The 67,855-nt window shown below is 46.9% G+C and overlaps 1 protein-coding gene and 1 long non-coding RNA gene across 10 annotated transcripts; one reads left to right on the top strand and one right to left on the bottom strand.

The window, feature by feature from the left end:
• Nucleotides 1-7,429: 7,429 nt before the first annotated feature.
• Nucleotides 7,430-45,837, bottom strand: ANP32A (acidic nuclear phosphoprotein 32 family member A). 8 transcript variants are annotated; one of them, XM_070499186.1, is made up of 9 exons: nt 20,259-20,526; nt 19,740-19,819; nt 16,341-16,431; nt 15,442-15,591; nt 15,108-15,230; nt 12,426-12,624; nt 11,005-11,102; nt 8,924-8,987; nt 7,430-8,656 (listed from the first exon to the last, which is right to left on the bottom strand). In XM_070499186.1, the coding sequence occupies exons 3-9, from the start codon at nt 16,341-16,343 to the stop codon at nt 8,595-8,597; spliced, it is 699 nt and encodes a 232-aa protein (XP_070355287.1). In that variant the 5' UTR covers nt 16,344-16,431; nt 19,740-19,819; nt 20,259-20,526; the 3' UTR covers nt 7,430-8,594. The 8 variants fall into 8 exon arrangements, with proteins under 8 accessions (XP_070355287.1, XP_070355290.1, XP_014703678.1 ...); XM_070499189.1 differs by lacking the exons at nt 19,740-19,819; nt 20,259-20,526 and adding an exon at nt 42,352-42,956; XM_014848192.3 differs by having other exon boundaries at nt 19,740-21,503.
• On the top strand, nt 43,184-49,643 carry LOC106835656 (uncharacterized). 2 transcript variants are annotated; one of them, XR_006523179.2, is made up of 3 exons: nt 43,184-43,324; nt 45,783-46,259; nt 49,194-49,643. It is a non-coding gene; the product is annotated as an uncharacterized lncRNA (long non-coding RNA). The 2 variants fall into 2 exon arrangements; XR_006523178.2 differs by lacking the exon at nt 49,194-49,643 and having other exon boundaries at nt 45,783-46,628.
• Nucleotides 49,644-67,855: the final 18,212 nt, after the last annotated feature.

Here is a 67,855-nt window from a genome sequence, read left to right as displayed (position 1 = left end):
ACATGCAAAATCTGGATAGGGTTCGAGGAAGTGGGCATATTGTTCTTGTTCCCCATCACTACTTCCATTTCTCCTCCCTCCTCCTTTAAAGAGTCTTTGTTGCTGTTATCTGTCTCCTCATTAGTGAGGACTCTAGTAGCTGGATCATTATCTTTTTTCCTATTATTATTCCTGTCATCATTCTTAGTAACTTCAACGACCTCAAGGATAAACCATTCAATACATTGACCTCCCAGTTCTGCAAACTCCTCACCTCCAGTGAAGACCTGCTCCTCCACCCCATCTCAGACACCCACCTCCACGGCCAGATCCTTGACCTTCTCACCCATAACTGCACCACCTTGAACATCGCCACCTCCCACTGCTGCCTCCTCTCCTTGCAGCTCACCTACCTTGGTGTTCCCGTCCCAACAATCCTTCAACTCGAGCAGTTCTCCAATCTACTGGCCTCCCCCTACTTCCTTATCATCAATCATGGCTCACTTTCCTCCTTAGCTGACTTAGAATTCACCATCCAGCTTTACAATCATCTAAACACGCTATATTCCTTGCCCCACATTTTACGCACTATGATCATCTGACTGGTTAAACTCAATTACCTGCCTTCTAGATGCCTGTGCTCAAGCAGCTGAGCCATGATGACTGCTCCCCCTTTAAAGTTGTGGTCACCAGTCACGGTAAATGGGGATTCACACCTCCCAGTCTTTCTGAGGGTGGTTGTTTTCCCACCCTCCAGAATAACTGTCTCACACCTTCTTGTCTCTGCTCAAATCCCTACTCCCATTCTGCCCCTCTATGCTCCCATACACTGATGACCTTGCCTCATATTTCCTTCAAAAGCAGACAAGGGCCCGGCCCAGTGGCGCTGCAGTTAAGTTCGCATGTTCCGATTTGGCAGCCTAGGGTTCGCCGGTTCAGATCCCGGGTGCGGACATGGCACCACTTTGTCAAGCCATGCTGTGGCAGGCGTCCCACATATAAAGTAGAGGAAGATGGGCATGGATGTTAGCTCAGGGCCAGTCTTCCTCAGCAAAAAGAGGAGGATTGGCGGCAGATGTTAGCTCCGGGCTAATCTTTCTCACAAGAAGAAAAAAAAAAAAAAATATATATATATATATATATATAACAACAACAAAAAAAAGCAGATAGGCACTCTGCCATCTTCCCTCCACCAAGTCTACCCACCTACCTGGATCTATATAGCCTTTCTCTCCCTTCTTTCCTGCTACAAAGCATTAAGTGTCCTTTCCTCTAGCAAAGGGTAAACTTCTACTTAGTTGTAGGATCCCGTGCCCCTGATTTTCTCCAAGATCCTCTGTCTCTTCTGCATCATCGATGCCTCCCTCTCTGCTGATGGTTCCTATCAACATGCACACAAGTCCTACATCTCCTGACACTTCTGGGAGCAGATACTACAGGGCCTGGCCTGTCCTAGGTCACACAGGCTCCTGGCTCTGGCCCAGGACAGTGCCACCCGCTCTGCCGCCTCTTCCTATCTTTTGAGCATTGGAAGAAGTTGCTGTTGACCCTTCAAAACATCTCGTGTCCCTCTCTCCATAGGGAGAGATCAATGCTCCTTTTCCTGAGGTTCAAATCCTTTTTGTTTCAAGACATCTGCTCCCAGGGACTACAGAAAGACTGGTTTTGTCACAGACTTAGAAGTCTGGAGAACTACAGAGATGAGTGGGAGGACCGTGCTGGGCCTGAGAGCTAGATTCTTGAGAAAAGGTGTGAAATTAGTCAAACCAAGATTCGGAGGAGAGGAATCTTGCTGCAGTTGGTTGAAGGCTGCACAGGACCTGAGAACTGAGGAAACACCTTGGTACTTCAGGCCAGGAAGCTACGGGTTCTAATAGCAGCTCGTGCCTTCCCAGCTGTGCGATCTGGAGAAAATAACATGTTTCTGAACCTCAGTTTCTTCATCAGGAAAGCGGAGAGAATGATAACTACCTCAAAGAGAATTCTGCTGTGAAATGAAATGAGATCTCACGTGTCAAACTCTGGGCACATAGTGAGCACTGAATACAGATCACAGTCCCACACGCTTAACAATGGGATACGTTCTGAGAAATGCGTCCTTAGATGACTTTGTTGTGGCGTGAACATCATGGAGTGCACTTACATGAACCCAGATGGTATACCCTGCTACACACCTAGTCTATATGGCACTAATCTTATAGGACCACTGTCGTGTATGCGGTCTGTCCTTGACCAAGACGTCTTTATGTGGCGCATAACTGTAGTTTTATCTCTGTTTTCTTACTGGCCCAGCTGGATTACCAAGGCAATTGTGGGTGTGTATAGACCGGGCTATCTGTCTACACGCTGACACTTCAGAAAGTCATTTTGCTCCATCCTTATCAGAGTGCTCCTGCCTCAGCAGAAAGGCTGTTTCTCCCACCTTGACCCTTCCTACTGCCACCACCGGGTTTTGGCAGGGAACGCCTTTAATAACCTTCATGTTCAACAGAGACCTAGCTAGAGGCCTCAGGCAACGCGGTAAAGAACACAACCACAAACTACGGACTGAGGCCTTCAGAGTCACTGAGTCTGCATCACTCTTCTCACAGGACATGACAGTGACTTGCCTGCTATTGCCCAGCTAGTTAGTCTCAGAGCTAGGATGAGAATCCATGTCCCTTGACTCCCTGGCCAAGACTTGTAACACCTTCAGAAGGCCATCAGCAAGATTCAGGGTATGCCCAGAGCACAAATCGATTACTCGTTACAGCTAAGACCTCCCAGGACCTGTGTCATGACTGTGGGGTTGACACAAAGAGTGAATTTTATTGTATGTAAGTTTCAAAAGGGAGGAAAAAAAAAAACCCCTTCCATGTAGATTATCTTAATTATCAAGTGGCTTTTAGGACTTTTCCCTTGTTACAGAAAATATTTGGGTTGCTTGGGCTTCTTTTTCATAAAACCAGCATCTCTCTCTCTTCTTTAATAGCAGTTTTTGCTTTCTACTTTGCAGTGTTCTTTCTCATGTTTTTTTTAAATGACTTTAATTTTTCAATTCAGATATAGTTGATATACAATCGACTGCACATGTTTCAAGTGCACAATTTGACACATGTGCACGCCAGTGAAACCATTACCACAATCGAGTGGAGCTGCCCATCCCCCCCAGAAGTTTCACCACGCCCTGTCTAATCTCTCCTCCTTCGTGTCCCACCCCAGGCACCCTCTGATCTTCTCTCTGTTGCTATATTAGTTTGAATTTTATAGTTTTATATAATTGGAATTTTACAGTATCTTTTTGGTCCAGCTTCTCTCACTCAGCATCATTATTTTGAGATTCACCCATGCCATCGTGCATCCCCACAGTTCGTTCCTCTTCACTGCTGAGTAGTATTTTATGGTATGGTAGCCACTCCAGCTTTCTTTGATTAGTGTTAGCGTGGTATACATGTTTCTGTCCTTTAACTTTTCACCCCTCTACATCTTTGTATTTAAAGTGGGTCTCTTGTGGGCAGCGTATTATTGAGTCTTGCTTTTGTATCCAATCTGACAACCTCTGCCTTTTAATTTAGGTGTTTAGGCTGTTTGTTCTTTCCTTTCTTTTGCATTGTCTCACCACCTGGGAGATACACAGGTCGTTACCATCACCCGCCTTCTACAAGAAGTGTGAAAGTCATGCAGACCCGGGTTCAGGTCCCAGCTCTGTCGTTCAGCCCCGTGTTAGCTCGGGCAGGTTACCTGCGCTCTCTTGAGCCTCACTTTCCCCAGTTTGAACGAGCATGCCCACAATACCTCCTGCACAGGACGTGCTGGGGATTGAGTCTACTACAGCGTTTCCCAAAGGTCCCCAGTGATGAGAATCCTCTGGGTACTTGTTAAAACACAGATTCCCGGGCTCTGATCCAGAGCTACTGACTCGGGACTCGCAGGGGGGAAGCCAGGCAATCTGACAAGCCCCAGCGATTATTATCAGCGAAATTTGGGAAACACGAGGTTGATTTTTATAAAGCATTTATTGCTATGTCTGGCACTAAGCAGCTAATATCTATCAAGTGCTTACATATATTCAATCTTTGAGATGGGGATAATAATGACTACCAGATAGGGTTATTACAAGAAGCAAACAAAATAATGTACGATGCCCAGCAAACAGCAAGTTCTAAATATACGTAGTGTCTTCACTTCATTGTATTAGTCAGGACTCCATCAGGCTGAAATGGAATAATCCAGAGGCTTTCTCCAAGGGATGTGCCTCCATAACTCTAGGTGTCCATCCCCAGTACCCACAGCAGGAAGTTTCTCCTTTTCCAAATTCCAGAGACCAAGCCTCATCTAACCAATTTGGGTTCCAGGCCCCTCCTTGTCCCAGTCACTATGGTCAAAGTTTGGAATAGGCTGATCGGCCAGTCCTGGGTCACTTGCTCACCCCAGGAACCGGAGAGGTGGGGTTTAGCTCCATCTGAACTTCAGGAACGGGCATGGTTCACAGCCATGTGATCCTTCCAGTGGTTCCCTCTAGTGCTGTTGCCAGACCAAGAGGAACTGATGCTTGGCAGGCAGCTCCACAGAGGTCCCCTGCATCGGCTCCCTAAGTCACACAGTCAGCAGTCTACTGATGCCCCATCGGGTTTGAATCTTCCTCCTCTCTCCCTGCTGGCATATCCGTGGCCTGCCTTGAGGGCCTCAGTCAGGCTGATTCAGCCTCAGACCTGCCCTCATCTGTCCAACCGTCTCCAGCCCTCTCCTTGGCCCCACTCACCCCTGGGCCCAGCCTGCCACAGGGGCCTGTCCAAGGGCTGGTCCGGGGACTCAGGGCCACCATTGTCCAAAGCTGCTTATTAGGGACCCACTGTGGGAATCCTTCCAACTATGAGCAATGAGTTTCTGAACCGGGATAAAAACAGCCTTTGCAAGTCAGCAAACGAGACAAACCAAATTGCTCATCCCCCCTTCCCTCATCTGCCTGGCTCTTCAACACAGTGGGTAAGAACAAGGTCTTTAGCGCCAGAATCATAGGTCAGAGGCTTAACTGCCACTTACTATCTGGGCTGGTTGTTTCGCCTCTCTGAGCCTCGGCTTCGTTATGAAATCTGCGCGAGGATTAAGGGAGGCAATGGATATAAAGCACATGACACAGTAGGAGCTCATAGTCTGGAATCATCCTTATTACTCTCTCCAGGCACTGGTCTGCTTCAAGAAACACACACTCTTTCCGGGGGGAATCACCCTCAGACACCATCGGGAAGCCAAATCCACTGTGATATTTAAAGACGTAGGACGCACTCAGAGCACATGAAACACCGATGCGTCACAGTCCTCGTACATCCTACCTTCTCGAGGCCTGGCTGCGTTCTTCCCGGAAGACTGCACTGTGCGTCTTCTGCTTCTCACAACAGTTGGCCTCCTTGCAACCACACGGTGCAGCAGCCTAAGACAGGCTGCAGAAGCCCAGGAAGGGAGTCCTGGGTTCCAGGCTTGGCTCTGCCACTGCCTTGCAGTGTGACCTTGGGCCTATCACCTGGCCTCCCTGGGTCTTGGTTTCCTCTGTTGTCAAATGAGAGGGTTGGCCTGGGTGATTTCTAAGAGCCCTTCCTCTCAAGGGTCTGTCCTGCGGCATTTGCTAGCACTCAGTGGGGAGACCTCACTCACCGGAGCTGTGGGCAAGGGCGAGGACTTGCTTCAACACAGGGGCTGGAGGCACTCTAGAGTAGCTAAGAGGGCTGGCTCCGGGACCACAACCCCTGGCATATTCCTGATGCTGTTCTTTTGTGGCTGCGTGACCTTGGGCAAATTACTCTCTGGGCCACCAGTAATGGCACCTACCTAAGGTGACTGTGAGGATTCAAGACAAATGAGACGCTGCATATCAAGCCTGGTACCTGGCACACACAAAGAGCTCACTAAACGTCAGCTCGCACTGCTTCTCCTCTGGTTGAGCTTTCTCTCCCTCTGCTTCATGACGAAGTTCGGTGAGATGGAAATAGCTCCAATAGATCTGGGTCTCCCCGGCTCCACTTCTCACCCACAAGTCACTCAACCCGTTTTCCTCATCCTGTAAAATGGGCACATGTCCCTTCCTCGAGGGTTGACGTGAATGCTTGGTAAGATTGACTCAGATTGGGTTTTCCTCCCTTAGGCCCATCAACATTAACCCATTCATCATCGTCCATTTTACCTTACATTTTATAGGATTTATTTCCCTATCTATGTGAGTCAACTGATCTTAAAGCCTCCTGGAACACCCCACAACTAGAAGGACATGCAACTAAGATATACAACTGTGTTACGGCGGGGGGGTGGGGGGGGGAGGTTGGGGGAGATAAAAGCAGAAAAAAAAAAAAGATTGGCAACAGTTGTTAGCCCGGGTGCCAATCCTTAACAACAACAACAACAACAAAAAAGCCTCCTGGAGTCAGGGCCAGGAACCCTGAGGTTAGGCCGGTGCATCTTTCATGTTTTCACCAGCTCGGGGAGGCACAGAGCACGCCTGCCTAGCTCATCCTTATAGCCCTGGCGTTTAGCACAGCACCTGGCCTCTGGGAGGCCACCTCCCCATCCTACAACTGGAGCCAGAGGATGTCTGCCTGCTGTGAAGAAAATGGCGGCAGGGCCAGGGCACTGCCCAAAGGGCAGGGTGGGTCAGCCTCTCCCGGGAAGACTTCACTCTGCTGGAATCACACAACGATCCCAAGACAGACACTAGGGCTCCCTGTGTGCTTTAGGGCCGGAGGCTGAGCATGCACATATGCGTGTAGACACAAACTACCCCAGCACATTGGTGTAACCCTTCTGGAAAACCTAATAGGACCTTGCATATTAGCCTTATGAATGTTAACTTTTGGTCCAATGACTACTTCTAAGAATTTATACCAAGAAATTCCCAAAATGTATACCAGAATGTCCACTACAATTGGTAAGTTGGAAATAACTCAAACATCTAACCATTTGGTTAAAATTAAGCAAATCAGAAGTTAATCAACTACTACATAGCCATTTAAGAAGCTTTTGAAGACTCTTTAGAGGTAGAAACTATCATAACATTAAATAAAGGAACAAAAAAGCCACCATGTAAACCTCTGGGTTTGTGAAATAATTTGCTTTATACATTGCTGAGGTTTTCAAGCGTATATTCTTTCTACAGTCTGAACAACGAAACGACGAAAGATATTCCAAATAAGCTTCCAAAGCTGGCCCAACTTTTTGGGGATTGCTTTGGTGCTTGGTTTTTTAACAACTCTTTTTATATCTTTTTCTCAAAATGAAGATTTTAAAGAAGATAATACACCAACTACTAAGTCTTGCCGTGAGACCCAAAGTATGCAAATTTACTATCGAGTTACGTATCCTCTCAGCAAAGCTATTTTATCAGGTGACCAAAGAGAAGCTCCCCCGATGAGCGAGTAGGTTATCCGGCGTGCATCGGAGGAGCATCAACGGCCTGCTGGACTCAAAGAAGCCATCCCCAAAAAACTGTATAAAAAGATTTATTGAAATTTATCAATGACAAACAGACATAAAACTCAAAGTTTGGCTCTTCTGAGGGGAGGAGAAAATCCGGGCAGATGCTCTTCTGTACAGATGGAACACGGGCTAGGGAGACACAGGCTACTTGTAAAGCAATCCAGAAGAGGGACATGAAAGCACACCTGTGCATTCACTAGGAATTTGCGGTCACTTCAGATTTCCACTAGGTAAGAAAATACAATTTTGCGTTAGTTTTTCCGTGCTCCGCTGTATGAAAAAAAACCCAGCAGACATGCAGCAACGTCTCCCGCGCTCAGCCTTGTAAAAATGGTCTAAGCACAGAAGCACACGTGGAAGATTTCTCTCGTCATTTTGTAAAACAAAGCGTTCTAATAGTTTACACAACAAGACAGGACAGTTTTTTTTTTTGAATCTTTTAAAGAGGTTGAAGTTTGAGGGTTTACTTCTTTTGTTTTAATTATTATTACCAAATCTACTTCACTCCTAACTCATAAGCCTGCTGTTCTCAGCTCTCTGGCTCACAGCTCTTAAGAGTGACATCAGAGTCCTCTTTGTAGAGTGAAGCCCACCACCAGCTGTGAAGAGGGAAAGGGAAGGGAGACGGGGACTGTGCCCATCCAGTGCCAAAACACGCCTTTAGGTTGCTATTTACAAACCAGGGCATCAGGTGCCTCGAACAGGCCCAAGAAATGCAGAAACCACGGCAAGCAGAACAAGAGGTAAGATGTGGCTGGTGCTCAGCCCCTCCTGGGCTCTGAGAAACCAAACTGTGGCCAGCCATGGCCTTGCAACCAACTAAGAGACTCAGGAAACACCAGGAAACGTAAGAGGCCTCCAAACCGTCCTCTCTGAGAGTAAGGAGCAAATGCTCACTTGGTGTGTACTCAGCTATCGCATTTACAGGGGCAGAACCAGACACAAAGAAAAAGTAGGGGAAAAAAAAATAAAGAGTGGCAGTAAAAATAGTATTTTATTCCACCCCCTCCCGCCCTCCCTCCCCCCACAACCCCCAGTACACTTTTCCCCTCTCGTTCCCACAGCAACGTTACAATCAGAAAAAAATAAGTTTCGGGGGGCGGGATGGGGAGGGGGGTATGGGTAAAAACAGTCAAATCACAATAGGAATTTTTCAAAATAGGTTATTCCACTTAGTCATCATCTTCTCCCTCATCTTCAGGTTCTCGTTTTCGCTTCTGACCCCTTTCTTCTTCTGGAAGAGTAAGAAAAAGGCATTTAGACTAATCATTGATCCTGCCTCTAACCCAGCCCACCCGCTGGGAAACCAAGGGACCACACAGCTAGGAAGCTTTGCCAACCCTGGCAAACTGAGGCAGGGCTTCTTCCTGCAAGCCAGGGAGGCCCCTGTGGTCTCAGATGGGCTCGCTGTGCCCACTTCCAGGTCCTCAGGGCCTCATCAATCTACTGCCAAATGAAGGGGCCAGGCTGCAACCCGCTGAGAGTAAAAAGGCTGCCATACCACCAAGATCTTCTTCATCTTCCTCATCATCTACTTCCCCGTCATTATAACCTTCTTCATCCTCCTAGGAGAGAAGATGGACACCAGACATTAGGAATGCCCCTGGCCTAGGGACGTGCTGAGGAAGCCACTTTCCCTGACACTGAACTCCAACACTTGCCAACAATGTGTGTGGTTTAGACTTCCTGACCTGAAGTCCCTGTAACTCAGGCAGCTTTCCAGTCTGCACGCTCTAGGAGAACAAGGTCCCCTAGCCGGCTCTCTGTCATCTAAAGCAGGCTGTCCTTGCATCTGTCCTCACTCTAGCTTTGGCTTCAAGGGAAGACCCTACTTTCAGCAAATCCAGATTCTGTGGGCGAGTCCAACCTCCCCCCACCCAGCCCCTTCACCATCTCGCCAACTTGGATCGCTTGGCGGGGAAGGAAGGGGAGGATAAATTCAAGGCCCCCTGAGGAGATCATTCCCAGCTCCTTGAGATTCAGCAAGCATGTATTCACTCTCAACCCACGACCCTTCTTTACGCTGCTCCTGCAAGCGCCGGGCTGGCCGGATGCTGAGTGTGGCTCCTAAAGCACCAGGCGGCCCATTGTTTAAAAAGAACTTGGTGATAGACTTCTTTTTGTCAAGGGAAACATCCTTTTATAATGTCACCAAATAGCTCCTTAATCAGTCTGTTCGCTAGGACTGTTTTTTTTTGTGTGTGTATAAGCTCTCCTTTACTGGAAGCTGGAAATCTGCAGATGGTCAATGAGATTACGAAAAAAAAACAAGAAACAAAACCTGCACGCTGCGCTCCAGTGACAGGAAGAGCAAAATGAAAAATCCATTAGCCAACATGACTTACCGCCCTGTCCTAGGGGGACCTGTTTTCCTAAGTCTTTCTTTCAAAACACTCACAATATTCTTCAGAGGTAAGCCTAGCAACCTACATGTAGGGAGAAGAGAAACCCAGCAGCTCAACGAGGCAGGAACCCCTTATCTCACCAGCTTCTCCATCTGCCCAGACCTGCCATCCCATGCCTGGTGTGGGCAGGCTGGGAGCTCCTGCTTGAGCCCGCTGTGTGCAGGCAGGTGTCTGGGCCCTGATCAAAGGAGACAGGAAACTGGGGCAGAAGGCAAGTACCTTGTCCATGCTGTTGTCATTTTAAGCCTCTCTGGGTCTAACTTTTGTAATTAACAAGAGTTGACTTAAGACTTCTGAACAAGTCCCGGAAAATGACTCTGCCATACAGACTCAGAACCGAGAAACATAAAGCCCAGCACCGAGAGCCAGGACTGAGGAGGTGTGAAAGCCTAAAATACTAAGTGGTCAAACGTCCCCTGTCGGTCACTGTCCTTAAGCATTCTGCTTACAAATTATTTTACCCTCTTAACAACCCAGTGAGCTGATCCCTATTTACAACCCAGTTGTAAATTGATGCCTATTTTACAGATGAAGAAATGGGCTCAGAAAGGTCAAGGAACTTGTCCAGGGACACACAGCCAGCAAGTGGTAGAGCTGAGATCCACTCCCTCACAGACTGTGCCCTGAATCTCTGTAATACAATACCCCCTACAGACATGTCACAGACTTTGTTAAAAAACTGGGAGCCAGCCATTGTGTTAGGACAATTGCACTATTTCCACTGTGTACAGGGGGCCCTCGTCACTTTCTGATTCGGGATCCAGCAGTGGCTTATCCTACTTCCCAAAAGTTCAAGGCAGTCTCTGATTTTCCTGAGCACACTGTAAGCGCTCAGTGAATATCTGAACTAACATACGAATGCGAAAAGGCAGAAAGTGGGGCTGTGGATTCTCAGAGAACCAATTTTCATGTAGAAATAAGGCGTAGGCATTACCCCAGCAGGTGAGTCCCCTCTTTACCTGCCTCCAGAATCACCTCTCTACCCCTCCCAGGGCAGCTTCAAGTCTTGCCTCCCCCAAACCAGGCCAGTAAAAGGCCCTAAAATGGACTCATTTCCACAAGCAGGGTTTGGGGGCTGCCAAAGGCTGGGCGCTGGGGCAGTCAGTGACACTGACTCAGAGGCAGCAAGCAAGGGGGACTTGGGGAGACGGCACCCGCACCCAGCCCAGCCTCTTACCTCCTCCTCTCCACTCACATCCTCCTCTTCACCTTCCTCCTCCTCCTCCTCGTCCTCCTCGTCCTCCACTACCTGAGCATCTTCATCATACTCTTCCTCTGTGCAGTGGAAATGGGGACAAGAATGGAGGTGGTGGTGAGCTGGCTCCTCCCTCACAGCACAGGACCCAGGCTGACGGGCCTGGCACAGGGGGTCTGGTCTTCAGCGTGGGCCCATGACCCTCTCACACCCGCAGAGGCCCAAAGCCTGGATGCTCTAACGTGACTGAACCCAACCTAAAGCAATCCCAAAGATAAGCATCCTATAGCGACTGGAAAGGTAAGCCTTCCTCCCAAGTTTTACAAAAACAAAGATCCCTTGTGGAGGCTGAGACCACAGGGAAACTGCTGGATCAGAGGAACAAATTACAGGGCCTGGGAAAGCAGAGAAATCAATTCATTTAGAAGAACATCTAACAAAACTCCTCGCTTTAAAGCTGAGAAATTGGAATCCCAGAGGCGAGAAGTGACTTGCTCAAGGTCACACATGGAGTTCGTTGCAGAGCTGGGCCTAGAAACCTGATCTTAGGATTCCAGCCCTCGGCCTTTTCTGTTGCATCACAAGATGGAACACACTAAGGTAAACACGGTCTGAATATCTTGCTCATACTTCCACCCAACATGGAGAAACAAACTCTCATGTCTGAATTAACCAGGCAAGTGTCTCCAGTCTCAACCTTACTCTGGCCCTGAAGACCTGCAGGGAGGTCACACTGTGCTGGTGTGTGGGATGGGGACAGGAGGAGGTGCTCCTTTCTTCCCCTTCTCTCCTTCCTGCAGGCCCTGACTGTCATGTGCTGCCAACATGCTGCCTGCTGCCTCCTCCATTTCCCGGACCCCTGGGGCTCTTGAGTCCACACCCCCAAGTCCTGTGGTCCTGTGGGCTACAGCCACCAGGGGGCCCCACAACCCCTTCAGCTCATGACCTTACGTCTACTACTGGACACCCAGTTGGGGAAAGGGAACCCTCAGGCCACACCCTACCTTCATCTATCCACTGACCCCTTCCCTGTGAGAGTGTCTGAGTCCAGGGTCACACCATAGAGAGACACTGTTGAATCTCATTCCCCAGGGGACTTTAGAAAAGAAAACAATTGAAGGGAAGATTCAGCTAGATGGTTTTTAAGGAGTTACAATGCAGTTGGAGAATCTCAAGATGTTTTTCTCTGGGGCTCACATCCTATTCTTTTAGGGGTGACAATGAGACAGATTAGGGACAACGGTAAGCAAAGCAGACAGCCCCAACTCCCCTCCTTACTTCTGGAAAGAGGTCAACAGCCAGCTAGCCCTCAGCGGCTGGTAGGGGCCTCTGTCAGCCAGCCCCCACCTCTGTAAAGCAGGGGGGAACCCGGCCTGCCCTGGACCTTCCCCTCCACCACCCACCGTCCTCATCCTCCTCGTCGTCGTCCAGGCCCTCCACGTAGCCCTCGGCATCCGAGTCGGGGGCCTCCTTGTCGTCCCGGTCGTAGCCGTCGAGGTACGTGAGCTGCGGGAGGAGCTTGAACACGTTTTCTCGGTAGTCATTCAGGTTGGTTACCTCACAATTGAAAAGGTCTAAGCTCTTGAGGTTTTCTAACTTTTTCTGCAAGCAGAAAAATGAAGTCAACAGTGAGCAGCAAGTGGGAGGTGGGGGGGCGCGGTGAGCAAACACCCCAGGGAAAGAGGCGGGGTGCTGTGCGACAGCGGGAGACCTCCAGGCTCACAGGCCATAAGGGCAGTCTGCTCTGGCTCTGCTGGGCCATGAGGTATGTCCAGACTTATCATCTCTGTTGGGGGCCTCAGCTTCTTCCCCTGGGAAATGGGGGGCTGGACTTGAGGGTCTTAAAGCCTCGTCCAGCGCTAACTCCTCTGTTCTCCAGTCCCAGCTCTCGCCTCAACGTGACCAGCTTGGGACTCACCGGGCCTCCTGGGGCAGGAGCCAGGAGCTCTGCTGCTTCCCCGGACTGAGGAGCCAGAGGGGAACTCAAATGGAGACGTGAGCTCACAACCAACTCCTGCGTCTACTAACAACGACGATGATGCCAGCAGTTAACATGGCACTTCGCGTACTGACTCGGTTTATCCTCACAACCCCAAGAAGGCAGAAACAACCACTAGTCGGTTTTATAGATGAGGAAATGAGGGCAGAGAATTGGGATTTGATCAGGCAGCCCAACTCCAGATCCGCGCCCTTACTCACTGCAACACCGCCTGTCAAAAGGGACAAGAGGGAAAACGATGGAGGACCTGGATTCTGTTGCTGGAACCTAACACGACCAGCTTTGTCAAAGCTTTCTCCCAGATGGGTTCTAACCCATAGTACACCTGTTTGGTGGCCGAGGAAACCAAAGCCCACGGAGTGCGAGGGTCAGCTGGCTAGCAAGAAACAGAAACCTCTCGACTTCCCACCCCACGTCTTCAAGGCACAGGTCTGAGAGCACCCATCCTCAGCCAAGTCCCAATTCCAACGGGACCAGGCCTGACGGGGGAGTGAAGTCCCTCAGGGTCAATGTCGGGAACTAGGCTGCTCTTTCAAGATCTCACGATTGAGACCCGGGCATTCTCAGCAGAGGGTCAAGGAAGTCTGGGCTGTGTTCTGGGTGGGCAAGCCGAGGACCCCCCAACGAAAGGCAGCTTCGCCCGCTCAGGAGGCGAATGTAATGCATCACACTGATAACCAGGGAAGGGGAGCTACAAAAGCATGTGTGGTATGGGTGGGGGAGCAGGGGGTGTGCGTGTGTGCATGTCGGATCTCTAACGGTGACTGATCACAATGTTTTGTATACTCGATCCTCATACCCTGCGCCTCCCCAAACACATATACAGAACTTCAAAGGTTCTTCTTTTTATAATGAAATTATGAAATCAAGACTTCCAGGTAGATCAGAATAGCTTTGCTTTCCCCTAGGAGATGCGTGGGAGAGAAGTTCTATGGGAAGCTTATTCTAGCAGTCGACCCCATGCCACAGATGGGCAGGCAAAGTTTGAACTTGGAAAAGTAGTGCCAGCTTCCTGTTCTGTCACCCTAGCCCGTCCACCAGCCCTCCTCAAGCATCCACAGAGCGCAAGGAGTGCTTTTTGGATAAGAACCCTACAAACTAAAACTGAGGGATGTCCCAACCACCACCTTTCATACTCAGAAAAGGGAAATGCGGCAACTTGGCAAAAATATCCACATGGCCTTTTCCTGATCTGAGACGCATGGTCCATGAAGTGCTTCTTATGTGTACATTTACAGTAAGTGTGTTTATTTAACATGATAGTATTTCTGTATTTCAAAAAAGCTATTATTTACTCAGTGACACATCTTGTTGACAAAGTTGATTTTCTTGAAATCAAGGAAAAACAGCCATTCAGATCTGGATAACGTAGAAGTTGTTATTCTCACCATGACTTGTCCCTTTCTGGCTAGTACATCAGTGAAGTTTGGGGGATGTTCAGCTCTGTGAGGATGAGCAGAGGAGCCAGAAACACTGTCCAGGCCTCTGAGGCCCTGGTCACTACCACGCCAAGGACTGGAGACCAGGGCATTCTTCCCGATGCCACGTGGAGCAAGTTCTGTGTGAGGCTCCCAAACCACACACTCTCTGCCATCCCAGGGGGCCTGTTTCAGGACCCACTCATCTCCCACCGTCCAGAGGCACTAGCCTCAGGCCAGTGACCTAAGGAAAAAAGAAGTGCCCACCTCCAGGGTCAGCTTAATTCTTGGATGGCTCCTCCCTCCCTAAAGAGGGAGACTGAGCCATGCTGTAAGCCAGAAGAAATGACAGCTCAGGATTCCAAAGCTGAGCAGAAACTGTATGAGGAAAAGCACTAGACGAGAAATTGAGGCCAAGGTCTGCCCTCACCCCAGCCCAAAGGCCCAGGCTGGCTCAGTGACCTCTGTCAAGCTATTTAACTTCCCTATGTCTCAGTTTCTCTTGGATGAAGTAGAAATTACCACTCCAAGTCTATCTCATAGCACATAACAACAGTCAAATACAGTAAGCTAAGTGAGAAAAAGGACATTATACAAACACAAAGGTACTATTCCGTGATCTCAATCCTGCCCACCCCCGCCACGGAGAGGGGACCCACATGACTCACCAGTGGCTCTATTGTGCTGAGGTCTTTAATTTTGTTGCCACTTAAATTTAGATGCGTGAGGTTCGGACACTTTTCTGCCAATACTTCCAGGCCCCCTGAGATTCTGTTATCGCTTAGTTCAAGCTAAACAAGGCAGGAGAGAAAAAGCAGAAATAGCTCTTAAGATGAAGGCTCCGGGCAGACAGGCAAGGAGGGGAAAGTTGCCTCAAGAATCGTCAGACGTGTTGGCGCACGCACCTGGCTTCACCTTCAATTATGCTCCCTAAACACGAAGTAATGACCCCTTGCTCCCCCCGGCCCGCCTCCCGTGCACACGCTCCTACACTCTGTTTACCTTCTTAAGTTTGTTTAACTTTGGTAAGTTTGCGACTGAGGTGAGGCCTACGTTGATTGTACTTAAGAACTCCAGTTCTTCAAATTCATCTGTGAGGCCTTCGATTTTGCCTTCATTCGACCGACAGTTGTCCAGGACGAGCTCTTTCACCTGAAAAGGGAAGGGGGCGTGAATGGAGGCGAGGAGCGGAGCCTGGGGCAGGGGAAGGGTGTCAGGCCTCCTTGGAGGACAATGAGACAGCCAAGAAGCAGTCTATCATACACGACAAACAGCACTTCTTCCAGCTCTTCTGGAGCATCGCAGTGACAATGCCCACCCTGGTCCTTTGGCGTTCAGCAATACTGAGGGGAGGGGCGGTGGTCGCATGAGCAGAGCTGCAGAACCAGAGGGCCACTCGAGACAGAGGCCTTGGCCGGATTGGAGAAGACAAACTCAATAAGCCCTGCTGCCACTGGCAAGGTTGGTGTTCTCCTTCCAACCCACTGCCATATTCTTCCAAAACTCCAGTAAAAAATAAAGCACCACAGTCCCACGGCACCAGCCTGACCACATTCCCGAGGCCAGCTACTTATGCCTCCCATCCTCAGCCCCGCCTCCCTCTGTGTGCTGATGGGTCCCAAGGGGCGGTAGGCTTGCTCTCACCTGCTGCTGCCACCACAGCCAGAGCCTGCCCCACAGCAGGGGCAGCAGACCAGGGATTCCTCCAACTCTCCCTTCTCTAGACCAGTGCTGTCCAATAGGACTTGCTGCGACAATGGGAACCTTCTGGGCTGTCCAAGAGGAGCCACTAGCCCACGTGTGGCCACTAAGCACTTGCAGTGTGACTGGTGAGAATGAGGAACTGAGTTCTAAATTTTATTTTTAATTACTATAAGTGTAAAGAGACACATGAAAGTTACCATATCAGATATCAAGGCTCTAGACTTTGCTCTTCAGGGTCCTGAGAGCAGATGTGGAAAGAGAAGGGAAATCTGCAAACCCAGGATGGACCTGCAATGAAATGCTGAGGTTGGCAAAGTCCAAAAGCTGGTCTTCGAAGGCACCTCGGCGGCGCTGTCTGTCCCCTGCCCAAGTCCCCGAAGCAGCTTTGCCCTGTTAAGAGTTCTGAGATTCTCCTCTCGTCTCTTCCTACCCAAAAAGTGGGCCCTCAACCCCTTATTTCTAATGAGGGTAAAAAGCTACCCTCTCTTTCCTTCGTTAAAAGGCAGACTTGGGGGTCCGGCCCCGTGGCCGAGTGGTTAAGTTTGTGCACTCTGCTTTGGCAGCCCAGGGTTTCGCAGGTTTGGATCCTGGGCGCGGACATGGCACCACTCATCAGGCCACGCTGAGGCGGTGTCCCACATGCCACAACTAGAAGGACCCACAACTAAAAATATACAACTATGTACCGGGGGGCTTTGGGAAGAAAAAGGAAAAATAAAATCTTTAAAAAAAAAAAAAAAGGTAGACTTAGCTGAAGGGGAGATTTCAGGCTCCAGTACTGATGGTAGGGAGACAGACTGAGGATGAGTAATCAAGTCTCTGGCCTGAAATGACCCAGGGGAGTCAGCATGCGAGGCCAGGGTGCTTGGCCATCCAGCCTGATGCCCAGAGTTAAACCATTCCTGTCCCTGAGCAGTCTGGCTGCTCCCTGGCCTTTCAGGTCTGACAGGCACCTTAAAGGTGATTGCTTCTGGCTGCCCTTGGTGCTCGACACAGCATCCCCACCTGCCTGCTCCCTGCAGCCTCCAGGAAACACACACTGATGTCACCTGGACAGGATGCCTCCCTGGATTCCACCCATGGGTTCTGATTTCTCACCCATGGGTCACACAGTACAGGCCTGTCCTTCTCAGTAGCAGCCCCACATTGTCTGAAGGATCATTCCTGCCCCTCAGAGCGTTTTCTTCTCCTAGATAAGCAGATGGGCCTTCTAACCAGTCCCTCTAGGGCGTCTCCCACCTCAGCAGGGCAATTTGCTGAGCTTCTTCCTGCAGGGCCCAGCATGGCCAGCATGCAAGAGTCCTCCAAATGCTCCTCCCTCTTGGGCATCTCTAGGCCAAGTGCCAACTAGGGGGACGAGAAGCCACAGCAGGCCAACCGTGTCCCTCCTCAGTCCACCCTTACCAGTGGGCAGACCAGGGGAGCTCGGAGCACATGTGGGTTGCAGAGGCCTGCAGCTGCCCTGCTTTCTGCTTCTCTGGTGGAGAGAGGCACACCACGCAGGCCAGGACAGCAGGAATTTATCAAGAGGGGCAAAGCCAGGTGCACAGCTCTCTCCCAGAGCTAGCAAGCTCTTGGCCGAGGCACTGGTGCCAAGGCCCACCTTTCCCTTGGATCTGGGATGAGAGAAGTTAAGCCCTTGCCCACTCTCCCAGGAGAGGCCAGATGTCTAGGTCAAGCCACCTTCTCAAGGTCACTGACAACAGTGCCTGGGAATAAATCCTGTGAGGCCTTCTGCCCTAGGGCAGGAAGTCAGTGTAGAGTCAGGAAGCCAAGCCTTAGGGGAGAACCCCTCCCCCAGCTGCAGTGAACACTGGTCACAAGGCCCACAGTCCTCTTTAGTTACTCGGTTCCTTGGAAGGCCCTGGGAATTCTTTAAGCTCCACCAAGGAAAGACAAATATGAGAAGGGATTCCAGTTCACCCTCAAAGATTTCAGACATGCAGTTTTTCTAGACGGGTCAAGGGCTTCTCCTCTTACAGTCACTAGCCAAGGAGAAGTACTCCGTATTGGGAGTGGGGGGGTGGGGGGCGGGGGGCGGTGCGCAGTGCTGGAGAGTCAAGGGAATTCCTCCCAGAAGTCAGCCTCTTTCCCGGAGAGGCACAATGCCGCCTGGGAATTCGACAGACTGATAAGAGGTTCCAGGCCTGGCTCCCAGCACCACACCCAAACTGGGGCCATTCCTCTTGGGGCCATGTGCAAGCCACTACTATCATGTTTTTATTAGTAATAACCAGGCGCACTCTAAGTGCTTCACCCGCACTGGCTCATTGAATCCTCACAATCGCCCAATGGGGTATTCCCCTGTCTTACTGCCACATCAGAACCACCTATCCTAAAGGCCCAGGAATGGTCACAGGAGGGTGTCCACTGGACCGAGGTGGTCAGTGTTGCCGCAAGATGAGAAAGGGCTCCTCATGGCTTCTCTGATGTCCCCAGATGTGGGGCAGAGGCTCTCCTAGACTCCCCAGGTCAATCCTACGAGCTCCCCTGACTGCACCTGCCCCCCTTGGCCCGTCTTCTCACTGTTCCACCAGCCGTGCGGGGGCCACTCCCAGCAGTCCCCACCCTGGTTACACTTCCTCAGTAACCAAAGCACAAAACCCAACCCAGACCTCACTTAGATGACACTGTAGTCAGGGAGTGAGGATCTGAGAAGGGCTGGGGGCTGGGACCCCGCTCTCCCCAAGGAGCAGGCGGCTGCTTCCACTCACTTGGGAAGGAAAGCCTGTGGGTCTGGAGGGCCAGGTGGCTGTTACAGGTCGGGGTGTGGGCCTCTGGGATCCCCCTGGTTTCTGCATTTCCTTCCTGGAGGGGGTTTCAGCCCTGCTTGGGGTAAGATCAAAGAGGAGAGGGAGAGGCCTAGGCTCAGATCCTGAGTTTGCAGACATCACCAAAAAGCCCAAATGAGTTGGGGAAACCCATTGCTTCTTTGTGGGGTGATGTGTCACATTGGGGATGGCAGGTAAGCTGCCTGTGAAGTGTCTGAATCGGATCAAACAGGAAAAAACAAAAGTGCCAGCCCAGCAGCCGATGTGTGGAAGTCACTCCGGCCTCCACTGTCTTCGGGCTCCAGGGCGGGCTAACGTGTTTCAAAACCTCCGACCCACCCCAGCATCCCTTAAAGGGACTCTGAGCCCCTGGCGGCAATCCCCCAACTTCCTCCCGTCTCTCCTCTCCACTCAGTGGCCACCGCTGTAAACCCTTCCACGGGAAGAGAACGGGCCTTTTACATCCAGGGTGTGTTCTGCTTAAAAAAGAAAAAAAAATTAAGGCCCATTTCCCCCGCCAAATCCTGGGTGTGAGCTAAGTGCAAAGTTAAAATTAAACTGAAAATTTGTACTTTGGGTTTAGACTCTCTCCCAGCTCCACTGGCCGTTTAAAAATAATCCGACTGTGGTTACTCTCTCTCCTGTCCAATGACTAGAATGACTGCTTCTATCAGGAGCTTTTCAAACACCCTAATGACAAACCTACACAGGATCCTCTGCTTCATTCCCCACGTGTTAACGCCCAAGAGGAGCCTGCAGATTCACACTCAGCCCCCAAGAGATATCACTGGGGAGGCACTGAAGATTCCCAAGAAATCAGACTACCTGGCTCTGGCATTTCCTGAAAAACTTGTCCCCAAAGCAAGGACGCAGCAGTCATTTCTCACCAGTGGGAGCTGAAACGTCTGTGATAAACATGAACACATTATTACTCTAAGGAACAACCCGTTGCTTGTTTCAAAACTGTGAAATCTTGTCTTTATGGAGCTCTCAAATTTGACCATTCCTCTCTATTCCCAACACTGCAGTCCTGGTAATGGTCATCTAAGTCACCCTAAGCCATCTTCTGCCTCCAAATAGGGTCTCTGTGACAGTGGGGACACTGGACTCCTGGGAATAGGCCTCGACTTAGAGGCCAAGGACTCGGTTAGCTGGATGACCGTGCCTCTGTTTCCAAGGTTTCATGCTCTGCCTGTGCACAAAGGGGATGACGATGTCTGTTTAACCTATAAATTGCAAGTTCCAGCCTGGAAAAGCCAGCCCCGGTGGTCTACTGGTTAAGATTCGGCAATCTCACCGCTACAGCCCTGGTTCAATTCCCAGTCAGGGACCCACACCACCTGCCTGTCGGTTGTCACACTGTGGCAGGTGCGTGTTGCTGTGATGCTGAGAGCTATGCCACTGATATTTCAAACACCAGCAGGGTCACCCATGGTAGGCAGGTTTCAGCAGAGCTTCCAGACTAAGACAGACTAGGAAGAAGGACCTGGCCACCTGCTTCTGAAAAAATTGGAAAAGAAAACTCTGAGAATAGTAGCTGAGCATCACCTGATTTAGTACGAGAAGGTGAAAGGATGGCACAAAAAGACTGGGCAGGGTTCCGCTCTACCATACACAAGGGTCGCCAGGAGTCAGAATCGACTCAATGGCACTAACAAGAACTAGAGTCAGACTCAATGGCACTAACAAGAACTAGCCTAGAAAACTTTCCTGGCTTTTTGCTGCCTGGCGAAAAAATTCAAGCTCCTAAACTGACCTAAGGAGACCCTCTATTCTCCATCTCCCCCAACTTCCTCCAACTGCATCGCTCCCACCTCTTACCTTTGCATTACAATTCTAGTTCAAGCCCCCTCCCCAGAAAACCTTCCTGGCATCTAGGCATCTAGCGCTGAGCATCCCGGGGCACCGCGGCAGCTGCCACATGAATCATTTAATCGTGTATTAAGCATCCGATCCTCCTAGAGGTCAGGGACTGTCCTTCCCCGTAATCAGCCTAGCAGGGAGCGGACACCAGAGAAAATGCTTAACAAATGTCCTGTTTATTGTGCCAGGCGCAACACGAGGTGCTGGGCATACAGAGTGCATCGAATCATCGTGAAAAACTTACAGTGCCACTGGTCCCACAAAGGCTAAACGAACACTATCCTTTTATGAACAACAACTTTTTTTGTGTGTGTGTCTTGGGTCCCCAAGACAAGTATAAGCCCCTGGGAGGCAGATGGACTGTGAACACTCCTCCTGACCTGACCCAGTGCGCAGCCCACAGGTCTCTCCCCTGCAAGAAACCTCTCTCTCCGACAGGGCACTCTTGTGACACTGTTCACCTGGACAAATGCTGAGAAGACACGGAGGTGACAGTGAGCCATAGTTGGGGTCCTTGCCAGCAAGAGGTGCAGTGACAGGCTAGGAGCAGACAGACGGCTGGTAAACAACTCCGCCCCATGTGCCAGGTAGTGGGCCTGAGGCAGGGACAGTGCATTCTTCATATGCCTCTACCCCAGAGAGGATGGACACACTAACGGCAGAGAAGAGGGACCCAGAAAGACTAAGAAAGAGGACGCACTATATCAAAGTCAGCACTAGTCATATAATTTGCAGGGCCCAGTGTGAAAATGAAAATATGAGACTCCTTGCTCAAAAATTATTAAGAATTCCAAGACAGTGACAGAGCATGTTAAACTGAAGAGTAAGGCCCTTTTAAGCGCAGGGCCCTGGGTGACTACAGAGGTCACACACCTGTGAAGCTGGCCCTGATTTAAAAGGACAGCTTGGGCCTAAAACAGAGCCTTCTGAAGGCCAGAACCAGAGAGAAGGAAGCTCAAGTGAGAACCACTCTTTATTTTTCTAGCACTTCCTGAGGCGACGTGGAGAGGCGGACAGAAGGCAGGCTCCCGAGTCACACAGACCGGGCTCAAGTCCAGATTCTCCACTGACGAGCTCATCTCACCCCTCTGGAGCTTCCGTTTCCAAAGACAATACCTAGGGTTGGATTAAATGAAACAATGGACTTAGAGCATCCCCAGCTTGGAAAAAGCCACTTGCCTTCCTTCTCCTTGATCCACAGCCACCTTTATCGCTGTGTTCACAGTGACGGCACAAGAGTGCGAGCAAAGCAGGCCAGAGACTGAGTGACCCAAGCCGTCTGCAGGGCTTCCTCATGGAACACACCAGGCCTCTTAACAGTCTGCAGAACTAAGATGGCGTGCCCTCTTGATTCTGCATCTACACCTTGTTTCTTTTTTCCCCCACTAATCTTGAGTCCTGATTTTCTTTTCTTTCACTGAGCAAGAGTTCAATAAATATTTGTATCTTTGGTTTCAATCTTGTCAGTCCCTGACCAGTTTAGTTTTCAGGTTCCAGCCTTGCACAGAAGAGAAGAGACAAATCAGACTGACCCCGTGTTTTTGGTGTGCATGGGTTTTAAATAGGTCAGCTTTTAAATGGGCCATCCCCTGGTGCAGAGCCCATTACTAGCTAGAAGGCCAAAACCAAGGCAGAGGGAAGGGGCGTCTTCCCAAAAGTGTTCCAAAAGCACGAGAGTGTTTCAGGTTTTGTCGTTTTAACCATAAGTTTTGCTTAACAGTCAGTGCAGAAAACGTGCAAAAATCAGTCAGGTTCTGTGGGGGGAACAGCAAGGCTCTGGGAGAGAAGTCGGACATTTTGAAAGCTAGAAGGGCCCTCAGGTTCATCTAGGTCAGTGGCTTTCTGACCACAACCCACAGTGAAAAATACGTTTTACACCTTGGGTCAGTGCACACATGTTTTTGTGTGTGTACAGGCACACACACTGAAACAAAACTCACCCTTACAATTACGCCTTCCGATTACACTAAAAAATAAATATTTTTTAACACGACCCACAGTTTGTAAAAATGCTGTTCTAGTTATCCCTCTTTTTCTAGAAGAAGCAAGGTCCAGAGTTGGCCTGGAGCCCAGAGCTGGGTAATTCTCCCGCCACACCACACCACACCACACCACACCACACCGCTGCTCTGGAGCAGGATTCACAGGCCCTGGTGGAAGGGCATGGAGTGAACAGAAGATCCACGTAGCTTCGGTTTCTGCTCGCAGGAGGCTGGCTGCAGCCCCAGTGGCAGCTAAGACTCAGGTCTCCTCCGCTCTGAAAGATCTTTTAAAAGCTTCACCAAGTGGCAGGGGCCCACATTACTTTAAAAACAAAACAAAACCAAATCTCTCCAAGAAAAAGGCATCTGAACCTCTGGATTTGTCTGTCGCCTACAACAGAGCTCTGGAGGCTCCGGGTGGGAGAACATGGCCATGGGAAGCGGTGACGCCATGCCCATTATTTTAGGCAAGCAGGTCCGGGGCGCGGCAGCGGAGATGAAGCTGTGGGGCGGGTCACAGGCTAAGCACGGCTCGGGGAGGGCCCGTATTAACATAAGTCCCGTGACTGGCTCTGCGCTGCCCCGGAACCGGCCTCCGAGCCCCCTCCGGCCCCAGGTGTGGGGAGGACTTGGTTTCTGCCTCACCAAGACAAGAGGAGCTGGTTCCACTGCAGATGCTTCTTCCAGCCAGGACAGACTCTGGGCAGCAACCCCAAGACCAGTGGGGTTGAGTGTAGGACCTGGGCCTTGCGCTTGTCGAATGTCACCAGCCTGTTTACCTGGGGAAACCCTAGCAGAGCTGGGGCTGATGTTACGCCTCTGCTCTTCTCCCCATAAACCTCATTCCTCCCTTCCAGCCACTCTAGATGCCAGTCCCCTTTAAGGACTTGCCAGTTCCACTTCCTGCAGGAAGACTTCCCTGATTGCCCAGCCCTGCCCTAGCCATGCCTGACTGAAGAGTACGTGCAGGACTGTTCCCAGAACAGCAGGGACTAGGTCCAGAGGGCTGTGTGGGGGCAGGAAGTGGGGAGTAGTAGTCTTGGGTCTGACTTTGCTGGGGGGCGGGGTGCAGTGGAGAGGGAGAGATGAGCGTTTTGGAACTGGTGGATGACATAACCAAGTGAACATCTAGCAGACTACAGCTTCTAAACGGCTGTCCCTTCTTACCTTCCGTGGGTGCAGAAGGCCTAAAGAAGCAGAAGCTGGAAGCAGAGTCCAGGGAAGACACTGGTCCCAAAAGGTGGTGTCTGAATGGTGACCAGAGGAAAAGGAAAGGAGGACAAGAAACACTGAGGTGCAGCGCAAAGGACGCTCGTCAGGCAGTCTGACGGCCCGGACTCTGGTGCCCACCTTGCCACTAACTTGCTGTGTGCCCTGGGGGAAGTCATGTCTAGTCTCCAGGCTTCTGCCAGTCCCTAATCCATACGCTGGACAAGGGAGCCTGAGCACAGAGACGAGATCCCTTCTAGTTCCACATTCCTGTGGGTCCATACACTTTTCGTCCCACCCCACATCCAAACTCTGTTACTGTTCCCCAAAAGGAGGTGGAAGATGTCATGGGCCAAAGGAGTACAGGATTTGTCATTGAGGGATGCCAGAAAGGAAATCTGGGGCACTGGGCAATTATCCCGGATAATTACTGAAATGCGAAAATCAATCATCTAGTCTCTTAAAAACACACCAGGATCACAAAAACAGCCCCCAGAGGCCCAGGGTATTGGGTTCCAAATGTGGGAGTCTGGCACCGTCCCATCTGATGTCTGCCATCTCACAGAGCGGCAGGGAGCACGCACCTCAACTCATGGAGTCCTATTTCCTGCTCAACAATCCTGTGGTTCATAAAAAACCCACACTGTCCACGTCGATCTCATTAAAGAGCCACAGCACTGGCCCCATGCAACAGAAAAGCCATGAGGAGACTGAAGCCCTAGAGAGCAGAAGGGGCAAATCCTGGCCAATCCCCGGTGCCTCCTAGCAAGGTAGTTCATCTCCGCCACACCCCTCTGCCAGCCTCCCTGACCTGCAGCAGACATGGGGGGACCACCTGGCACTTTCCCGCATGTTACAGTTAACCAAGCGCTCCCTCAGGCTCGTCTCACTGAATCTGCAGACAGCTGGGAGTCTCCCCATCCCACCCCTCCCAGGGAAACTGTCCTGTCCACCCGGCCCTCTGAGAGCCGCTGCTCGGCCACAGGACATCTGGCAATCGTTTTTCCTGCTGTCTGTCCTCCAAACACAGCCTTGCTAAGGTCTGAGGTCTCAGGGTCTCCCTGGTGCCCTGCCCAGAGGCGTTGGCTTTCAGTAAATTCTTGCTAAGTGGGTAAACTAGACCAGGTCAATCAAGCTAGAGGAAAGGTGGCCAAGGGCTCTGGAGAATCATCTAGATTCTAAAAGGCTCACCCCTTATTCACTTTCTGAAGCAAAGCACCCGCTAACTCCTTTCTTGGGCAAATCAACAAAAATGGCTTCCTGAGACTGGCACAGATGTTAGCTGGGGCCAATCTTACACAAAAAAAAGGCTTCCTGGGCCTCTGAAATCAGATTCGGGGATTTAAGCTGGGCTGGCTGGGACCACTTGTGGACATCCTATGGGAGTCCTCAGGGCCAAGAGAAACTGAAGAGAGAGCACAGCCCAGGGTGTCTGCCATGCGTCCTGTGTTGACCTTGACGGTTGCCACTGCCCGTGGACCCCCGAGTGGAAGAGTGGTCTGCACAACAAAAGTTAATTCATGTCCTCAGTTTCTCTCCTCAGAGATCCATGAGCTGGCAGTTCCAAACCTCTGCCCAGCCCAGCCACATAACCCATCTAAGACACCACACCATTCAGACTCAGGTCTGGGACACTCCCACAGCCCTCGGACGGGCCTCTGCTGAATTTCCAGTGGACTTGTAAAACGTGCTTCAGAGAACTAAAGGACTCCATCACTGCCACCTCTGGGGAACCAGCGGATCCAATCCAGCAACTTGGGCAAGTGACAAAGCTAGGTGGAAACCCAACCCAGTGATTCACCCAAGGTCACGGCCCACTGTGGAATCAAACCTTGGGCCCTTCTCAATTCTCCTAACTTAGGGCCCACACCCCAAAGGTTCACAGGCCTCTCCTTGAAGCAAGAGGAGGAAAAAGAAAAGAACTGTTAGGAAAAGAGCCCCAGAGCTGAGCCCAGCCCCTCCTCCCTCCCAGCCTCCTCGCGTAGAGCTGGAAGTGCCGAAGAGGCAGGGAAAGGCTAAGCGGCCTCTGAGACAAAACCTTCGACCTTGGCCTCCTTCCCTGCCACCTCTACCCCAAATGACAGCAGCTCTGGCAATGACAGAAGCAGAGCAAACACCGCGGCACTGAAGCCCTGGTGTCCAGCCACCAATTGGAAACCACTGATTTGGGAAGAAATGGGAACCAATCATGCGGAAGAATCTAAAGCTGGGGAAAAGTTGTTTCTATCCAAGGCCACAAAACAAACCAGCCATGGGTCACATGTAAGAAGCAATTTAATCTCAGTTCTTTGTCCTTTAAAGAAACGTGACACGTGCAACTTGCTTTAGTCTGTAAATTAAATGCTTAATGCAAAAGTACTGGTGATGGAAGTGCAAGGAATGCTGAGAAGTAAATGTTAGTTCCAGATGTCTCCTAACAGGAAGGGGGAAAACGGGAAGCACGGAATGGGAGAGAGCAAGGAAGGAATAGGGAAGCGAGGGGCTGGTGGAAGGAAGGGGCGGAGACGGATGGGACACGAAAAGAGAAGAGAGGGAGAGACAGGCACTGAGAAAAAGATACAGGCAGCGAAAAAGGGAGAAGAAAGGAGGAAGTTACAGGCTGTGTAGGTTTTCCTTTACCTGCAGAGTTCTGCCATCTTCACTTGAATTTTGATGATAGAACTTTACCCATATTTACTGTTTTTAATAATAAAGTACAAGGTGAGTTCATTGTTGTTCACAGGTCTACAGCTGCTTTAATTTCAAAGCGCTAAAAACCAAAACCAAAAGCCTTACAACCTTTATGATTCTGGAAGTCAGGGAGGGGTTAGACAGCTAAAGACAATGTAAAGAACATAATGAGTTTAGTCTTCATCAGAAGCTCATGAAGGAGGCCCCTGCCAAGGTAGTCAACACAGACAAGGCCATCCCAGGCAGCGTGGACACAAACAAGTGGGGATGGACCAAGGTTCCTCCATCAAGGTCGCAAAACATCCTGCTCCAACAGGACCAAACCTCAAATTCCAAACCCTGAAGCAGAGCAAACTTAAGAAGGCAACCTGGGTGGGAAGGCATCCGAAAACTGCGACACTGGACAAACAATTGAAGGAACTAGTGATGTTAGGCCCGAGGCGGGGGAGACTCGTGACAGCTCTCTTTCTCCAGCTATTTGAAGGAGAGTCACATGCCAATAGAAGTACATTTATTCTGTGTTCTTCATGGTTCCAGAACTAAAATCAGGGTGCAGGGTTTACAAAGAGGCAGTTTGTGGCCCGATGTAAAACGGAAGAGGGTAGCTGCATCCTTACAGCTGTCCCACAAAAGAAGGGGCTGCTCTGAAAAATCTGTGAGCGCACTGACCCTGTACAGATGCAAATCAGAGGCTACCGAGTGACCACCTGCAAAGAACTTTACACACAGGCGGTGCTGAATGACTATTAAATGAATTAGTAATATTGGATGATGAAGCCTGGCAAAGAAATGAGTCTTGGGTCTTTTCACCTCTTAGAATGCTATGATCTGATTCTTTCCTCTTTACAGAAGCATTACTTGTTTAGGCCACAGGTCCAATTTACTCATTCAACAAGAATTACAAAATATCTATAATATGCTGGGCCCCCCTGCTAGGCATTAAAGTTATAGCAATAAACAAAACTAGGGGCCTGGCCTCCTAAGTTTACGTTCTGTAGGGGAGTGAGATAATAAACCAATAAATGTATATATCTGTATATAATATATATAAATGCTACAAAGAAACAAAAGGGAGAGAAAAGCAACAGTGACAAAGGACACCACTTTAGAAAGGGTGGCCGGGGAAGGCCTATTCAAGGTGAGTCAGTGGGGACTTGATTCCAAGTGAAGACGGGGGGAAGAGCTTTCCAGGCAGAGGGAACAGCCAGGGCAAAGACCTTGAGCAGGGGGTGTGCTTGGCCGTTGTGGGGAACAGCTAGGACTACAGGTGGCAGCCACAGAATTTTCGGAAGGAAGGAGAGGGAGTGGCGGCATGAGGACGCGGTGGGAGAAAGCTGCTGTCTGTCACATGCCCCTTACACACACGGACATTCTACACATAACTGGTGGTAGGGTGGTGGGTTTCACGGGCAGCAGAGGACAGAATTGTTAGACCACAGCAAAGGGGTAAGACCCAAGACCCGAGCATAAGCCTGAGATTCCCCTTGCCTCTTCTTAAAGGAAAAAAAGAGTACAGGAAACAAGCGAAGGAGCTTTATTCTGGAGTGTGCTCACCCAATGTTTCCAGGTAGAAAGGGGTCTGAGCTTCACCGCTGGGAAACATCCAGGGGCAGAATGTTTGATTATGAGAAGCAGTCAGAAAATCTGGTCTGCTTCCAGGCTTTACCACTTAGAACTGCGTGCTTTGCGCAAGCCTTCACTGAGACTCAATTTCCGCATCTGTAAAATGGGGAGAAGAACCCCTCCCAATCCCACCAGTCTCCATGGGACCAGATGAGGTAAAATATGCTCTCCTGGAGGGGACAGGGAGGAATTTTACAAGCAAGTTTCTTACCCAAGACTTTGTAACCCAGAGAGCAGAGCCAGATGACAGTGACATGCAGCTCTGATTCCTCACCCTTGCACTTAGCTCTCAATAAATGTTTGCTGAACTGAAAAGCATTAAAAATAACCTGGGAAAACATTCTGCCATTTTTTCTTCCTAAGAAACTGCAGCACTCTGCCAGAATGCTCCAGAATAGTCTCTCTTCACTGTAATCCCTCACTTTGGGGGAAGAACCAACAGTCACATCAGGGCAGGGTGTTCAGAGGACAGACTCTGGGGAACGAGGACAGGAACAAGGCCTGACACCTCTGCCGAAAGCTCTTTGCTCTGCGCCACGCCAGCCTTTCTCAATCAGCCTGAGCTGATCCAGGTCCAGCCCACCGCGGGGGTGAGAGATCTACTGACAAGATCCTGGCTGGCTCTAGGCCACAGGGTCAGGGTCTCCTGGAAAAGCCCACGAAAGCCAGAGATACACAATATATACAACATAGAAAGCATTTCCCTCCAGATGAAGAAGGCTTGATCTAATCTGACTGCCTCACTGTGCAGATGGGGAGACTGAAGCCCGGTAAGTACAATAGCCATTTCCGTTATTTTTAAAAAAAATTTAAAGAAAGTAACACATTTGTTCTCATGGTTTCAAAACCCAAAAGTGTAAGATATACAATTAATTCTCCCTCCTATCCTGTCCAGTTAACCATCTCACTCATTAACTATCCCTCCAGGGTGTGTTTACACATATAAAAGCAAATTCGAAATCTTACTTTTCTCTCTTTTACCCAAAACTAGCATATTACATACTACTCTTTGCTTTGCCTTTTTTCACAGTTTGCGTAATAGAGTGCAGAAACACCATCCTTGTTTCTTATTTGCATTGTGTTCCATTTTGTGGAGGTGCCATCATTTTTCTTAACCAGTCCCTTATTGATGAGTAATTGGGTTGCTTCCAATCTTTTGCTATAGTAATCTTACAACATAGACAAACTGGCACATAAGTCATTGTGCACTCACAGCCTATTAACCAAAGAGCTGGACTCAGACCTCACTTCTGACCTTGCAGTCCTACCTCTAATGGGCTCACCACTGTACCTGTGTGGGCAAGTTACTTCACCTCCATCCATCCAGTAAATGCTACTCAGAACTTACCAAATGCCAGGCACTGCACCAGGCACTGGGATCCAATGATAAAGTTGTTTTGGCCTTCTGCCCCCAGAGTGTCCAGTCTGGGAGGGACAAGAAGGAGGGACTGCTATAATATACAGGGGCGGTTCAGTGCGCCTTGAAGGCCATCTGACCTCTGTGGGCCAATCTCCCTGTCTGGAAATAGATGGCCACATCTACACCTTACAGGTGTTCTAAAGGATCAAAAAAGTAATGCTTGGTCCAGCCCCGTGGCCTAGTGGTTAAAGTTCTGCAAGCTCTGCTTGCGCAGCCTGGGTTCAAAGGTTAGGATCCCAGGCGCAGACCTACACCACTTGTCAGCCATGCTGTGTTGGAGACCCACATACAAAATAGAGGAAGACTGGCACAGATATTAGCTGAGAGCGAATCTTCCTCAGCAAAAAGAAGAAAAGGAAAAAGACAGTAACGCTTGCCAAGTACCTAGCATGATGCAAGGCTCACAGCAGGTCCTCAATAAGGGGTGAGCCAGAGGGGTCTTACTGATGGCCCGGGGAACCAGGAGTTCCAGGCAGGACCCACAGCACTGCCCTGCTCATTCCACAATAACCACCACTCTCTTCTTACAGAAGGCTGGAGCACACTGCGACTTAGTGTTTGAGGCAGCACGTACGTCCCAAATTATGTCTCAGTCTACTTTTATTGGAAAACAATTGGGTCTTCTCCCGCTTTCCAGACTCTCTTTAGTAACTACGAGGCACCCTGGGCATGTTTCTCATCTGTGTGCACAAGCCCTCGTGTCTGAAGTATGTCAGAGCCAAAAGGGGAAACCCAGACACATTCAAGCCCCTGGCAGAAAGGTAAGGGCAGGCATGTGGAGAGCTGATTTCACTGGGATTTCTCTGACAGCGTAAAATAATCATTTAAAGGAAAAAAAATCTAAAGGAGAAAAACCATTGAGCCTCACATTTATTTTGTTTACTTTTACAAGTGTTCTAGTTCACAATAAAACATTTTTAAAAGTCAGAAAATTTGGCATAATCTGTTTCACTTTCCTCGGGAAACAACAGAGAAAAGAAAGAAATGGAAAGAGAAAGTCAGGAGTCTAGAGCATTTCCACATTACCAGCAGCCCCAGAGTGGCCAGGAGGCAGGAGGGCAAAGGTCAGACTCCAGGCTATGTGCACAGCTCTGAAGTCAATAAGCTGGCTTTGCACCCAAGCACAGCTCCTGGTACTATCTGACCATGAGCTAGTTACTTAACTAGCTTTTTGAGGCTTGGTTCCCTTATCTGTTAAAGTGGGAATAGTCCACTCATCTTCTAGCATTTCTGTGTAGATTAAATAAGAACAAATATGCTATCTGGCACGTAGATACGCAACAGTTAAAAACAAACAAAACACATAGCAAAGATACTACTTTTTCTCCATATTTAGTGAAATGATGAAAATCTAGTGCCTTCCCTTTAGAAGCTCAAAGCAGAGCAGTAGGCATCAAATTATCCAGCCCCCATAATACTGGGAGCCGGTTTCCTAACAGGCTAATTAATGAAGTCTTACTTCAATCAGAAGCTCCATTCAAATTCACGCAGGACACCTTCTTATAGATGAAAACTATCAGCCAGTTAGTTAAGGCTCACCTGGTCCTTGGAAAAGGTGGGTCAGGGCTAGATTTGTGACCTGACTTAACTGTGTGGTCCTAGAAAAAGCCCTGGGGGCCCTCTGAGTCCTGTCTCTCCATTTTGGTCAGAGCAACAGTAGGGTCTCCCTAGGTAGGGTCTCTCTAGCCCACCCAAAGGCACCTCGACCCCCGAACCAGGGCAGGAGCACCTGAAAGGTCCAGCTGGAATCCAAAAAGTAGCAGTGGGGGTCCTCCAAGAAACAGCTATTTCAGAAAGACCAATGTGATAGGCAAATCCCATTGTGATAGGCAGCGAGGGCCTGTGGTTACCAAAATTGGGCCACTGCTCTGCCTAGGCAGGAAAAGACCGACTCTAGGTGGTTAGTCCTTGCCTGGAGGGCTGACTGGTGGTTACTGATGCGTTTATAATTTCTGCCCCCCACCACCCTCCATAAATGGGAAAATAAATCTACTATTGTTAATAAATGCAATTTGGAAGTACAAATCTTTCAAAGTGTGAGTCTCGAGAGGATAATAAAAGACATTCTGGGATGAAAAGGCAGAGGGTCAGCCGGCCAGGGGAAATGCCTAAGGCTGTGCAGAGAGTACTGGCCAGTTATATTTTGTCCCCTTTTTGTTATCATTTCATCTTTCCTATTAATCACCTCATGAATTCCCATCTTAACCTCACCGGGCCTCAGCTTGCTCATTAGCAAGATAATTCGTAGGTCCTTCCAGATGACATATTCTAAGGTTCTGGCTCATGGGGGCTGGAAGTCCAGTGCAGGTTATGAGTCTCTGCTCAAATGCCACCTCCTCAGACAGGCCTTTCTGGATCACCCCTCCCCTTTAACACAGCTTTGTCTTCACGGGACCGACCACACCACAGTCATGCCTTTGCTTGGCTTAGTGACCATCTCCCTCAATGGAATGGAAGCCCCACGGGGGCAGTCCAGAGGATGGGCTTGGCTGGCTCACTGCTATATCCCAGAATGCCTAGAACAGAACTCGGCACACAGAGGGCATTCAATCAATACATGAAAATGAATGACCCCTCCAGAGTCTTTTCAATTTGCAGAAATCACCCTCATAACTCTGACATCAGACTCTAGCCGGCCAAGTGCTGCTCAGCATCAGGGACACCTGTGGCCATAACAAGCCTCCTGAGGCTGGCAAGGCACACGCTCGATACAAGGCTGGTTTCCGGCAATGAGCACCTTTCAGACCAGGATCCAGTCTGTGGCCACTGGTCAAACTGGGAGGTGCATTTTAGCTGCCACATCTGACTGTCCCCTGCGCCACTCCTGACAATGACCACGCTGGCCTCCGGAATGAAGGGAGTGTCCTCAGTGCCCACAGAGGCCCCTGCCTACCCTGAAGCAAGGGCGCCTTTGCTGTAAAGAGGACGGCAGGCCCTTCTGCTCCTAGGCCTGCTTCTCTACCTCCACCCTCAAACAGCAGCCCTGGAGGGCCCTACTCCAGGAGAAGCCTCTAGGACCACACCTAACACACAGACACACCAGCTCTCTTAACCAAGACACACAGAGGCGTGTCTGCAACAGAGCCGCAAACTAGATGGGGGCTCACAGGAGCAGAACCACTCAGGATGGCGGCAGGCCAGCCTCTGCGGATAGGCTTCTGCAGGCCTAACAGGGACAGCTGGGCGCTTTACTAAAGCGCACGCCTGCCCACTCTTCCTAGGCCACACCCGGGTACACCCAAATCTCCATGGGGAAGGGGAGATGTGCAGAAGTGGAAGGAAGGCCCCGGGTGACTGGGATGGCCAGTTCCTGGCCCTCCATATGGAACAGGTCCCTGTGCCAGAACAGACAGATCCTTCCCACAGTCAGCCAGGCGGGAGGCTGGAGACCACATGACGTCATCACAAAGCCTTCCTGGTGCACCCAGCTGCAGGGGAGCTGTGCTGGGCTCTGCAAACCCTTCACGCTGTCCCCCAGGACGGGAAACAGACACTGACCAGATCCAACAGAGAGCAGAGCTCAATGCACACCCCACCGAGGTGCTACCAGAATCAGCTGAGAAGAAAGCCTGCTGCCTGAGCTGGGAAGGACACAATTTGCCCCCTTTCTTCCAGTGAGTTGAGGAAGACTTCCTGGAGAAGGAGACCTCTTCGGGAGAGGTTTGAATGAAAGATAAAGGCCTAGGAGGGGCAGACCCAGAGTTCTGCATCCAGGAGGGGAGTTGAGAGGTAGGAGGGGCTACTGACACAGAGCAATTGCTACAGAAAAGGCAAGCCAGGCAGAGCCCTGCTGCTCCCCCACGAGGGGAAAGGGGGGCCCCCGGGGTAGGGCATGTCTGCAGCAGGCTGACGCAGCTCCAGCACCACCTCAACTGAAAACCAGGGTCTCTGTCTTTTGCCTGGGGCCCCTCCTCCCACCTGCTTCAGTGGCTCCAAGTGAGGCCTCCTTCTGGGACAGGCAAGGACAGCTCTCCCAAGAACGGCTCCCACCACACACAAGCTCAGACACTGGGCAAGAGCCTTCTTCAGACAGGCCGCCCCCTCCCCCTATTCAAACAGCTCCTTCAAGCCTGGGCTGGTGAGAATCTACTAACCTTCGGGGGCTGTCCACAACACACCTGGCACAAACTTCATTTCCTCAGTCTGACAACCGCGCCTGGGAAGCAGGTATTATTGCTAATCACCACTTTACAGATAAGGCAACTGAGGTTCAAAAGATGACCTGCCAGCAACGGAGCTCAGTGGGCATCGGCCACTACACCTGAATGCTCAGCCCTGGGGTCCCCTCCTTCTTACAAAAGGCCCACTGGCCTCTCAGTCCCATGGAGGTCGAGGACAGGCCTAGTCTAGTCTTGCTCAGGACGTCCCTCTCCACACTCCGGCAGCAGCCTCATGATACAGGTAAGTGAAAAACGACAAGTCCAAGAGCAGGAATGTGGGCGTGTGTGACTTCCGTGTGGCCGTGGGGGGCGTGAGGCCTGCACCCTGCTTTCTACTCTCTTTTTACACCCACTTAGTTCACTTCTTCCTACCTGCGGTGAGGTTCTGCACCCTGCCTCAACGTGGCGGCTCCCCACTGTGCTTCAGAGCCCCCTTTAGGGCGTTCTAAAAATACACAGACTGGGCACCACCCTGAGACTGATCCCACAGTTGGGTAGAGCCTGGGAATTTCTTAAAATGCTCCCCTGGTGGTTGTGATACCCAGCGGGGGTTGAAAGCTGCCTTACTAACTGAACACCTTCTTTCCTCCTGTCTGTGGGCTGTGTTCTACCTCCAGCTCCGCCACAGAAACCAGCACTCACTCCGTAATCCCCCACCCCACCAGCCCAGGACACGGGAACCAGATTCAATACATTCAATCTGCTACACAGGTACTTAAGTACCAGTGATATAACTCTCTGCAGCCTTCTGGATGCTGGCACACAGGCCATGTCAGTGAAAGTGGGCTCCCCCCACACCCCATTCACAGCCACACCATTTGGGCCTGCCGGTGAGGCCAAGAGTTAAGGGGAAAGTTGGTTACATAATGCGGGATAAGTCCCTCCCCGGGAGGCATGTCCCTGAAGAAATCTGAAAGTAATCCCTTTAAATTTACTATTGCAGGATCTTGCCTCAACCCTACCTGCCCCTACACACACATACACACGCACACACACGCACATGCACACACAGACTCTCATGACTTCTGTGGGAGGCAGCAGAATCCAGCAGTCCAGACCTTCTGGGCACTCCTGACTGCAGAGGCCCAGCACAACTTTGCTCAAGTGCCTCACATGGAAACACTGGCAGGCCTGTCCTCCAGGCTTCACCAGGCCCTCCATTCCTGCTCCTCCAGCCTGCAGCAGATCCTGCCTTTGATTACTTATTCCCAGCCTGAGGATAAGCAGGAGAAAGCGGGCCCCACCCCGCCCCACCCTGACTAGCCTGTCTATGGCTGATGGAACCCTTGCACCTCAGACACCACTGGGCCTCTCAGGACGTGTGCAGGAACCGCCCAGGGGTTTGCCTTGGCTGGACCCTAAGGGATGAGGTGACAGGGCTGTGGTGGGTCTGTGCACACAGCCTAACCAGGCAGCACTGAGCTGACGCACAGCAACGGACATCTGATTTGCTGGGGATCTCAGGCAGACAAGTGGATTTTCCCTTTATCAAAGAGGGGTTACGAATGCTCTCCACCATGACCCATCACATAGGAGGGCTGGGAAGATCTCAGGAAGCAACTGACCAGAACAGTGGTCTCCTAAGTGGACAGCCCAAGACAACCTTTCGGGGAGCAGGAAGAAATGAAAACTTTTATATCTTAATATTTAACTTACACTTTTAATTTTTTTGGTGCTCTTTTTTATAATGTACATGTTGACATGTAGTGTAAGTGAATAAACCATAAGTAAAGGTAGACATACTGAGGCTCAGGTTCAAATTTTTTACTGATATGGGATGTAAAAACCAGAAAAATCTGAAGACCACTGGGCTGAGAAAGTGTGACTCAGCTGCCAGAGGCAGGGGCTCACCCCAAGCCAGGGGAAACCGCGGTGTCGCTTCCGATGCTTTGTTTTGGTGGCTTTGTGCTTGGCTCACCAGATAGTGGGTAATAACATGTAAGACAAGAACACATAAGTACCATGATTCCTTCACTCACCAGTACTTCTAGAATGCACACCACGTGCCAAGTATAGCGCTGAGCTCTGAGGACACAGTGATGAGTAAAGTCCCTTAAATCACATAGTCTACTGGCTACACAGGGGGACAGAGATGCTAATTACAACACTCACATTCAGGAATGTAAAACTACAAACCAAAGCACTTTGAAGGAAATTTCTGACAGTTTCATAACAAAAGAACCAGACCAAGCTGAGGAGTGGAGGGTGAAGGAGCCGGTAAAGATGATCAGATGCTAAGCAGGTGATGGTGGCAGTCAGTGTGGAACAGATTTGAGGGAATAAAAGGCGGTGAGCGAGGTCAGCAAAGTGGGAAGGGGGCGCAGGGAGAAGATGAGAGGAAGAGGCCAACAGTGGCCAGTTCATGGGGGACCTTCTTGGTCTCATTAAGGGTGCTGGACTTTATCCTGACAACCGTGTATTTTAAGTACGGGGTGACAAGATTGCCCCTGTGTTTTGGTAAGATCATGCTGGCTGAAGTGTGCAGCATGGCCTCAAGGGGGCTGTGATGCAGGGAGATCAGCTGGCAAGGAGCACAGGATAACATTCTGAACTGTCTGACTCGCGATGGATAGAAGGCCACGCCTATGGAGGGGTGGAGGAGGTTACAGAGGTCATGAGTTCCCTTTGGACATTTTGAGTGTGGGGCACTTTGGGGACACACAGGCGGAGACACTGGGTGGGTCCTGAGCTTAGCCAAGAGGTCGGGGTAACATCAGACCCCGGGGCAGCACACAGTACGTGCAGCTGTCCGTGAGAAGGACGAGATTTCATGGGAAGGAATACAGACTAAGAGGGCCCAGAGGCCAGGCGTGCCTGCATCCCATGGCTACACAGCAGAGGGGCCAGGCCTGCAGGAGAAATACTGGAGAAAGGGAGAGGCGGGGGAATACATCTGATGCAGGTCAAGGGTATGCACACTGCTGCTGAGGAATCAGGGAAGAGAAGGTGAAAGCTGCTGGGATTCCTGGAGCTGTTTAGGAAGCACGCCAGAGTGAAGAGGGCTGAGGTGGGAGAGAAGTGAGGGAATGGAGAAGGTGGCGACAGACAATTCGGGAAGCTGAATGTAAAAGGGAAGAGAGAGACGGACAGGAGCTATAGTGAGATGTAAGAACCAAGGGAGGTTTTCTATCTGCTTTAAGATGGGAGAAACATCCCAAGCTTGAAAAGGATCCAAACGAGAGGAGTGGCTAGGTGCCCAGGAGGAAGAAGGGAACTGAAGGGCAGGAGCGGATGAGACCCAAAGGATGGCTGAGCTGGGCATGGATTTAGTCTAGGAATTTCTCAGGGACCCAGGAGGTTTCAAGTTTCTCTGTGAGGGGGGAGGTCACCGGCTGGGAGGGAAAGAGTGGAGGGTCGGTGAGCAGTTGGAGGAGTAGAGTCTGAAACAGCTGCTGAGGGCAGGGACAAAAGGAGTTGCCCAGGAGGAGGGCGAGTGGTGACATTACCCTCAGCAGAAACTACTTGGAATTCCATGCTGGGGCTGCTCCACAATGTTTAGATGCTATAGCTATACTCACATCTAGAAACGACACATTTACTGTTGAATTGCTTGTGGGGAAAAATAACTTCTGGCAAGTTTAAATCTCTAGCTTCGAACCTCTTTTCCCACTGAAACGAATATAACTTTTTATACAATTATGTCTGTTGATAATGGAAGCTTTCTTTTTTTTAAACGAATGCCAACTAAGGTGTTCTAGAGGAATAGACCATACTAACAATAACATCTAACATTTATTGAGTGCTTACTTTGTGGCAGGTACTATTACATTGTCATTTTCCAGAGACAAAAAGGGAATGCACTGTGAGAAGAAGGGGCTTGCCCCAGTGCCAGGGCTGGAAATCGAGAAGACAGGGTGCACACCCAGGCGGTGTGGGTGGGAGCAGAAGCCAAGTGCACTCTCCACTCTCTCTGTCCTTCTCTCCTCCACACTGGAAAATGTGGGAGCCCCAGGCAACCTGCATAGTGTGTGGCACAGTGAAGGATGGAGGGCAGTGGGTGATGAGCGTAGAGACAAGGGAGTGGAGGAACATGCTTGGCTGAGGGCCACTGGCACAACCAGGAGCCTTGGAAGGCATCCATCCGGGGTAGGAATTTAGGATAATGATTCCTTAATGCCATGAGAAGGTCTGCACTGGGAAACAGCTAGATGGAGAGCAGCTGGAGAACATGAGACCCTGGGATGAGCTGCCTTAGAGGCAGGACGGCTCACTGTTGACCCTCGCTGGAGAGACTTCTCAAAGCTACAAACGGCATTCCCCATCCTCCCAAATAAAACCACAAAATGTTTGAGTGTGAAGGAAACTTAAAAGTCATCCTTTAATGTCTTCAAACATTAACAAGTAATGAAATCAATTTACGAGTCAAAACCAGCATACTTCTTTTTTAATAAATAGAAGTTTTACACGAAGTAAGGGAGCCTGTTGTCAGAACATACATATGTATATCATGCTGAGTAGTGGTGTTAGCATCTTAGCGCCAGGGTCAAAAAGGTTGAAAGCCACTGGTTCAATTCAACACTCTGATTTTAGACTGGAGAAAACAGAGGCCCCAAGAAGCCAAACAACGTGTCCAAGTTAGTTAATAGCAAAGCTGAGAACAGCACCCAGGTCTCTAATAGTCCTCTGGTGATTTCCTCACCAAACCAGAATCTCCAAATGCAAACACGGCTGGGAAAGACAGCCCTCACTTTAATCCACATTAGAGTAAGTGGTAGGGAGTAAGTAAGCTGATCTCTTAGATGTGCTGCCTGGAGCAAGTTCTAGTAAAGGAGATGAGAGCACTGTGGCAGCTGTGGAGCCAAAACAAAATAAATTTGAGTGAAAACATGGGGGTTGTGGGGTGTGGCCCAGCAGGCACAGGACAGGGCCTGGTGTGGCAGAACAAGGACATTTTATCTTGTGTACTGACTTTGTATTAACAAATATCATCAGGACAACTGGTTCTATAGAGAAGCTGTTTCCACGTCTGGGCAGGTGGCCCAGGGCCATGGGGGCTTTGCTCATCTAGTTTCAACAAATTTTATTAAATGAGAAGTTCTGAATAACAGATGCCTTCACAATTCTCCATCCCTGCCAGACTCCATCTCTTTAATGAAAACATCATTGTTGGGTATTTATCATTTGTCGTATAATTATATTTCAATGTAATGTAATAGTCAGAATCAGGCCTATGTTTCTCTACCTGTTTGTGGGAGGAGGACAGTGGTGATGGGCAACTGGTGGAAGGTACTTCCTAGGAGACTGGGGAACTAGCTAGAGCAGGGGATGGACGGGACAAAATGGGGGGAGGGGCACAGGCAGCAATCATCTGTAAGGGAGTGCCCCCTCTGGATACCAGACTAATGAGCCTACTCTTCACCAAATCAGAATGCAGGCCAAAGAACTGGGCCAAGGTCATGCAACCAGGGCGCACCACCATCAGCAACAAGCTCTCTGCTCAGTAACTGCAGCAAGGTAGGAAGGGCAGGCACAGTGGTAATGAGCCATCTGATGAGTATCCTAGAATCTCCATAAAGGATCACCAAGATGTTTATTTCAACGTGGTATAATTAATTTGGACTGAAGGTCTGGGATGACCAGCCCCCAAAGCTCAATCAGGTGCTTGTATTACAGATCAGAAGGGTTGTGTAAGTCTAAAGCGAGTCACCTTGAGAGGGTGGTGCAGCAGTAGCTAAGAGAGGGAACTGGGCCTGTGGTTTGCTATCCTTGAAGTACAGGCTGCAATTATGGGGACCAGGATTCGTCCCCTTGGATTTATTTCCTCCTCCTCTCAGCCTGGCCAACCTTATATCCATTCCTTCTGCTCATTTGCTCAGGCACAAGAGGATGAGGAGGTAGAAAGAAGGGCACTGAAACTCAAAGCCACTTTGCTGCTGTTCCTTCCTCAGGAAACACGCGTCGGGGAAGAAGAGCAGGCCACGACTCAAGATCCCGGGATTATCTGTGGTTTTCAATGATCTGTGCTCTGAGGGTCTGGTGTCAGCCGCCTGGTACACAGCTGCTGCACCTTCCACGAGCCTCAAAGCTCCGACCGTTGCAGTTCAAAGCTCCTTCCCTCTGGCTCAGAGAAAACATCTCAACTTTGAGAGTAACCATTTAACTACAAAATATGCAAACACCTTTTGAAATATTCTGAGTATGCAAGATAAAGAATTTCAGTTGGTCATAGAGAGGAACTTCTGGATAGAAGGGGTGCTCAATTCTAAAGCAGCAACAAGGGCGATTTCTCTTCTGACCGAGGTGCTTGGATGCTGGCTGACTTCCACTAGGCAACAACTAGTTCAAGAGCACATAGAGAGGCATGTGGAAAGACCCTCAAGTGAATGGCTTGCCACATGCTTAATAAGAAATTTAAGAATCTTTTAAAACTTAAAAACCCAGATCCCAGCATCCCTCCCCCCAATCTAGGAAACCAGGGATTATGAAACTTTTTTCTGTGAAAGGCTAGGTAGCCAACTTTCCCCAGAAGCAAAACTGACAATGCCACACAGGCACTTTTATAATGAGAGAAAACAAACTCCCACCATTTTCTCATCAATAAATGCAAAATATACAATGAGTACGACTCTTTTTGCACCAAGGGTCTAACAAAACAAGTGGAATTCTTTGGGGGGGGCGGGATACGTTTCACTTAATTGGGATTCAGAGTTAAGTGTTCCACATCATCAAGTTGATTGCAATGTTTATATGTACAAATTATTCTCAGCTCATGATACAAAAACAGGCAGCTCACCTGTAATTTGGTGATGCCTGTGCTAAACCAATGTCCAGGGCGGGAGCCAGGAATCTGTGTTTTACATGCTCCCCAGGTGACCCTGGTGACCCAATGGACTATAGAATTCTCAAAGTCCTTACTGTCCAACCAACAGGCTTCTGGTTTCACGGGGGAGAACTCAACTCTGCTGAGTACTGGTTGTTCTCTCCTAACCTGGATGATTCACCCTCGCAACAGGAGGGATGTCATGCTCTTTGGCCTATCCTTCAAGAGTTGCTGGGAAGATTAAGTGAGATGATCCATAAGGTGGTACTAGTATAGTACATCCTACATACCAAGGATTTGCCAATTCCATTCAGTTTTTTGGCTATCAGATGGAGACTAATAAAAATGGAAAATGCCTTACACGCAAGATCCCACAGAAAACACTGCTGAAGAGAGGCTCCTGCTTGTTTTCTCATCACCCAAAATGTGTCCCCCCAACACCTAAAAGGCCAGGTTCATCAGATAGTGTATGGCTTCCCCCTTAAAATGATAGACAGGACCTGTGGTCCTGACCACCCACCTCAATTATGTTCAACCAGGAGGCTATCCAGGCTTCATTTCAATACCTCCAATGCCAGGAAACTCACTCTCATAAGGTAGCACCATTTCAAAGCCAGAGAAGAAAAAGCTCTTCCCCAGGTCTTACAAAAAACAGTGCTTCAGGGGAGAGGCAGTAGAGAACACAGACTGAGCATGCAGACTGGCTGTGATAACCTCTCTACGCCTCAATTTCCTTGTATTTTACCTGAGGATAATGATAGTACCAACCTCATAGTGCTGTTGCGGAGACTAAATTAATTGATATGTGTAAAATCCACTCAGAACTTTGCCAGGCACAGCACAGGTGCTCAATAAGCATGAGCTATTATTATTATTGCTGTTATTCTAAAGCGTAGAGAAGCTCAAAGTTGGGCCTCATCGCACCGCAGTACCTCTCTGAGAATAACACCACCCATGCACTGAGCACCTGGGGGTCAGATCAAGCCAGTTCACCACTTATTTGTTAAATAGGATTATTGTTCCCATTTTACAGGTGAGGAAACCAAGGTTCAAAGAGGTAAGTTAAGTTAACCTGCCTGAGATCAAAGGGGCAGGTTGACTTATCTTACCTCTTTGTGTCGGGGGAATTAAAGCTCAGGTCTGTGGGTTCCAGAACCCAGCTTCACTGTGGAGCCCCCAGACTCAAAACCACCATCAGCACCAGCAATCCAGTAACAAAACCTAACTGGCCGTGACTAGAAGGATCTCACGCTCAGTTGTCCGCCTAGGGATCCCTGGACGGCTTGTATAAACTGGAGTTAATATCAGGCTACTTGAACCCAATTAGGCACTAAGTCAGCCTGGAAAACATCATGCGATGTATTCCAAAGGTCAAAGTTAAACCTGACTTCCTGGGCAGCCTTGGCCAGGCACTGCCATGATCGCTAGTCTGCAGTCACCAGAGTTTAACCAGTGAGGTGCTTAACCAGCATCGATATTGGCTTTCTAAAAAGTCCCAGAAAGATGCCAGCGACGCGACGCCGTGCCTGGCTCTGCATTCAACAGAGAAAGACAGTCGGCAGAAAGACATCATTTACTTTTTACAAAAGCAAACCTTATGCCCTTCTCTTTTCGACTTAGGGTTACCATTACTACTGCCGCCTTCCCCCAGGCAAAAATAAAAGGGGGAGGGGCAGAGGAAGAGCGAGGGGGGTCCCAGGCGGCCTGCAGGGCGCTGCAATCCCCACCTGAAACCCCGCGGGCGACCTACCTTCCCGGAGAGCCCAGCCCCCGAGGGCGTTTCCCCGGCGCACCGACAGCTCGTCCCTCCGGGGGAAGCGGCAGCCGTCCTCGGCATCACTCAGGGCCGCTAGAGTCGCGTGCGCCTCCCCCCGAAAAGAAACCTCTGGCTTAATCTCTCCCCCCACCCTCCCATCATTCCGCCGAAACAGCAAAACCGGGGCGATCGGTTCGTCTTTAGGGCCACATTTAACTCTGTCTGGAGCGCCCGCAGGAGAGCGAAATAAGGGAGAGGAGGGGCGGGGAGGGAGGGAGCGCGGCGGGCGGGGGGGGCGCGCGGAGGATCGTCGCCCTCCCAGAGCAGCGGCGCCGCGACGCTCCAGCAAAACCTCAGGCCGTTGGCGCGGGAAGCGAACCCCCATCGGGGCCCAGAACGCCACTGCGAGTCCCCAGGGCCGGCCACCCCTGCCGCCTCTACGTCCGGGGCCGTCGGGGCGATGGCGCAAGACTCTGCCCCCCCCCAACAGCGACAACAGCCACGGTGACAAAATGGCAGCCCGGCGCCCGGTAGTCGTGCCACAGGCGAGCAGGGCCCTGGCACCCGCCGCCGCCCCCCATTAACGTCTCGGCGCCCTTCGCGCTCGGCCTCGGGCGGGCCCGGCCGTTAGGAAATTAATAATAACAAATAAAACACGTCGAGCTCCAAGCCAGCTCGGGAGGCCCAAAGGCCGGCCCCGGGGCCAGCCCGGCGCGCCCGCACCCCGGCCCGCGCGCACGCGGCCCTGCCACCCCGGCGCCCGCCCGCGCCCCGTGCCCCGCGCCCCGCGCCCCGCGCCGCAGGGAGCCCGGCGGCCGCATTCGGAGCCCCGCGCTCGGCACCGGCAGCGCCATGGGGGAGGGGCAGGGCGGGCCGCGAGAGACCCGGGAAACATGGCTGCTCGTCCTATTTCGGCGTCGCGGCGTGGCCACCAGCCCCCGGATCAGAGTTGGGAGAGGCTCCGAAGGTGGGTGTGTGGGGGCCCCGGGCTGGAGCGCGGCGGGGAGGGGCGCAGGGGCGCTCTCCGGGAGCTATTTGTCTTCAGAACGTTTTAAAAAAAACAGTTCCTCCTCCCCCACCCCTTTTGTCCCTCCTCAGCCAGCTTTCTCCCCCTCCGCCCCAAAGGCGCAGAAAGTGCCCCCTCTGCCCCCACCCGCGCCCCACCCCGCCTCGAGGCCGGGGGCAGGCGTGTGGGCAGGGACGCTCGGGAGGCGAGGGGGCGAAGCGTGAGAAATCGCTCCCAGTTCGGCGCGGCGCGCTCCCCTCCCCCAGCACACACTCGGGGAAGTTTAAAGAGCCGGTTCGACCCGCTTTCCATCTCGCTCCCAGTTGGCCAGCAGTGTGGATGGGGTTGGCCGGGAGAACCGCGCCTCCACACCCACCCGTCGCGACCCTGGCCCCCAACTTGGCGCCCTGCCCCCTCCGCGCAGGGGGCTTCCGGAAAGTACGCGGGAAGACCACGGCTCGGGCCCCCTCCCCCAACACCACACCCAGCCCCCAAATGCTTCGGCTCCGGGTCCGAGCGGGGATGAAGCCGGCCAGAGAAAGGCAAACCGCCGGGAAATTGTTCGCGGAAACTCCTGCCTTCCGCGGCGGGCACCCCCTCCCCTCCCTCCGCCACCCCCTCCCCGCCCTGCGCGCCATAAGGCACTGCACGTCTACAGTCCACAGCTGCGTTATGATGGGGGGGGGGGCACAAAAACGATCTTGTTTCAAAAGTCTCACTCAGGTTTGGGGGAGGAACTAAGAAGAGAGGAAGCAAGGCCTGCCTTCGCCAGGGATTAGGGTTTTAACGGGCTGGAGGGGCGACAGGTCAGCGCACAGTGCTACCCAAACTCCCAACTCAGTGGAACCCTGGCCACCGAGGCCGGAGGGCGGGGGGGTCCTCCCGCCTGGTCCCCGGAGGGGCCACGAGGGGAGTCGGCCAGCGTCTCCGCCCCAGATCCGGGGTCTCCTCCGCTGAGCCGCCAACTCACATAAAACACTGTTTGAAAGCGAGAGGGAGACAGAAAAAAGGAGCGTTCGCGTAACCCACCCTCACCTTCCCCCTCCTGGGGGGTGGGCTTTCGCCGAGCCTCCCAGTTCCCATCCGTGCAAGTTTCCTCCGGCCGCACTCCCGCCGCTGCCCAATCAATAACGGCGACGAGAAGGCAAACTCCCATCCCGGAGCTGCGTGTTCGCTATGCCCGCAGAAATCCGGACCCAGCCGATACCCACCACGGGCACCAGCTCTGGGCAGCTCGCGTCCTGACAAAGTTTCTCGTGCCCATTTATTAACCAGGCGCCGAATGGCTGCCGAGGAGCCCACCCTAGAGAGAGACGGGACGGGAGTCGTGCCGGGGGGCGCCAGGGCTCAAAGGCTGGCATCTTAGGGAGGCCGGAAGGAGCGGGGGCGAGGGGGGACCGGGACGTAGCCTTTGGGCAACTTGCAGTAGCGATCGCTCGAGGTGAGGAGGCGCGGGGATTATCTGTGCCTTTGCACGTTCGAAAATCCCTCCCCCCTTTCTTCCAATTTATCCTCCCTTCGGAAGGAAAGGAAGAAACATCAGCATCTGGCCCGAAGGTGGGGTGGAAAGAGTGAGGGAGAAAGAGGAGGAGAGGAAGGGAGGCAGAGAAAGGGAGGGAGGGAGAGAAAGGGCGCGTTCACGAACACTACAAAGTTACAAATATGGCTCCCCCGTCTCTCGCCTCATCACTGCAAAGAAATGAAGACGCACTTTAAACTCGAGCCATTCCCAACTCCACTGCAGCCCCCTCCCCACGCGCTCTCCCCGGGGGCCTCGGCCCACATTTATCAGAAACTAAACCGGACTCGCGAAGCCCAAAACTTATTGTGTGTGCGCGAGCGGAGAGAGAGAGAGAAAGGGAGGGGGAAGGCGCGGGAGGGGGGCGGAAGGGGGGATTCATTTATAAAATATAAAACCCCTTTTTTTTGTTGTTAAATCCAGCAGGCAGCCCCTCTCCTCCTCCTCCCTCGTTAATCTTTCCCCCAGACGGAGTCACGGGAGCAGCGAGCTCAGAGGGTTATTTTGCCTCATTCTCTCCGACCCAAACGCGTGCGCCCGCTGGCCCCCGGTGGGTGCACACTCGCACGCACACTCTCGCACCCACACTCGCACACGCGGGAGCACACGCACAGGTAGTCACACACCAAGGGCAGCGGCGGCGGCAGCCGGAACATGCTCGGATGGCATTGCAACCCCCCAACCCTGCAATTCATTTGCAGTCCGACCCCCAAACCCACACCTCCCGGGCGCCCCCCCTCAAAAAAAAAGTGCCTCCCCCCAACGCACACACACACACAAAGTAGGAGAATGGACCGACAGAGATATTTTTGGCAAATGCTCACATCAGAGGGCGTCCTGTTCCGCAGCTCTAAATGAATCCGTTTGTCCATGTCCATCTCTCGCGCTCTCTCTCTGCAGAGGCTCCCGCGCCGGCGGAATTCAATCAATAAACCCCGAACCCACGGCCGCGCGTTTTAGGACTTTGAAGGCTCAACCAGATCCGCTCGGTTCTCGAGCCCCCAGCACCCGCGGCGCACACTAACCTGATCACCGTGGAGGCGGGATCTGCGGCCCCGAGGATGAACGGCAGCAGCTTGAGCCAATCGCCGCCGAGGGTCTCCGGGCAACAGCCAATGGTGGCGGCGGCGGGGGGGGAAGGGACCAATGGGCGGACTGCGCAGCCGGCCAGGGAGGCTCAGCCATTTGGTTGTGGTGCCGGAGACGGACCCCTTTAGATTTCGGGGCGGCTGAGGAGCGCGGCGGCTGCTCGCTGGCTGAGCGAGGGGGGTGGGCGGAATGGCGGGGGAAGGGAAGGTGACTGTGCCTCGAGGGCCGAGCCGCCTGGCCTCATCAGCCCGCCGCCGCCTCAGCGTTTGGCCGGGGGCGGGGCCGCAGGTGCGTTCTACGAGGGGGAGGGGCGCGGCCGGAGGGGTCGGGTCGGGGTCCTCGCGGTGCCCCGGCCATCGCGGGCCGCCCCGGGCCTGCGGAAAGAGGCGGGCGGCGTGAGGTCTAGGGGTCGCGGGCTGCTAGGCGGGCGGGCGGATGAAAGGCCTGGAAAGCGGGGGAGGGGTCAAGGGTACCGTAGGGGAGGGGCTGGTCGTCCGTGGGTCCGGCGGACCGAGCCGGGGGAGCGCGGCTGCTGCCCCCCCTCTCCGCGGGCTCCCACCCCCGGGCTGCGGCCCCCTGCCCGCGCGCCCCTTCGCCGGCCCTCGTCTTAGGCCAGCCGCAGCCGTCCCCGCCCCTCGAATAAATGAGTAAATAAAAGCAAGATGCGTCCACCTTTGGATGACTTACCTCGCGCGGTGGACCCTCTCCACGGAGGGGCATTTCAGTTTGCTGTCATATAAGGTCAGCTTGGAAGGAGTGATCACCAAGAGGCACCCAGGGTCTCGTTTAGTCAACAAATGAATGAAGATCGTGGGTTAAGAATTGTTGCCGAAGATATTGAATATTAAATAGCGGAAGAGGAAGGTGCTAATAACTCCTGGTTTTCTGGACCAAACATAATTTATGGGCTTTATAGACCTAGTGAAAGAAAACGGCGCACAGTTTACTCTCATCGTGCACCTGAGTCATTTGGTTCAGTCTGGGTTGCCAAAGAGGCTCTATTTGGAGCACTTTCTCCAGGTTTTACGGTTTGCTTGCTTTGGGTTTTTTTGCATCACGTTACTTGTAAGAGACCTTAAAGCCTTAATTCCCACTGGTTACCAACTTCTTATGGCCAGGCCTAGGACTTTGTGTACTAAGTTGGCTGCCCGTGGCTGTTTATAAGTCATGGGGATTGTTGGCGACAAGGACAAATACATCTTTACCCTTCGCACACAACTGTCTTCAGTGCCTTTAGGTCTACCTGTCTACAAGCTTCCCCATACACTCTACGGTAGTTTTTTCTTTTTTGGATACATTGTGGGTTTTTTTTTCAGGGACGTGGGTTCAAGGGAGAGATAAAACAAATGTATGTTGCAAATGTGAAATATTGTTACATGACACCAATACAATTTCATTCTTGAGACAAAGTTTAGGAGGAAATAAAAAGTGGCAATGTAAATAAAGCGCACATACAGAATGCTTACACTGGAGGAGAAACTAGTACTAAACTTTGATATTGTAACCTGACGGATTGCAAACAAAATCCTGCAGCTAAACATTTTACTAAGCAAATTCTTCTTTCAGATAAAATAATAAGTGGAATTTGAAAGTGATAATGTTTACTCTGAGTAGCTGGAAAATGCAAAATAAAAATGGGAAGTCATTGTTTTATTTCATCTGGGTATAAATAGTATGGAGTAGTAGTTTGACTTGTTGACTTAGCTGACGTATTTGTCTTTCTCAGTTTTGTTAATCTTATTGAAGTCAACTTGTGTAGTTGGAATTTATTCTTTTTAAAATTGTATTGGCTTTGTTCTAAAATATAGAGGGACCCCAAATTACCTTTCTTTGCCAGAGTCAGTTATTTCTGGATATGGTATTTAAGGTTGTTACAAACCAGAACTCTGCCTCACAAACACATCAAGTCAACATGATGTATAGAAACTATGTAACATAGGTGTCCTGAGATTTATGTTCTCTTTGATGGTAAATGCTCATCTTCCACTAAAATTTTTAACCACAATTAAGTCCACAGCACTAGCAATGTGATATGGAACAGTCCCTTTGCTGAGGTGTAAGCCCTTAAAGCCAACAGGTCAAATGCAGAGATGTTCCCATCCAGCTCTGCTAAACAGAAGCAAATAGCTCACTTTAATATACAAAGATGGAAAAGGATGACTTGAAAGCCCAAACTCTGGTTAAAGAGAGTATACAGGAAGAAATTTAAATTAGAATTGAAAAAATCATGGCTTGATCACTAAGTCAAAATATTAAATTTAGTAGTTGTTTTTAGAAGCATCTTACTTTATACCTTTTGATAACAGCTTTTGTATTGGTGTTAGAAAAAATCTACCTAAGCAAAAAAAAAAAAAGGAAAGAAAACTTCACTGGATGTCAATCATCACATAAGTTGAAATAGCCAAACACTATATAACCAATTGAATACACTTCCCATATTTCCAACATACTTTGAATTTAGAGATTTCCTGTCACTTTTACAAATAGATTTGTTTGTAGTTTATTTCTAAGAAAATTTCGGTGATTTTGATTTTTTTTATCAAAAAGAAATAATAATATAGCTCAGCTAAAGCTGAGCCATTTGCTTCACGCTACTTGACTAAACTAAAAAACAAAAAACCCTGCTCTTGTGGTCCTTATTTTATAAGATTTGTTTCTTAAATTACATTTTATTGCATATTATAGTAGTAAATAAATGCTCTGAATAGCTCTAAATATCAGAAGATAGACTAATAAAAGAAGCCCCATATCAAGGAATCTTGGCTGGATTTTGCGAAGCAGTGGGAACAGGATGAGTTCCCAACTGCTGAGTGATTCTACAATGGGAGTGAGGTTGTGAAAGATGCAAAGTATGTAACCTCCAGATCTGGATTTGATTCGCACTGAGAAGAATAAAGGAGATGCAATTCAAAGGCTTGAGCCCCTAGGGAGACAAATGGCCTTCAAGTGAGGAAAGATACCTTCCTGTCTTCCAAAGTATTTTCCTTCAAGAACCATTCCAAACAAATGAGCAGCCTATCTTGTTCTCTTAAGAGGTTTGAGCAATGGCTGTCCTAGCCTCTTGATATGTGTTGGAAAGTACTGTTTTATAAATAACCCACATTGATGATGATGCCATTTTAGCTCATTTGCCCTTGTTTGGTCTCTAAAGATGGGGACCCTTTGGTTAACATCCTTTTGAGTTGAGCTAATGTATTCACAGTCCAACTTTTTGTTCTTCAGCTTGAATCACATACACTGGAACCTGGCCATAGGACTTTTTCACCTACATCATGGCTCTGCTGCCTGGACCCCAAAAAACAATGATATGGAAAAACTCCAGCTTCATTATGTTCTTTGTCTTTCTATATAAATAGCTTTTAGAAATGTAGATTATTCTTTTGAAATCCATGGTAAGAAATGTGAAGACTACAGCATTTTGATTTGAATAGCAAAGCAATGTTGAGGCCCAGGATCTAAAAAGTTAGCTAGTCTTAATTCTTTTGCTTAATAAAGAATTGGATGGTTTTATTTTTTAAATTATTGAATACTTTATCAATGGGTTGGTTATGGAAAAAAGCACTGTTAGATGAAAATAGTCATATGTGATTTTAGAAATTAATAGCAAGAAATCTTAAAACAGCTTAAAGATGGTTTATTTTGAAAAGGAAAGAGAAATAAAAACTATTACCTGAACACTTGTTTGGAAATCACTAGAACTTTTGTGACTCAGTTTCTTAAATATATTTATTAAAGATAATTTGGGGGTAGCAATAAGAGGAAAATTGGTTTACCATTCACCAGGAAGAAAACCACAGCTATGAGCTCTTATTTTTAGTGTTAAAATAGGGCTATAAAGGAAAAAAAAATAGATGCCTTGAAGACAAATAATGGAATGAGGAGTTATAGAACAAGACTCTGGGGCCAGCTCGCTGGCACAGCAGTTAAGTTCACATGTTCCAATTCGGCAGCCCCAGGGTTCACCGGTTCAGATCCCAAGTGTGGACCTACACACCGCTTGGCAAGCCATGCTGTGGTAGGCCTCCCACATATAAAGTAGAGGAAGATGGGCACAGGCATTAGCTCAGGGCCAGTCTTCCTCAAAGAGGAGGATTGTCGGCAGATGTTCGCTCAGGGCTAATCTTCCTCAAAAAAAAAAAAAAAAAAAAAGGTGACTAAAGACAATCTAGGTTGAAAAAATAGAAATTAATTTAGAATCTACTAATTTGTTTTAACCCATCTGGGGTTGAAGTTTGCTTCTATGAAGAGAAGGGTACTAAAGTCTATTAAGATATAAGAGGTAGAGAACAGACTTTCTAAGAACTTTTAATACGTTTACTCTTTGCAAATAGTATTTATAATTTTAAGCATATATAGTAAAATTGCCCTCTCAGATTAGCTACTTTGTAAGGGTAGTTATTTGTACCTATGTGTAATTATTTTAAAATGTATATTCTACGGGGCTGGCCCCGTGGCCGAGTGGTTAAGTTCGCGCGCTCTGCTGCAGGCGGCCCAGTGTTTCGTTGGTTCGAATCCTGGGCGCGGACATGACACTACTCATCAAACCACGCTGAGGCGGCGTCCCACATACCACAACCAGAAGGACCCACAACGAAGAATATACAACTATGTACCGGGGGGGCTTTGGGGAGAAAAAGGAAAAAATAAAAAAATCTTTAAAAAAATATATATATATTCTACAACTCTTCTTGAATTAGAGATCAATTTGATGCATTCTGAGAAAATAGCCATTTTCCAATGCATTTCTAGTTGAAATAATAGGTCCTCAGGAGAGTATACCTGTACCCTAAACTTTCTCTGGAAAGTCTGAATGCTGCCAACTTGAATGTAAAGTTTATAAGGCTATCACAGAACCAAAGAACAAGGTCCAGGAAAAGAGCAGGAAATGGGAAGCTGGGCAGCCTGGAGTAGCCAAGATGTTTAGGTATAGTCTGCAAAGGACCCCCATACCTCGGAAGTCATCTCTAAGCTGTGGACTCTGCACCCCTCCATTGCTGCAGATGATCTCTCGGGAGCCTCCATTTTTGTGTCCCTCCCTCACAGTTCAAAGCCCTTGAGTGGAACATTTGCAGATGCCCCAGCGATTGGGAGCGAGGAGCAGACGATCTGCCTCCTTTAGCTTCTGCAGTGGGATATGTGACCTTGCTGCTCATCAATTTCAGGATTCTGCCCGAAGAGTATTCTCATGCTAGGTGACCAGAAGCAAAATCCACTAACGTGTTCTGATTAAACAACACTGTGAAGGTTTCCTAATGATCCAAATTACCCTGTCTCAGCTCTTCTCCAGCTGCCTACCACTTACCAAGAAGGGACTAGCTAGGGTCTGAATTTCCGTGTCTCCCCTCCCCACCAAATTCATATGTTGAAACCCTTATCCCCAAGGTGATCATATTAGGAGGTAGAGCCTCCTCCTAGTAGGAGGTGACTAGGTCATGAGGGTGGAGCCCTCATGGTTGAGATTAGTGCCGTTATTAAAGAGGCCCCACAGAGCTCCCTAGGCCTTCTGCAATGTGAGGACGCAGTGAGAAGTCTGCAACCCAGAGGACAGCCTCCTGCTGGCACCTGATCTCAGACTTCCAGCCTCCAGAGTTGTGAGAAATAAATGTTTTTTTTATTTATAAACCACCCAATTTGTATTTTGTTATAGCACCCCAAATGGACTGAGACAAGACTGTATCAGCTATTTACCATCAACCCAAAACAGAGCTAATATCTGAAATACTTAATTACCTTTCAAATACTTCCCTTTCCAAATCCTAGGCCAGAAGTAACAATATGTTGTTGATGTCAATGAAATACTTAGCAAAGCAGAGCTGATAAGTAGAAGCTTCCAGAAGAAGGATCCCCAGTAGAGATATTTGATTTTAACTTATAAGTCTTAAAGGATACATGAAAGTAGGGATAATCTACATGTTATATTTCATGAATAAATGCAGAGATCTCTAGATACCAAGTGATATAAGATCTTGAGAAATGATATATTGCTGCTGATGGGTTTCAGTCTGCTACTCTGAGCACGTGTTTGGGCTCAAGTGCAGAACTAAGCTGAAGGGTATGAGATTTGTTGTAAAAATTTATTGGAAGTAGGCAAGTGGTTACAAGCTAAGTGAGGGTTCATAAAAGGATGTAGTCACTTTAAGGACAATTTTGAAGAAAAAATGCTGATGGTGAAAGAAATGCAAAAACCACAAACACATCAAAGAGGCCCATATTCCTGGGAATAAAGAGGAAGGTCATAAAGGATCTGCTTACAGAAAATATATTAATCCTGGGATATTGTCCTCTTTCCTCTTGCCCCCCATCATTTCAGGTCGCTTAGCTTAGATTGCTTTTCAGCAAAAAAAAGCAAATGATACCCTTGCAAGAACTCTGAACAATGTTATAGGAATTAAACTCTTTTCTAGTTTTATTTTTACCATTATTAAGCATGGTTTAACTGTTACATGAGTAGAACGTCCTTAAAAATGGCAATAACTTCTCACCAGAGATGCAGTGCTAAAGATTCTGTTCATTGATATACAAAATGCTCTTTATAACCAACTGTCTTATTTATTAGAGTTTAACTTTTCCCGAGATGATTTAATGCAAATTATGGCAGACTGCTAATTATTCAACAAAATTTATTTCCTCTTCTTCCTGCACACAAAGCTTGACTGTGCTTCCCAGCTGCCCTTGTGGTTAGATTGGGCCATGTGACTGAGTTTTAGCCAGTGGAGTGTGAGTAGAAGTGATGTTTGCCATTCTGAGGCCTGAACTCTCCAATGCATGCTGACTGAGACGGAGGTGACAGAGTGAGCTTAGAAGCCATGTGTTGTTCATGAGGTGGAATCTCCTTCAGCCTGGGTCTCTAAGGAGAGCCATTCTACCCACCTATTCACCGTGACCAAGATAGAAACTTTCATGGCGCTGTGCCATTACATGTTTGAGATTTTTGTTACTGCAGCCTCTGCTAACTAATACATTAAAAGTTTTTTCTCAGTCTTAGTTTTCTATTCATTTATGATTTTGTAGATCAGTTGCAAATTTCAAATATTTATTATTGTATTTGCAATGTATCTTTGAATTAAAGGTTCTCAGAAGCACCATAAAACAAAGATAAAAGGATTATATTAAGTAACAAGTACTTAATGAGGAGAAGATAATTTTAAGGAAGTCTATATAAATGACATGCAAATATATCTCTTTCCCCTAAATTTAGTGCTTGGCTGATAGTAGGTGTAAAATAAATGTCTGTTGTCTCATCAATAAATGAGCTTCCTTCCTGAGCTTGAGACTGACATTTCAATTGGCCATGGGACATTTCCAAACAGCTGTCCTACAGGAACATCCACAGAACATTCCCAAAACTAAAATAGTCCTCCCTGTCAGCCTCTACCTACTTTGCCACTACCAAAAAGCCAGCGTGCTTCTTACTCTCCTGTTTTTCTCAATGGCACCCTTGGAATTGTCCTCTGTTGACTCACATAGCCAAACGGTTGCCTCATTTTCTAAGTTTTATTTCCCAAATATCTTTCCTCCTTTCAGCCCACTTTCTCCACTCTATCCAAGAGTACTTGAACCAACTCCAATCTCCCTTTTGTCTAAATTGACTGCATGTGCCAGTTGTTCCCAGTCTTCTAGTTTTCTCACCAATAATGTTTCAAAAACAATGTTTTAAGGACCAACATAGGATTGCCAACTTTTAGTTTTGCCAGATAAAAACATTCTTTTAAAAACTTTTTATGGCTGAGTAATATTCCATTATATATAATATATATTATAAATATATATATTAATTTTCTTTATCCATCCCTCTGTCAGTGGACACTTATGATGTTTCCATGTCTTCGCTTTTGCAAATAATGCTGTAGTGAACATGAGCATTTATCATTTATTTTTCTATAGACTAATTTAAAAATAATAATGTAGGGAGGACTCAACTTTGGAATATAGGAGAGTGTTTTACATTACATCATTTTAATTTTATGCAAACTCACAACACTGTCAAAGATTTTGTACTCAGGTCGCGCTCCTCCAATCAGTCAATTCTCCGGTTCCCCGTAGGCTACATCCCCCAACCTGGTATTTAAACTCCCATCAAGGAGACCCACATCACTTTCCCACTGTTATTTCTAGTTTCCAGACAAAGTAGACCTTCTGCTATTCCCTTCTTTTCTGTCTTTGACTGTGATTCTCCCAGCTTATACACCCTTTCCTTTTTTCACCACCAGTCAAAATCCTACCCAAAATTTAAGACTAAATTTTTTTCCTGCCTTTTCTCCCCAAATCCTCCCAGTACATAGTTGTATATTTTAGTTGTGGGTCCTTCTAGTTGTGGCATGTGGGACGCCACCTCAATGTGGCCTGACAAGCGATGCCATGTCCGCACCCAGGACCGGAAGCAGCAAAACCCTGGACCGCCAAAGCAGAGTGTGCAGACTTAACCACTCGGCCACAGGGCTGGCCCCAAGACTAAATTTGATGATACTGCGTTCATGAAACCTTTTTTGATCACCCAAACAAATAAGATCTTTCCTCTCCTGGAACTTTCATAACACTACAAACGGTTGCAAGGGCCACTTACTTCCATGTACTATGTTTATCTACCCCTCCCACAATAAATGCTTGAAGATAAGAATATTTGACACATTTTTGTTACCCCTGCATTATTTAAACGTTAAATATTCATTATATTTTTAATGACTGAATAAATTCTTTGAACATAGTGTGCCCCCTATTTTAAAAATTCCCTTTGAAACATTTAAATAACATTAATCTGCAATGTCAAGTAAATAGCAATAGGGTTTTGGAGAAACAGGGATTGCTAAATAACTTCTTTATTCTTTCCAACATGAGGGAAACAAAAATAAATTCTTGTTTCTATGACCATAACACAGAAGCTTTCCTACTATAAAATTGTGTTTTAGGCTCCTACCCAGGGATTGAATTGTCCTAAAATGCAATTTGTGGAAGAGATGAGAATTACAGAGCTCCCTAACTTTAATCTAATTTTGTGTCTATGCCAGTTTTAGTGAAGGTACACAATATTTATTCCTTTGGGTTTTGCATTAATCAAAAAGCAAGAAGGAATGAGATGACAAAGCTCAAACACCTGGAATCATAAAACTCCTAGAAGAAAACATAGGAGGTAAACTCCTCGACATCAGGCTTGGCGATGATCTTTTGGATTTGACACCAAAAGCAAAGGCAACAAAAGCAAAAATAAACAAGAAGGACTACATCAGACAAAAAAGCTTCTGCAAAGCAAAGGAAATGAAAAGGCATCCTACAGAATGGGAGAAAATATTTGCAAATCGTATATCTGATAAGGGGTTAATATCCAAAATATATAAAGAACTCTTACAACTCTAGCAAAAAAACAAACAATCCAATTACCAAATGGGCAGAGGAATTCAATAGACATTTTTCCGAAGAAGATATACAAATGGCCAACGGATATGTGAAAAAGTGCTCAACGTCACTAGTCATCAGGGAAATGCAAATCAAAACCATAATGAGATATCACCTTCCATCTATTAGAATGGCTATTATCAAAAAGACAACAAGTGCTGGTGAGGATGTGGAGAAAAGGGAACACTTGTGCACTGTCGGTAGGAAAGTAAATTGGTGCAGCCACTATGGAAAACAGGACGGAGGTTCCTCAAAAAATTAAAACCAGAACTACCATATGATCCGGCAATTCACTTCTGAGTATTTACCCAAAGAAAATGAAAACATTATCTTGAAGTGATATCTGTACCCCCATGTTCAGTGCAGCCGCCAAGAGATGGAAATAACCTAAGTGTCCATTGATGGATTAATAAAGAAAATGTGATTCCATATATAGACATATATGAACTCAGCCTTAAAAAAGAAGGGAATCCTGCCATTTCTGACACACACATGGATGGACCGTGGGGGCATTATGCTAAATGAAGTAAATCAGACAGAGAAGGACAAATGCTGTATGATCTCAATTACACGTGGAATGTAGAAAAAATGAACTCATTGATGCAGAGAACAGACTGGTGGTGGCCAAAGGCAGGGGGAGGGCAAAATGGGTGAAGGTGGTCAAAAGGTACAGAATTCCAGTTATGAGATAAATAAGTTCTGGGGATTTAATGTCCAGCATGGTGACTAAAGTTTAAAATACTGTATTGTGTATTTGAAAGTTGCTAAGATTTTTTTTTTTAGATTGGCACCTGAGCTAACAACTCTTGCCAATCTTCTTTTTTTTCTTTCTGCTTTTTCTCCCCAAATCCCTCCAGTATGTAGTTGCATATTATAGTTGTGGGTCCTTCTAGTTGTGTTATGTGGGACGCCACCTCACCGAGGCCTGACCAGCGGTGCCATGTCCGCGGCACCCAGGATCCGAACCAGCAAAAGCCTGGGCTGCGGAAGCAGAGTGTACGAACTTAACCACTTGGCCACTGGCCGGCCCCAGAAAGTAGATGTTAAAAGTTCTTATCATAAGGAAAAAAACTTGTAACTATGTGAGGTGATGGATATTAATAAAGTCATTGTGTGGCAATCATTTCACAATATATATATATATCTCAAATGATCATGACGTACACCTAAAACTAATAGAATGTTATATGTCAATTACATCTCAAAACTGGAAAAAATTTTTAAAAATTAAAAAAAGAAGGAACAAGATGCCAAAGCTCATCTCTTTCACTCTTAACAACTGAAGACATCTGAGCACTTGTACTTGCGTATTCTATCTTTGACCTAAGAAATCTAACTTTTTTCTGTAATGATCAATAAATATGAAAATCAATATGTAACGGTTTTAATTTTACTCCAATTATATGAATAGAAAATTTAGCAAAGATTAGGATGAGTATATTTTATTAAGCTATTAACTGTTTCATGGAAAGCCTGAAAATAAAGACAGAACGCTATAAAGATATAGGACTTTCAATGTGGAATTTGAATTTGAGCAGGAGCATTTGGTAAGAGACTCTTTATGTTGAGCCTTGCACTACAACTAGAGATGAGAAAAACAGAATGGTTCCTTAAATTCATCCCTTTTAAAATATGAATCTCTTGACTTCCAGCTCTAGCTATGATTGAGTACCTGACACTGGACTCACCTTCCTGCTGTAAACAACAATAAAAGCTAGACAAATTGTGTAAAATAACAGTTGCAGGCACTGGACAAAACCAAGGCAGGATTATTACCCTTCAGAAAAGGGAAGCACATGAGGTCAGCCTCATATCCATCCCAGCACAGGGATATAGAGCCCCAGCAGAGGGCAGCAAGGTCTCTGGGCAGAGGAAACAGAGCTCAGAGTTCAGGCCTACTAACACAGCTGGGTTTGAAGGGCAAGGTCCCTTAGAAGAGGGAATGCAAAGAAGGAGCCCTCCAAAATTGCATAAAAATTTCTCCCAGGTACTTGATCCACTGTTAAGATGTGTATGAGCAGGGCAAGGCTCCAGGAGACCTTGCAGAGAATAATGTTTGGGAGGTTGAGAGCTGAACAGAGATTTCAGAGGTTGCACAATAAGGCAGAGACATGAGAGGTTAGGCCCAGCCTAATGTAGAATGTATAAACCTTCATAAATACTTAGCCATTAATGGACGTCTCAGAAAGTCCACATCCTTGGATTGAGGATCATGAACTAGCAGTGTTACACAATAGGAGTAAGGACTAAACTTAAATAGACACTTGCTGCCAGAACAAGATTCAACACTCAGAGGAAGTCAATATAATCTAGAGCCTCTTTACTGTGTTAACCACTATATTAACCAGCAGACAAAACAAAACAAAAAAACCACTAGACATGCAAAGAAAAGAACAACCAAATCACCTTGAGACAAAAGAGTAAAAGAAGTAGACCGAGAGATGATTCAGATATTAGAGTTAGCCAATAAAAACTTCAAAATAACTGTAATTTGTATGTTAAAGAAATTGGAGGGGCCAACCCTGTGGCTGAGTGGTTAAGTTTGCATGCTCCACTTTGGCAGCCCAGGGTTTTGCCGGTTTGGATCCTGGGCACTGCTCATCAAACATGCTGAGGCAGCATGCCGCATAGCAGAACCAGAAGGATCTACAACTAGAATATACAACCATGTACTGGGGGGCTTTGGGAAGGGGAAAAAAAAGAAAGAAATTGGAGGAAAAGGACAAAATCAATGAAAAGATAGAATACTTTGATAGAGAATTTGAATCTATGAATAGGAATCAAATGGTTATTCTAGAAATATAAGTTGAAATATCTGAAATTAAGAACTATTTGAATGGTTACAGCACTAGACTAGACTCAAAGATAGTCACAGAAAGCATTTAAACTGAACACAGAAGGAAAAATAATGAAAAAGAACAAGGTATGAGAGAGATGTGAGGCACAGACAAAAGGTCTAACATACGTATAATTAGAGTCCCAGAAAGAGAGGAGGGAGAAAGGACACAAGCAATATTTGAGAAGTGTCCTAATTTAATGAATGATAAAGCTCACAGATTCAAAAAGCTTCCAAACACCAAGCAGGATAATTAAAAACAAAAAACAAAAACACATAAGCACACCATAGTCAAAATTCTAAAAACTTAAGATAAAAAGAAAATCTTAAAAGTAGCCAGAAAAAAGATACAGTATCTCCTAGGGAAACAATATAGCTGATAGTCGATATCTTAACATAAATCTATGGAAGCTGGAAGACAATGGAATAATATCTTTAAACTGCTGAAAGGAAAAAAAACCCTGCCACTTAGGATTGTGTTCAAAACAAAAAAAAAGCTTCAAATATGAAAGTAAAAAAAAGTTCTCAGACATCCCTAGTAGTCTAACATGATAATAAATCCTAAAGGAATGTATTCAAGTTGAAGGGAGATGATCCCACATCATCACACTGAGAAATATAAAACCTATTGACTATTAAAACAACAATTGTAACAAATATTTGTGGGATTTATAACATTGGTAGGGAATAAAATATATAAAAGCACTAAAAATGTGTATGTGTGGGTAATGGAGATAAATTGTTTTAAGATCTTGCATTATTTGTGACAATAATAGGTACACTGTAATAAGTTGAGAATGCATTTTGTAAATTCTAGGATTAACTGGTAAAAGACCGATAGTAAAAGAAAACAAAACAAGATAAAATGGAATATTAAAATACTTGATTAATTAAAAGAAGGCATGGGGGCTGGCCCTGTGGCTGAGTGGTTAAGTTTGCGCACTCCACTTTGGCAGCCCAGGGTTTTGCCAGTTTGGATCCTGGGCGCAGACACGGCACCGCTCATCAAGCCATGCTGAGGCAGCATCCCACACAGCACAACTAGAGGCAGTCGCAACTAGAATATACAGCTATGTAGTTGGGGGGGCTTTGGGGAGAAGAAGAGGAAGAAAAAAGAATATTGGCAACAGATGTTAGCTCAGGTGCCAATCTTTAAAAACAAAAAAAGGCATGAAGGGAGAAAGAAAAGAACAGATGGGAAAAATAGAAAACAAATAGCAAGTGAGTAGAATTAACCCCAACCTAATTATTCCATAATTAGAGTAAGTGGAAAGGAACAAAATACCTGACTAAAAAACATAGATTGATAAAAGATTTTTAAAAAGACCCCATTACATGCTGCTTACGTAAGACACACCAAAATATGAACACACAAATTAGTGTGAAAGGATGATTCAAATATGTCAGTTAAACTTACCAAAGAAAGCAAATATGATTATATTAATATCAGAGAAAGTAAACTTTAAGGCAAGAAGCTATTATTTGAAATAAAGAGGGAGATTCATACTGATAAAAGAGATAATTCAACAGAAAGCATTAACAATGCTAAATTTATATGCACCTGAGAACATAGCTCTAAAATGCATAAAGCAGCAGTGAACCGAATAAAAGGATAGACAAATCTACAATCATATTTAGAGAATTCAACACAATTTTCCTAGTAACTTATAGAACAATCAGAGAATTAAAATATAGAATATCTAAACAACACTGTCAGCCAATTTTACCTAATTAGTATTTATAGACCACTACACCCCAAAAAAGTACAGAATACACATTCTTTTCAAGTGTACACGTAACACTTATCAAATAAAAGATACTTCAGTCCATAAAGCAAGTTTCAACAAATTTCAAAGGTTTAAAAACATACAGTGTATTATTTCTGACCACTACAGAATTAAATTAGTGTTCACTAACAGAAATATAACTTGAAAATCTAAAAGTATTTAGAAATTAAGGAAAAAAAGTTCAAAAATAATCCATGGGTCAAAGCAGCAATTACAATGGAAATTATAAAATATTCTGAGCTGATTATAATGAAAATGCAACCTATCAAAACTTGTAAGATGCAGCTAAAGCAATATGTAGAAATAAATTTATAGATTTAAATCTATGTATTAGTAAAGAAGATAGTTGTAAATCAATGATCTAAGCTGCCAATGCAAGAAGTTAGAACAGAACTTCAAAGAAAAGCCAAAGCAAGTAGAAGGAAGGGAATAATAAAAATAAGAGCAAAAAATCAATAAAAGAGGATACACACCTATAACAGAGTATATCCACATAGCCCAAAATTGTTTTTTGAAAGTAATAAAATTGAAAAAACCCTAGCAAGACTAAAAGAGAAAACACGAGATACCAATGTCGAGAATGACATGTTATTATGAATAAATTTATGCCAACAAATGTGAATATTTAGACGAATGGACAAATTCCTTGAAAAACACAATTTACCAAAATATAACCAAGAAGAAACAGAAAATCTGAAGAGTCCTATATCTATTAAACACACCAAAGCTGTAATAACAAACCTTTCAACAAAGTAAACTCCAAGCACAGATGGCTTCAGTGGTGAATTCTGTCACGTATTTAATGAAGAAAAGATACTAATTGTATACAAATTCTTTCAGTAATTACAGGATAAGAGACTATTTCCTCATGCATTTATAAGGTCAGCATAACCTGGGTATAAAACTTGACAAGGATATTACAAAAAAGGAAAATTACAGACCAATATCTTTCATGAACATAGGTACGATAATCCTAAACAGAATTTAGCAAATGAGATCTATTCTGGGGTAGCAAGGGCAGTTTAACCTTAGAAAATCAATCAATGAAATTTGTCACAATGATGAAGTAAAGGTGAAAACCTATATCATCCTCTCAGTCGATTCAGAAAAAGCATTTGATAAAAGAGAGCATCAGTTCATAATTAAAACATGTCAAACTGGGATGGCAAGGAACTTCCTCAAACTGCTAAAGGGCATCTAAGAAAATCCTACAGCTAATATTGTATGATTATGGTGAAATATTGAAAAACGTTGCCTTAAAATCAAGAAAAGGCAAGGATCTTCTCTATCACCACTTCCATTTGACTTTGTATTGGAAGTCCTAGCCAATGTGATAGGACTAGAGAAAGAAATAGGTATACGGGGCTGGCCCCGTGGGTCTGGTGGTTAAGTTGGACTCACTGTTGGCCATGCTGTGGCAGTGACCCACAGACAAAACAGAGGAAGATAGGCACAGGCGTAAGCTCAGGGCAAACCTTCCTCAGGAAAAAAAAAAAAAAGGAGGTATACAGATTGAAAAAGGTTGAAGCAAAAGTGCCTTTACTACAGATAACAAGATTGTTTAAAATCTATGAAAAAAATACTAAAACTGAAAAGAGAATTTAAGAACATGGCATGATACAAGGCAAATACACAAAAATCAACTATATTTGTATATGCTACCAACAAGCAATTGAAAAAATAAGCTTTAAAAAGTACCACTGTATGAACTTTAAATGAACTTTAAAAAGTACCATTCAGCATTTAAAAGCAAAATATTTGGGAGCCAGCTTTGATGGCCTAGTGGTTAAAGTTCCATGCGTTCTGCTTTGGTAACTCAGGTTCAGTTCCTGAGTGTGTAACCACACCGTTTGTCTGTCAGTAGCCATGCTATGGTGGCGGCTTGTGTAGAAGAACTAGAAGGACTTACATCTAGAATGTACAAGTATGTACTGGGGCTTTGGGGAGGGAAAATAAAAGAGAGGAAGATTGGCAATAGATGTTAGCTCAGGGCGAATCTTTCCCAGCAAAAAAAAAAAAAAAAAAAAGGAAAACAAAATATTTGGGATCAAATTGACAAAAGATCTGCAAGACATTTATGCTGCAAACTATAAATCATTGCGAGAAAACTTAGCAAAGACCTAAATGAATGAAGATATATAATGTTCATGGAATAGAAAACTTGATATCATTAATGTGGCAGTTTTCCCCAATTTGACCTATAGATTTGGCATAATCCTGATCAAAATCCCAAGGGTCATTTTTTTGTGGCTAATCAATAAGCTAGTTCTAAAATTTATATGGAAACCCAAACGACTCAGCAAAAACAATCTTGAAAAAGAAGGACAAAAGTGGAGGACTAACAGCGCCTGAATCTAATGCTGCAGTAATCAATGCAAGGGGTGTGAGTGTATTGCTAGACTACAAATCAATGGAACGGAACAGAACAGAGAGTACAGAAATAAATCTGCACATATATGATGATTGTTTTCTGACAAAGGATCCCAGGTCATTCATCAGGAAATGAAGATCTTTTTCAACAAAAAGTGTTGGCATAACTAAATATCTGTATGGAAAAAATAACCTTGGTCTTTGCCTCACAGCATACACAAAAATTAATTTGGGATGGATCAAAGACCTAAACATAAAATCTAAACATTTAAAGCTTTTAAAAGAAAACACAGGAGAAAATCTTCATGAATTTGGGATAGGCAAATATTTCAGATGCAACACAAGAAAGACTAGCCTCAAAATTAAAAACTCATAAATAAACTTCATAAAATGTAAAAATTTCTGATCATTAACATCATTAAGAAAATAAAAAAGCAAACCACGGAGTGCTTGAATACATTCTCAATACATACATTTAAAAAGGGCTTGGATCCAGAATACATGAAGAACCCCTTCAAATCAGTAAGTCAAAGAGAAACAACTTTATTAATGGGCAAAAACCTCAATAGACACTTGACAAAAGAAGATGTACGAATGGCCAGTAGACACATAAAAGAAGCCATCCACCATTAGTCATCAGAGATACACAAATTAAAAACATAATGAGACACTAGGTCACACCCTTTGGAATAACTAAAATTTAAAGGAATGACAATAGTTCCACACCCTTCCTCTTTCTCTACCCTCTTCCCTTCCAATCCCTTCCCAAATGATTCAGTCCTCAAGCCATTATGTGGAGCAGAGCAAGGAAGGTGCCCATGAGGGAGACTTGGGAAGACAGCAGCCACTATGGGTTAGAACAGTGTATCAGAGCTCTGGCTGTGCAAACAAGTTCAGGGAAAGTCCAACGTGGCAAATTTGAGCATAAGCATGGTGAGACAGGTGCTCACACAGAGGGAAGCCCAGTGTGACGTCTGAGCTTGAAGAGGAAGAGCAGAGTCCATATAGGAGATAGCCCAGCGTGGAGATACAGAGCCTGATGGACTAAGGAGGACATCCACATGGATGGGAGGCCCAAAGCAGGATTTCAGAACCTGAGCAAGGAGAGGAGCGTCTTCTGGTAGGGACTGATCTGGAATGGAGTGTCAGAGGGTAAGCATAGCAAGGAGGGTGACCACATGGGAGAGGGGATGGCAGTGTACATGGGAGATTGGAAATATTCAGCATACTGATCAGATAAGTCAATATAATAAGGATAACACATGTCAGAGAAAGGGGCTACAAATATGGAGAGGGGGAAAACTAAAGTGAACCTTAGTTGGATTGGAATTGGAAGTATTGCTGTAGATTCATGGTTTTCAGTACATGTAGACAGGTATGAAAATGAGCATAGATGTAAAATGTGTGTGTGTGTGTGTGTGTGTGTTTGTATCCATCCATAAATTCCCTAGTTCTCTCCTGAGAGAGGCACTGGGAGCAGTGATATGCTAATAATGATGAGCAACACCAAGTGCCTAAATCTTGGTTTCTAAATACCATTCTCCATTAAAAGAAACTAAGGCTTCTTGGAGAAATGGCTGATTTCAAGACTGGGCAGGAAAAGTTCAAGATTATCCTGGATGTTCTTGTGCCAGAAAACAAAGAATTGTCCAAGAATGATAGGGACATGTCAAAAGGACACAGAAGTCAGCTTGGAGTGCCAAATCTGGGACAATTTAAGTATCAAAATAAATAATGATAGTAATAGATTATTACTCACTGAAGAACATAGGAAACCACGGGTTCATACAGATATAAATTGATAAATGAACAAACTGAAAGTTTGGGAAGCAATGGAATAGTTACCTAATGTCAGAGTACCTCCTCACAGAAGTATTTATTACAAAAGGAAAAGTGGAGAAGCCTTGCAGATACCACCTTATTCAAATGATCAAAGTGAATATCATCAGTAAGGGGACAAATTAAAGTCATGTGTCTTCTATGATAATCTTGCCCAAGATGCATAACCTGAATGTAATTATGAAGGAACATCAGATAACCCCAAATTTGGGGCCATTCTACAAAATAATTGGCTTGGAAACTTCAAAACTTTAAAAAAGGAAACCTGAGAACAATTCCAGTTTGATGGAGACTAAAGAAATTTGACAACTAAATGCAACAAATACTTTTTGAACTAGATCATTTTACTAGAAAGAACATTATTGGGACAATTGTTAAAGACTGAACAGTGTCTGAGGATTAGATGGTTGTAATGCACCAATATTAACTTTGTAATTTTGATGCTTATGTAGGAGAATGTCCTTGTTTGTATGAAATACACACTAAAGAATTAGGGGGGAGATGGGGCATCAAGTTGGCCACTTACTCTGAAATGGTGAAGGAAAAAATGTTCTTTGTACTGTACTTGCAACTTTTGTGATTGTGCCAAATTTTTTTAACTATTAAAATTATAATAACACACACACACACACACAAAAGATAATACCAAGTGTTGGTGAGGCTGTGGAGCAGCTATCCCACACTGTTGGTGGGTATTTAAGTGGTACCAGCACTTCGGAAAATTGTGTGTCCGTTTCTTATAAAATGAAAGTTACCCCTTACCCTATGACCCAGTCATTTCACTCCTAGCAATGTCCACAAAAGAGCTTGTGGCAGAATGTTCTTAGAAGATTTATTTGACATAGCCCCAAGCTGGAAAGAAGCCAAGTGTCCATCAATAAGTGAATGGATAAATTGTGGTTTATCCATACGATGGAATACTGTTCAGCAGTAAACAGGAATAAACTGCTAATACACGGAACAACATGGATGAATCTCAGAAGAATTATGTTGAGTTAAAGAAGCCAGACACAGATGAGTTTATACTTATGATTCCATTTATATGAAGTTCAAGATCAGTTAAAACTAAACTCTAGAGACTGAAATTAGAAGAGCTGTTGCCTTGGGGGGATGGGGATTGACTGGAAAAGGGCCAGAGGGAACTTTCTGGGTGTAGAAATATTTTACATCTTGATTGGATGGTGGTTATAAGACTGTACTTGTCAAAACTCTTCAAACTGTACACTTTATGCATAATATTTGTGTAAACTATACCTCAATTTAAAAAGCTAATTTTTTTTTTAATTCACTAGATCATTAGCTATGGTTCTCTCTGGGGTGTGGATTCTTTCACTTTCCACACTACGTATTTCTAAGGTGATGGAACTTTTTTCAACAAGCATGTCTTAATTATTAAAAAGAGCCACAATTAGGATCTAAAATATAATTACATAAAGATAGGATTTGCCCAAAGGGTGCTCAAGCAACTAGTTATTTTGGGGGAAAATTAAGTTAGATCTCCTTTTAATATGTATCAAAAGAAAAAAGTTCAGGTAGTTAAAAGAGTAAATGTATAAAATCAAGCCATAATTTTAAATCAAGCCATAAATAATAGAAAATAGAAGTAAATATTTATCTGCTTTCTCAATGGCAAATAAACTTTTTAATATTAAAAAAATGTTAGGAATCTAAAGGTATGGATTTTTGCTGGATAAAGATATAAAGACATATAATAAAATACAAACAAAATTAAATGCAACAGGAAGTTGGGGGTAATTTATAAAAACATAATATTTGACTGACATAGGCAAAGTATGTGAATTCTAGAAAGGAAGGAAGAATGGAGGGAAGGTAGGAGGGAGGGAGACAGAAACTAAGAAGGTAGGAAAGAAAGAGAGAAAGGAGAGTGGAAAAGGGAGGGAGAAGGAAGGAGAAGAAAGGAGAGGAGGAGAGGGGCGTGAAGTTTGGAACAAAGGACGGGAAGAGAGGGAGAGAACACGAGTGGCTAATCAACAAATGAATCAAGAGCAGACGAGAAATTCTCACTATCAAATTAGCGAACATGATGGTTACATTATAGTATTTGATGGCAGTCATGGAGTGGCAAGATGAATTCTCGGTCACTACGTGTACAAGTGTAAATTGCTACATTTCTGGAAAGCAAGCTAGCAATGTATATCAATAATCTTTAATATGTTTATATTTGAACCAGAAACATTACTTTTTGGAGACTGTCTAAAGGAAGTAATCAAAAAAGTCGCTCTTTTCAGGATTATTCATAATAGTCAAAATAATAAAAATAACCTAAATGCCAACATTATGAGACTAATTCGTTAAATTGTGGGAGATCTGTTTGATGGATTATTATTCTACCATTCAACGTTGTTTACAATGAGTATTTAACATCACGTTTTTCTTTTTCTATACTTTTTTTTAATACTCATCATAAATTAAGGATAGCAAGGTTGGACTCCGCTTTGGCTCAGAAACCGAAATTCCTCGTTGATGAAAAAACACTGTCTCTAGACACACATTTTCCCCTTTCATTGTATTTTAAAAGTATTAAACGTTAAATGGTACCTCTGCCCCCAGATACATGTGTAGTGTTCAGAGTTTGTTCAGGAAAACACAAGCCACTCTATATCCTCTGGCTATAAGGGATTTATTTAATAAAGCTTTAGGGGCTTACACGATTGTTGGGAGAGCGGAGCCAACCGAGCTCAGGGCGGCTGCTGCGAAGGTAGAAGCGGGCGCCGAAGGTCTCAGCCTGAGGGGAGGGGCTCCTGAGAGCTTGCCGGGAAGCCTCGGTTACTTTCACATCTGTGCAGCATCTGGCTGTCACCACCTCTGGAGAATAACAGATTCCTTTTCCCGTCTGCCTTCCAAATTTCCCCCAAATTCCTTTCATGCAAACTCCAACCTGCGGTGGGGGTGGGGCATTCTGGGAAATGTAGTTCCCTGCTGCGCTGCATTGCGGAGGAGGGGTAGGAGTGATGCTGAGAGCTGAAAAAGTGTCCCCAGCGCCACGTGCCAGGTCTATCTGAGAATCATCCCCATACTTACCTGCCAGAGTCGGACAAGTAATCAAGAGCCACAGGTTAGGGTTGAATAGAAATATAATCTGGATTATAGGCAACAGAGGTTATATTATACATTTTATTATTAAAATAGTTCATTTTTCACGTGTGGCATCCTCAGCTTATTTTATTAAAAATTTGCAAAAGAAAAAAAAACACAAAGCCAAATGATTTAAACCAAGTTATACAATCTTTTTAAAAAGTTTAGAAAATGACAACATTCCAAAACTGTTTACCTGAAACCCTCATACACTGATAGGAATGTAAAACGGTACAGCCGCAGTGGTAAAGAGTCTGGCAGTGCCTCAAAAAGTTAAACAGAGTTAGCGTATAGCCCAGCAATTCCACTCCTAGGGACATACTCAAGAAAAATGTAAATATTTGTTCACACAAAAACTTGGACACTATTATTCAGGGCAGCATTACTCTTAATAGCCGAAAGATGGGAACAATCCAAATATCAACCTACTAATGAGAGAATAAGCAAATATGGTATATGCATACAATGGAATATTATTTGGCCATGCAAAGAAATTAAGTACTGCTACATATTACAATATGGATGAAACTTGAAAATATTATGCTAAATGAAACTCACAAAGGCCA

Source organism: Equus asinus, chromosome 2, assembly GCF_041296235.1.
Source record: "Equus asinus isolate D_3611 breed Donkey chromosome 2, EquAss-T2T_v2, whole genome shotgun sequence".
Classification (NCBI taxonomy): domain Eukaryota; kingdom Metazoa; phylum Chordata; class Mammalia; order Perissodactyla; family Equidae; genus Equus; species Equus asinus.
The sequence above is the reverse complement of the archived record's forward strand: the minus strand, read 5'-3'. Positions and strand labels throughout refer to the sequence as shown.

Coding starts and splice junctions, on each gene's coding strand:
- ANP32A (XM_044764638.2), bottom strand. CDS start 44,724: ATGCCAGCCTTTGAGCCCTGGCGCCCCCCGGCACGACTCCCGTCCCGT. Junction 15,231..15,441: donor AGTTAAACAAACTTAAGAAG/GTAAACAGAGTG, acceptor TGCCTTGTTTAG/CTTGAACTAAGCGATAACAG. Junction 8,988..11,004: donor ATGTGAGTGGAGAGGAGGAG/GTAAGAGGCTGG, acceptor CTTCTCTCCTAG/GAGGATGAAGAAGGTTATAA.